The following is a 72089-nucleotide window of genomic DNA, read 5'->3' as shown; positions in this document are numbered from 1 at the left end:
TACCCTAATACTGAGGTCTCATGAATCAAACACATCATCTTTCCATGTAGGAATGTAAACAAAACAGTTCAACTTTAGTAAGTTCCTTGCAATTTCCGTTTCTTGATTACCTTTACATGCTTCTCTTGATTCTTGTGTTTGAAAGTCAAATTTTCTATTCAGTTCTGGTCTTTTCACTGAGAAAGCTTGAAAGTCCTCTATTTTTTTGAAAATCCATATTTTGCCTTGGAACATGATACTGAGTTTTGCTGGGTAGGTGATTCTAAGTTTTAATCCTAGCTCCATTGACCTCCGGAATATCGCATCCCAAGCCCTTCGATCTCTTAATGTAGAGGCTGCCAGATCTTGGGTAATTCTGATTGGGTTTCCACAATACTCAAATTGTTTCTTTCTGGCTGCTTGCAGTATTTTCTCCTTGATCTGGGAGCTCTGGAATTTGGTGACAATATTCCTAGGAGATTTCTTTTTGGATCTATTTGAGGAGGCGATTGATGGATTCTTTCAATTTCTATTTTGCCCTGTGGATCTAGAATATCAGGGCAGTTCTCCTTGATAATTTCTTGAAAGATGGTATCTAGGCTCTTTTTTTGATCATGGCTTTCAGGTAGTCCAATAATTTTTAAATTATCTCTCCTGAATCTATTTTCCAGGTCAGTGGTTTTTCCAAGGAGACATTTCACATTGTCTTCCATTTTTTCATTCCTTTGGTTCTGTTTGATAATATCCTGATTTCTCATAAAGTCACTAGCTTCCACTTGCTCCAATCTAATTTTTAAAGTAGTATTTTCTTCAGCGGTCTTTTGGACCTCCTTTTCCATTTGGCTAATTCTGCCTTTCAAGGCATTCTTCTCCTCATTGGCTTTTTGGATCTCTTTTGCCATTTGAGTTAGTCTGTTTTTTAAGGTGTTGTTTTCTTCAGTGTATTTTTCAGTATTTTGGGGGGTCTCCTTTAGCAAGTCATTGACTTGTTTTTCATGGTTTTCTCGCATCCTTCTCATTTCTCTCCCCAATTTTTCCTCTACTTCTCTAACTTGCTTTTCCAAATCCTTTTTGAGTTTTTTTCTATGGCCTGGGGCCAGTTCATGTTTTTCTTGGAAGCTTTTGTTGTAGGCTCTATGACTTTGTTGTCTTCTTTAGGCTGTATGTTTTGGTCTTCTTTGTCACCAAAGAAAGAATCCAAAGTCTGAGACTGAATCTGGGTGTGCTTTCGCTGCCTGGCCATATTCCCAACCAACTAACTTGACCCTTGAGTTTTTCAGTGGGGTATGACTGCTTGTAGACTAACGAATTCTATGTTTCATGTTTGGGGGGGGAGGTGCCGGCTCTGCCACACCAGCACTGCTCCTTCCCCAACCCCCAACCCGAACTGGGCTTAGATCTTCAGCAGGCTGTGCACTCCTGCTCTGATCTGCCACATAATTCCTCCCACCAGGTGGGCCTGGAGCCGGAAGTAACAACACCTGTAGCTGCCCCCCCTCCACTGCCCCCGGGGCTGGAAGCTGAACCGCGAATTCCTTCCACTCCCGCAGCTTTTCCCACTAACCTTCTCCGCAGTCTTTGGTATTTGTGGGTCGAGGGGTCTGGTAACTGCCGCAGCTCACATATTCAGGGTGCTGGGGGCCCCATCAGCCCGACTCCAAGTTTGGTTGTTCCACGCTGCTCAGGCTGGGCTCTGCTCCACTCCATTCCCAGCTCCCAGCTCCCAGCTCCATGTGGAATAGACCTCACCCAGAGACCATCCAGGCTGTCCTGGGCTGGAGCCCTGCTTCCCTCTGGTGTTCTGTGGGTTCTGCCGTTCTAGAATTGGTTCAGAGCCATTTTTTATAGGTTTTTGGAGGGACTCGGTATGGGGCTCACTCTAGTCCCTGCTTACCCGCCGCCATCTTGGCTCCGCCCCCTCCTAATGGTTTTAGTTTTTAAAGTCATATCATACTCAGGTCTACCCCAATCATTCACATAAGCTACCTAATTAATGGTAAGAATCTTAGACATAGGTTTTACCTAAAAGGTAATACATACACAAAAGGTAAACATTCTCTCCTTATTGAGTCCCTTGTAATTGGTCATTGGTATGTACCTTATATTTTTCTTGGCTCTTGTGTGTCAAACCTTCTATTGAGTTCAGGTTTATTTTTTTATTTCTCTTCCCAATTTTTGCTCTACTTCTCTTACTTGCTTTTCCAAATCCTTTTTGAGCTCTTCCATGGCCTGAGACCAATTTGTATTTTTCTTGGAGTCTTTTGCTGTGGGCTCTTTGACTTTGTTGACTTCTTCTGGCTGTATGTTTTGATCTTTTTTGTCACCAAAAAAGATTCTAAAGTCTGAGTCTGAATCTGAGTCCATTTTTGCTGCCTATTCATGTTCCCAGCCAACTTCTTGACCTTTGAACTTTTTGTCAGGATATGACTGCTTGTAGAATAGAGAATACTTTGTCCCAAGCTTTAGGGGCTGCACTGTTGCTTTCAGAGCTACTTCTATGCAGCATGCTCTGCCACACCAGTGCTCCTCCTTCCCCAAGAACTGCCAGCCAGGGCTACAACCCAGATCCAAGCAGGCTCTGCACTCCCGCTGATCTGCTGCTTAATTCCTCCCACCTGGTGGGCCTGGGGCTGGAAGCAACTGCAGCTCGAACTCTGGAAGCAGCCCCATAGCTGCACCACTTTCGCTGCCCCCAGGGGTAGGGCAGACTGCACACTCCTTTAACTCTTATCCAGAAGTTTTTCCACTAGCCTGATCTGTGGTCTTTGGCTTTTGTGGGCTGAGAAGTCTGGTAACTGCCACGGCTCAATGATTCAGGTCTCTACCACCTGTTCTGTCTAGCTCCCAGTCTGGTCGGTTCCAGCATAGCCCACACTGGGCTCAGCTCTGCTCACAGCTTGGTGTGATAGACCCTTCCCAGCAACCATTCAGCCTTTCCTGGGCTGGAGCCCTACTTTCCTCTGCTATTTCATGGGTTCTGCAAATCTAGAATTTCTTCAGAGCCATTTTCTACAGGTGTTTGGAGGGAGCTAGGGGAGAGCTTAAGCAAGTCCCTGCTTTCCAGCTGCCATCTTGGCTCCAGTTTATTTTTTTTTAACAGAGTGCATTTCTTTCCATACAAAATTTTGCTTAGCTTTACTGGGTGTAGTATTTTCGGCTGCAGGCCCAGTTATTTTGCTCTTCAATATGTAGTGTTCTAAGAACTGCACATTTTTTAGTGTCATAAGAACTAGGTCTTGTGTGATTCTAATTGTGGTATCATCATATGTAAATTGTTTTTTTTTCTTGTTGCTTATAATATTTTGTCCTTGATCTGGGGGTTTTGGAATTTAACTATAATATTCATTTGAGTTTTCCTTGTAGGATCTCTTTCAGGTGTTGATTGGTGGACTTTTTTCTATTTCTACTTTCCCTTCTTGTTCTAATGCTCCAGGACAATTTTCTTTAATTATTTCATGCATTATTATATCAAAATTATTTTTTGATGAGAACTTTCAGATAGTAAAGTTATTATTATTTTTTCTCTTCTTGATCTGTTCTCTAGATCTGTTTTTTGTGAGATGTTTCATGTTTTCTTCTATTTTTATATTCTTTATATTTTTTTAAAAAAATTCTTTATCCCTTATAACTTCAGTGGCTTCCCCTTGCCTAATTCTGATTTTCAGGGAGTCATTTTCTTCCTTAAGATTCTGGATCTCCTTTTCTAATTGGTTGACTTTCTTGTCATAATGTTCTTGTTTTTCTTGTATTACTCTTATTTTTTATTTTTAATTTTTCCTAAATCTCTCTCATTTGATTTTTAAAGTCTTTTTTACATTGTTCAATGAATTCTTTTTGGCAAGGTGACCATTTGACATTCACTTCCTCATTTTTAAGGGATCATAACTAGCAGAAGCAATTTAAACTTAAATATAATTTCCCCAAGACTAACAGTATTTAGGATGAGAGGGAAATATAAATCTAGCCCATTACTCCATCTCTGAGTAGAATAAAGTGTCTATCTTCATGTCCCCTTCTCTTGCTTCCTCTAGGCAAAAATCTGTCTCTTTTGTAGGTAGATGGTTGGCCAAAATTGCAAAGATTCATGACTCCCACATTTAGAAAAATCATTTGTGTGTATATATACACACAAACACATATATAACACACATATATACGTATATAGTGTGTCTCTATATATGTATATATATACACATATATGTATGTGTATATATATATGTATGTGTATGTGTGTGTGTGTGTGCGTATATGTGTACATATGTGTGTGTGTATATATACAGTGCATCTGGTATTTGATCTCAGCTTGGTCCCAGTTATTTGTCTTATCTGGTTTTAGTTATGGCTAAGTTTCTACTTAATCTACTTAATCCTTCAACCAAGTTTTGGGATTCTTTACATTTCCAATCTGACTGCCTTTATAAATATATAAATAAAATGTTACACCTACTCCTGATCTTGACTTCCTCTCAATATTACTATCTCTGTATTTAACTGTGGTTCTATAGTCTTCTATAAGAATGTATGTGAACAATCTTGAGGCATAGCCAAACTGCTTAGATAAATGCTTAATTACTGACTCTCTTTGAAGAACTTTGGAATCAATTGTGTGACATGGAAGATACTAGCAAAGTACAGTCTAGCATAGCATGCCTGTCATCAAAGAAGGTGATGTGCTCCATGAGCAAAACAGAATTACATTAGCTCAAAAGAAATGTGAGATGCACAGATTTAGAGACATCTCCACTCCAAATGTTCATGGAACTTTTTGTGCCTGACATGTAGCAGAGCATTCTGAACTCTTATGGGTCTGATCAACCACAGCTGGACACACCATACCTTGACTCTGTAACAGTGATATAATTTTGCTCCTCTTTGAGAATGAAGGGCATCAACTAACCAACAATTTTGTTTTGGGATACAATAGAAATTGTTTTAAGTGCGGGTATGCAGATTCTGTTAGTTCTGGAAAATGAAGTAAACAATAGAAAACCTTCCAATATAAGAATTCTTGGTAAACTGAATTTCAAAATTATAGTACTATATGAAGGATGCATAATGTCACAGTGGAATGCCTGCGTTCAAATCCTCACGCCAATGATTATTTTCCCTGTAAAATTAACAAAGACAATTGAACTGAGGGGTTCATTTCCAAGAGTGAGGAACCTATGATGACGGTTGGATTCAGTCAAAGGGCTGCACTTGAGGACCTACAGGGCCACGTGTGGCCTCAAGGCTGCCACCCTGACTATAAAAAATTAGGAGCTTGGACAAAATGATGTCCAAATTCCTTTCCAGTTTTTGATCTATATTCCAAGACAATTTTAGGGTTTAAAAGAACTGACTTTTCATTTTAATATTCTTTGAACTTATCTTTTGATTGATAATTAGACTTGTAAGTTTATAGTCTGGTTTAGAGATTTTGAAATTTTAAAGCTGAGGAAGAAACTATATGATAATTTGAGAGATTTTCTTTGCAGGATGATTATATCTATTAACAGAAAACTAGTTGTAAAAACCCAGAAGTTATTAGAGCAGTTTAATGAGTTATTTGATCTTATTCAAAAGCTTTCACACAATCCATAAACTTTAAAGGCATGAGGTGTGGTATACAGAGAAATGCTGTGGCTTAATTATAGTGAGCTTTTATATCCTGCATGGTGGGAAATAGTCATAAGGCAATGCTATTTTGTCATAGGGTAGGTAGGAAAGAGGGTTTTGGAAAAATAAATTTAAAATAAAAGTGAATTTTAGCCATAATGTGATAGTGCTTACTCTTTTTGCCATGAAAGGAGAGCTTCTTTTATATCACTGGCAAGAGAAATATAATCTGGACCTTAAGTACGGACATAGAAGCTAATCAGAAGAATTATGGTGAATAATCAATGAAATGCTTGTTATGTTAGAAATTGCTGATTTCATGATGTTGTCAGTGATAATTCTCCAATTATCCCAGCAGCAATGGAATAACACAGATACTCCATGAGACTTCTGGCCTCAAAAGAACTTTCGCAATAAGTTTGTATTTTGTCCTGAGAGAATTTCAGAGGCTTTTTAAAAATATAGATTGATTACTGATAATCTTTCTTATACCACAGACTTAAATCTAAAAAATGTATAATAAAAAATAGCAAATGATGGAACCAAGAACCTTACAAAAAATTGCTAGAGGGGAGAAAGTTTAACCAAACAAAGGACAGAAATGATAATAAAAGATAATAAACTTTAAAAAAATATTTTACCTAGCTAGGATAAAAAAAGGAAACCATCTATTGTAAGCCATGTCTGATGAAGCTGGTCCACTTCTTACCAAACTGATTGTGTACCTGAAGTGAAAAACTGAAACATAATAAGGCACTCATTGTACACACAGAGTTAACAAAAGGGGGTTTAAACATTCCGAGGGAAAGACAGAGAAGGAAATGGATTTCTCAAAGATGGACTTTTCATTTGCTAAATTCTGCTAAATGCAGCTTTCCTGTTTTGATATTGGCTATGATACTAGTCTTTGGTCAGAAATTTGAATATTTCTAGTGTATTTTGTACTTAGGTAACCAGAAAGCTATTTCATTTGTCCAAGTCGTATTTGCCTGGCTCAATTAAGGCATTAGAAGAATTCCAATATTGTTTTAAAGAAAAAGAGACCTAGCCTAACCTATATGAGGTAGGCTCTCAGGATTCTCCTCCTATCCCACTGTTAGATGGAGAAAACAAAATAAAACAAAATCACATATATTTAATAAAAAGCTTATGTTTAAGACAGATTGATATATAGATATAGATACACATACATATATGTGTATAAAATGAGTAAATAAGCAATGGATAAATTATCAAAATCAATGAATTGCTTTCAAAATCAAGCAAATTATCAATTTTTGTATGAAAGATTGCTCCAAATCACAACTAACAGAAAAATAATAACTCCAAGGTCTTATTGCATAGTCAGCAAATTGCAAATTGATAAAACTATGAAATACCCAATGTAAGAGAAATATCAGGAATATAGGTATTGTCATATGCTACTAGCAGAACTGGGTAGTGGCATAATTTTTCTGAAAACATGAAACTTTATGAGGACAGTGATGAAAAATACCTTTTTTTCCCCAGAAAACCTGATGTTAGGCTTTTGTCTAAAAAAGGAGAAAGACAAAAAGATTCCTAATATATCAAAATGTACATAGTGGTGCTTTTTCTTAAAGAAAAACAAAACACAATGAAAGTAAGGTAAATACTTATAGATCAGGTTTTGAGGGAATAATGTGTCATATGTGACCTGGTGAATATTCTTCATCCATCTCGTAGATAGGATCATGGAATTAGAGTTGAGAGGAACCTTCAAGTTCATCTAGTCCAACATCTTCATTTTACAGGAAACCACAGGCCACAGAAATTGGGGGTATCTTCCAATGGGAAGGCTAGAATTTAAAGCCAGGTTCACTAACTCCAAATCCAGCAGTCTTTAGTGGAATATTATCTGAGGATAAAAAATAATACACATGAAGAATTCATAGAAATATCACAAGATTAATACGAAGTCATAAAGAATGAAATAGAACCAGAAAAACAATAAATACAATGTGTGCAATAACATGAATGAAAAGCACATTAAGAAACATCTAATACAATATAGTTGTGATAACTGAAAATGACACCAGAAAAGGGAAGAATATATATATATGTGTATATATATATATCCATTCTTTCCTTAAAATGGAGGGGGACTGTTTTAAAAATTTATATAAATATATAGATTTCTATATGTATATGTACATGTATATACATCTTCATAAAGATACATATACATATATGCTCCATATATTTTAATATAATATAATATAATCATATTTTTCTCCATTTTTCTAGTGTGGAGCTAATAAATATGCTATTGGACTAAGTTATTACTCAAATACAGTCAATTTTGGATTTCACTTCCTTGGTCTTAAAATGTAACTAAAAATAGAAATTAATTTATATGCTCCCCTGCATTCCTTTCACCTCCATCTAAGATATTACTTATGAGATTTAATTGTCCTTCAATGTCACAGAACAAGGCTTTAGATTATCTTGATGGAGCAAGCAGCTGAATAAATAATATCCAGAATGAAAAGGAGACCATTGCTCCAGGAAAATGATAGCCTTGACCTGAGCAGTGGAAACTGAAATATTATTAAATCCATTCACATTTCCAAACCAACAGTGATACATATATGTGTGATTTTTTTTCCAACAGAATTGTGTGGTAGGAACTTTTTATCTCTGAAGAAGCCAATCAGTCATCCCTTTTCCAGTCATCATATGTGCATGGTGGAGGGACAAGGTGCCCTTGCCTAGATGTGGAAAGTGATACCTATGTTGCTTGATTGTATGTGTGATTACTGTTTGTGATTGTCCATTTGTCAAGAAAGTGAGTGATTTTCTGGGACATAGTATTTTTCAAAAGAAACACATTTCTAGTGCTCTGTAGAAGGAGTTACCCATTTACCCAAAAGGGAGCTCTGGAAGACACCACATGAATCTCTATGGTGGAAACAAGTATTTTGGATCCCAATCCTGAGATAACTCTGAGGTATTATCTTTCAGGGTAATGTATCCTGCACAGTCTAGTCTTGGAGGATAATTGAGGCAATATATCACTTTTAGTATATGGCTATGCTACAGAATATGTTTGTATAAAGCAGTAGATTGTAATATTTCATCTAGTGACACAGCCAGCACACAAACAAGCAAACAAGAAAATGTATCACAGTTGTTTCTCTTTTCCTGCTTCCTAGTAATTAAAAGCTTGTGAATTGCAGTAATATTGGTGCACATGCATGCACACACACACACACACACACACACACACACACACACACACACCTTTGAAGTTAAAATGAAAGGAAATATTATTTTCCTGAGGCTTTGCCAGAATGTTTTCATTTTTACCTTGACTAGTGCAATATTATATATTTGCTAAGCATCAAATAAATAGCAGAAGAATGAATCTCGAAGAAAACCAAGTACATATATTATTCATAATTTCACAAATGTCAAATTTAAACAAGGCAGTTCACACTTTTTGCCCATATCAGCAGAGAGTATCTCCATAATCAGAGCCTACTTTAAGTTAAGAGTGAATACCATAACACATTAATATTAAGGAAGACCTCCATTCTGTCATGTGATCAATCATCTCCGTATCAGCACGCCACTATGAGGTCATAAAACAGCATTGCTTTTTTTAAGAAAGTCATAATAAAATGTAAAAGAAAATGATGTAAAAGCATCACTGGATAAAAGCATTACATCACATATTAAAGGAAGAGGAAATAGTGACGATGGAGGAAAATAGCTAGACAAAGGGACTGAAATTTTTCATGGAAGAAATAAGCAAGAGACTTCGGTGATCTCAGCACACTAATAGAAGCCATATGCAACACGGGCCCTCTGTTTGAGAGAGAGGGCATATAACATCATATAGCATGATGCTATATATTGTATTTCTGATTAATAGGCAGATGGTTTAGACTATTTGAATCCAGAATCACCAAAAGCTGTTAGTGAATTGTAATCAAACTTACCTTTGATACTGTAAGGGGTGTGTGTGTGTGTGTGTGTGTGTGTGTGTGTGTGTGTATGTGTGTGTGCGTGTGCGTGTGTGTGTTGCATGCATGTTAGCTATATCCACATTGGTTCCCTAAACAGGGGTTTCAAGAAGGGATTGAGGGATATCTCTAGAATCTTGCCCATACCTCTCAAGGGACACTTTGAATTCTAAATGGAAGGAAGCAGGTGAAGAAGTGAAAAGGCTGGCCATACTGTTCTCCTTTGAGAGAATGGGATCACAGATGAGAGTTATATCTATTTATCCCTCTGAATATCACTGACACAGGGGTGGCATTTTTTAGGTTCAAAAGCAACATGACCACTAAATTTCCTTGCCCCTGTTCCTTACTCAAACTCACACTTACATTCTTCACTTCTTTCCACTAAATGCTAGTCACATAAGAGAGTATCACAAATAGTGAGTAGGAAGTAAATCCATTAATCTAAATAGAAAACACAAGTTGGATCAATTTTAGAGATTAAAATATAGATACATAGATTAGATAGCTAGATAGATATAGATGTATCTATCTTCTATAGAAGATATAGAGTGAATAAACTATTCCACTAGTAACAAGATATCTTCATTCAACTAAAGGGAAATTCTCCAAAGTTTCTAAAGAGATACATTTAGAATCAGGGAAATGCTGATTCACCAAATCCTCTACATATCTGCCACTTCCAAAAGTCTTTCCTAATTCTCTATAAATCTCTCCCTAAAGATAGTCTGTAACCACATGGCTCTCCAAGAAAGAATGAAGAATGACTATCTTCTTCAAAGCTCTCATATCAACTCTGCCATCCAGAGATGCATCTAGTGCCAAATCACATTCTCTTCATAAATTAGGAGCCAGAAGTAAGCAATAGGGTGCAAAAAGCATCAACTTGGAGCATCCTGGAAGGTCAGAACCCATAAAAGAATGAGGTAAAGCAATTTTCCAGTCCAAGACAACTTAAATGTTTGTCAGGAAGGTTATATCACACCTGGGTGAGAATGGAGCAGAGTCCAATGCAAGCAGCTCCAGCAGCCACAGCATTCACCAGGCCCCAGCAAATCAGGATTAGGCCTTGGAAGTGCATGAATCAGCAGCTGCAGTGGCTGCTTCAGGAGGTATGAGCCCACAGATGGTAAAGGGGTTGAACATCTAGTCATAAGGGGGTTTCTTTGCTGGCATTGGGGGTAGGACTCCGTTGTTTTGCCCATACTCAGATCCAGGTCGTAGTCCTGGGTGGCAGTCCCAAGGCAAGGAGGAGCACTAGCACATCACAACTTACAGCCTCGGTGGAGCAGGGACTATCATCACAGTTCCAGGGCAAAAAAGGTGCTTTTGAATGCTCACACACCAGCATGCAGGCCAGGAGGGTATCAACACACCTCTCCTTAGATCATAACACCTTGGAATAACCGAAAACTTACAGGTCCATAAAAGTATCACTGAAAAAGCTGCACAAAACTCATGAAGCTTGGGACAATGTGCCATACAACCTGGAAGCAGAGCTCCACTTTAGTAAAAGAGTTAAATTCAAGAAACAGGCTGGAAAAATGAACAAGCAACAACAACAACAACAAAACTGACCATAGAAACTTACTGAAGTGACAAGGAAGATCAAAACACACAATCAGAAGAAAATGGCAGTCAAAATTCCTACATTCAAAGCCTTCAAAAAAATGAGAATTGGTCTCAGGCCATGCAAGAATTCAAAAAGGATTTTTTAATTCAAGTAAGAAAGATAGAAGAAAAAAAATATGGAAGAGAAATAAGAATGATGCAGGAAAATCATGAAAAAAGTCAACAGCTTGGTAAAGAAGGCACAAAAAATACTTAAGAAAGTAACACCTTAAAAGAAAGAATAGGCCAAATGGCAAAAGAGGTACAAAAATCTGATGAGGAGAAGAATGCCTTAAAAGCATGAAATTGAAAACGTCGTATATGAAAAATCACTAACGAGAAGAACTCCTTAAAATGCAGAATTGGCCAAATGGAAAAAGAGACACACACATATGCTGAAGAAAAGAACTCATCAGAAATAAAATTAGACAAATGGAAAAGGATGTGCAAAAGCTCACTGAAGCAAATAATACCTTAAACATTAGAATCAAGGAAGTGGAAGTTAATGACTCTATGAGATATTGAGAAACAATAAAACAAGACCAAAAGAATGAAAAAATAGAAGACAAAGGAAATATCTTATTAGAAAATAATGAACTGGAAAATAGATCCAGAAGAAATAATTTAAAATTTACTGGACTTCCTGAAAGCCATAATAAAAAAAAAGAGCCAAACATCACATTTAAAGAAATTATCAAGACAATCTACCCCAATATTCTAGAATCAGAGAGTAAAATAGAATTTCAAAGAATCCACCAATCATTTCCTAAAAGAGATCCCAAAACAAAAATTCCCAAAAATATTATGGCTTAATTCCAGAGCTCTCAGGTCAAATAAAAAATATTGCAAGAAGCCAGAAAGAAACAATTCAAGTATCATGGAACCACATTCAGGATAACATAAGATTTAGAAGCTTCTAAATTAAAGGATCAGAGGGTTTGGAATATGATAGTTCAGAGGTCAACAGAGTTAGGATTATAACCAAGAATCACCTATCCAGCAAAAATGAGGATAATCCTTCGGGGGAAAAACAGATATTCAATGAAGTAGAGGATGTTCAAGCATTGTTGATGAAAAAAACAGAGCTAAATAGAAAATTTGACTTCCAAATACAGGACTTAAGAGAAGCACATAAAAAGGTAAACAGGAAAAGGGAATCATAAGGGACTTAATGAGGTTAAACTGCTTACATTCTTACATGAGAAGATGATACTTGTAATTCATAAGAACTTCCTCACTTTAAGGCCATAGGAAGGAATATATATAGATAGAGGCTACAGGTATGATATCTAAAAAAAGATAAAATGAAGGGGTAAGAAAAAGGAATACACTTGGAGAAAGGGAAAGGGAAAGGTAGAGTGCGGTAAATTATCTGATATAAAAGAGGCAAGAAAGAGCTATTATAGTCGGGGGAGAGATGGGGAGGTGGCAGGGAACTCTTGAACCTTACTGTTATCAGAATTGGCTTAAAGAAGGAATAACATACACACTCAGTTGGTCATAGAAATATATATTACCCTGCAGAAATGTAGGAGGGTACGGTAATAAGAGAAGGGAGGTTGCTCATAGAAGGGAGAGTAGATTAGGGGAGGCAATAGTTAGAAGTAAAACACTTTTGAGGAGGGGCAGAGTGAAAGGAGAGAGAGAATAGAATAAATAGAGGGAAATAAGATTGAGGAAAATATAGTTATCTATCATAACTGAAAAAAAATTTTGAAGCATGTTTCTCTGATAAAAGCCTCATCTCTCAAATATATTGAGAAATGAGTCAAATTTATAAAAATAAGATCAATTCCCCAATTGACAAATGATCAGAAAATATGAACAGTCAGTTTTCATATGAGGTAATCAAAGCTATTTATAGCCATATGAAAAAGATGCTCTAAATCACTATTGATTGGAGAAATGCAGATTAAAACAACACTGAGGTGCTCCCTCACACCCATTGGTTTGTCTAATAGGACTGAAAAGGAGAATGATAAATGTTGGAGGAGACGTGGGAAAATTGAGACACTAACGCAAATGCATAAAATTGCGAACTGATTCAATCATTGTGCAGAGCAGTTTGGAACTATGCCCAAATATTTATAGCAGCTCTTTTCTGGTGTCACAGAATTGGAAATTGGGGGGATGCCCAACAATTGGGGAATGACTGAACAATTTGTGGCATATGATTGTAATGGAATACTCTTTGATATAAGAAATGATGAGCTAGATGCTCTCAGAAAAACCTGGAGAGACTTACATAAACTGATGTAAAGTGAAATGAGTAGAATCAGAACACTGTAGAGAGTAACAGCAACATTGTAAGATGATCAGCCGTGAATGACTTAGCTATTCTTAGGATCCAAGACAACTCTGAAGGACTTATCATGAAAAATACTATCTATCCCTAGAGAAGGAATTGCTGGAGTCTGAATAGAGATAGAAGCATACTTTTTTAAAACTTCATTTTTTCTTGAGTTTTTATTTTGGTCTATGTTTTCTTTTTTATTTCTTCTTTTTTAGTTTACAAGTTTTTGAGCTCCAAAATTTCCCCCCCTCCTTTTAGTAAGGAAAGCAACGTTAAGGGGTTTACAAGTTTACTTTAATTCAGCATACAAATGTCATTTATTTAGTTCAGGGGAAAAAGCCAGCACCCTGAACTTCAGAGCAAAATACAAAGTACAAACATCAACAGACAGACATTGCCTGCTTCAAATGCCAATATATAGTTACCAGAGTTTAACAAGTCTCAGCATCCGGGTTACAAGCTGGAGGGCTTCTTCGCTACAGCTGCCCAGAGTCTCCACATGCCACCAAGAGTGAGAGCCCTGTGCAAATGGCTCTGTCTTCTCTTCTTAAAGCATTTCAGACGTCATCAAACGTCATCTGAATTTAGGCTCCTGTGATTGGCTCTGGTTTTAGCCCCTCCCCTTAGGACCCTGGGAGCTTCACATCCACATAGGTTAGGTTAACACCTAATAGGGGTTAGAGCCTGGGGCTTAGCACTTAGTAAGACTCAATGAAATACACTGAATTACTCAAAGGAAACAAAAGCCAAACTCTTCAAGGACACTTGGTTGAACTAAGTGCTAAGAGCCCATTTTGCTTACCAACACACACTTCTGGGCATACAGTTTTGGAAACTAAAGATGAAGATTGGAACCTTTGGGACCACTTCTAATCACCAGGCACTTGAAAGTGATTTTTTTAATGGTGTTTTGAAATTATACATGATTAGCCAAGTTGTTTCTCACAAGAGTGAAGTGCTATCTCTTGAGATAGAAAAAACTACGAAAATAATATTACTTTGACAATCCAAACATGGATGATTTTTGTGACTGTTTTTAACCTGTGAAGTAGGTGTTTTGGTGAATTAAGAAAAATACCACTCTTTTCTTTCAATCACCCTCACTTGTTTGCTCCTGAAATGGACTTGCTTGAAAGAGCACATACTATCTGAAAGATACTGTAGCACTGACTGGCAGCTATTCAGAGAATGGCAGACAGCCAATAAATCATTCAGTAGAATTTCCTGTCTCTGCAGCAGGGCTTACAACATTTACGATTTCTCCTTTCGAGTACAACTCAATGTTAAAGTGTTCATTCCATTGTAATTTTTGTATCCTATCTTCCCAAAGATAGGCAGGCCTTTCCTAATTAAATTATTTTTTATTTGAAACTCGCATATTCTCATAATGTAGAATTTGTTTACAAAGTCCATGTAAGAGGAATCAAATAGTGAGAATGTGAGAAGAATGCTTATTTACAGATAGTTCTTACTTTCTGTTATTATACCATTTTGACTACCCTGTTGGTAGGCAGCAAAACCTCTCGCCCCCAACCCCCAGGCCATGAACTGAATTGTAGGAACCATAGAGCAGCAGCAGTACCTGTGCAGTTCAGAGTCAGGGGTCCTCTGCTCCAGGCACTGAAGCCCCTCAGGCTGCCGGGATGTAGCACATTGGAGGGGACAGAGCCACATCAAGCTCACTCAGGGTAAGGGAGTTCTGCAGAAAGGTCCACTTAATGTAAGGGGGACCTATCTATACTTCTCAGGCACACCTCACCTTAGAATGCTTCTTACTATACACTTCAGAGAACGATAGGGGTAAGGGCTCACCAGGGTACTTTAGCAATTCAGTTCAATTCAATTCACTGAGGTAAGATGCAATTCAGTGCAATGCAATTCATAACCATTAATTAAGCCCCTACTATGTGCCAGGCACTGTGCTAAGCACTTTGCAAATATTATAATAGTAACAACAACAAAAACAAAACCAATTAAACACCTAAACAACCAGTATACTTAAGCATACATTCCACTGAAGGAAAACGTTAGGATTAAGTAAATATAAAATGGATATCAAATAAATATAAAATAATCATTTTTGGGAACAGCATCAGTTCTTGAGGGGATCAGGAAAGGTCTCATGAATGAAGTGGTATGTGGACTGAACCTTGTAGGGGCCAGAGTTCCCAGAGGCAGATGTTGGGGGAAGGAAGCGTATGTATGGGGAGCAACAAATAGGATGATTTGGGTTGGGCATATGTGGACATGAGTTTGAAAGTCCAAATGAGACTATAACCAGGTTAAGTAGCAACTTAGTTTATTACAAGAAAAAGTAAAGAAATCCAGCACCGCTCTACACAGAATACATAGGACATCTGCTCAGCAGGGAAAACCTGAGATATTTATGGGTTTCAGCAAAATTGGGAGGTATAGGGGAAGTAGAAGAGGCAGTCCCTTACAAGCTACAAGAACAGGAAAGCTGAATGTTCTTGTTTATCATAAGTTGGGGTGGAAGAGTCTGTAAGCAGCAGGAAGGGTTTCATCCAGTTCTAGTCAGTTCTGTCAGAGGACTATCTCAGCAGGTACAAAGTCAGAGGTAAGGCAGCAAAGCAGGGTGGACACAAAGGATCCCAATACGTCAAGGCTGAACAAGAGGAAGATTGGTTACAAATTGATCCATTCTGTCCTTAGGCCCTCCATCATCCTCCTCCAATCCTATGCAATAAAGTAACTCAAGGAAGGCAGAGAGGTTAGTTTCAGGTGTATATCCACAAACAGGGTGCAGAAGAGGGAATAAAGTGTAATCATCCTGGAAAAATAGACTGAAAACCGATTCTGTCTCTACCGACGCCTATTGCTATTGCCATTCTATAGGAAGCAGAATCCCTTTTAGGCCTTGCCAGTGTACCTACGGCAAGGTAGTGAAAGGTAACCCTATTCCCAGATATTCTTTTAAATCTTTTAATGTTTCACATGGAAAATGGCTTTGGAATAAATAATTTACTTTATAAAGGTTAACTTCGGTCCCTGCCTTAACCTTTACAGGAAAAAAAAAGTTTTTCTACTTTCTGAACTATTTGGATCAGACCATGCAGTCACTTATTTCCTAAAAGTGGGGATTATATTCTAACTTAAACCACAATCTATACAACCCGTGTTGCCTAATGACTTTTTGCTTGGCCATAGGCTCAACTGTTAGCCACCCTGTATAGTAGATACTGTTTTCCTTCCCTTACTTCTATAACTGTGCTGCCCTGACTACCCAATAAAGGAGTGAAGTGGGGAGTGGGAGGGAGGAACAGTGAGATGAAGCATGATTGTGAAGTTTCACTGCTCTGTTCTCTTCATCCTTAGTCTCAGAAATAGTTGCCACAAAAAATAAGCTTTTGAGTTAGAATAAATTAATCATGGTCATTCAGTCATGTGCGATTCTTCATAACCCCATTTGGGGTTATTTTCTGGCAAGGATACTGGAGTGCTATGCCATTTTCTTTTCTAGCTCATTTTACAGATGAGGAGATGAGACAAACAACGTTAAATGACTTGGCCAGAGTCACACAGCTACCAAGTATCTGAGGCCAGATTTGAATTTACAAACATTAGTCTTCTGGACTCCAGGCCCAGCACTCTATCCCACCCAGCTGCCTCTAAATTAATTGTAAGAAGCATATGGTATCAGCATGAGGAATACTAAGCTTTAACTAAGGAATAATTCTCAAATACTATCAAATATTCAGGAGACTCTCCAACAACAATAATAGTAACGGATTTCCCATAATCTATTTTCTGCAATTTTTTTCTATCGTTTGCTTAAATGGGTTTGGACATGAGTTGGTTCCGCCTCTGGTCTGCTGAAAGTTATCACTATTACTTGTACTACGTCAAAGATTTGTAACCTAGGAATCATCCTTAAATCTTCCCTCTTGCTCACCACCTCATATCCAATCAGTTGCCATGTTTCACGAATTTTACTTCATAAAATCTTCCTCATCAGTTCCTTTCTCTCCATTCATACAAAGTCCACCTAGTTCAGGTGTTTCCAGCTGTTATATGGGGCATGCAGTGAGGACTAGTACTTGTGGTGTGAGTGCTTGCTGAATGCTTTCCAGGGCTGCTCTTCTACCTTTGGAGTTCACCTATTACCCAACTCTCACCTGTGGATCCAGGAAGCAGGAGAGTGCACAGCAGCCACCCCCTGGTAAAATCAGCTCCTCCGGTGTTCTAAATCAGATTGGAATTGACCACAGGCTTCATGGCTTTTGTGAGTTAGAGGGACATCTACTACAAGCATGTGAAGACTTTCCCTGGTTGAATGAATGAAGGAGCACAATTTGCTCCACTGACCATGAAGGCCACTGAAGCAGACACTGTGGAACATTTAGAGCTTGGTCAAATATCAAAGATGCCAAGGTTATCCACTGCATCCCAGACCATTGCCAGTCATCTTGACTTTGTCCTGCCAGCAGACTTCAGTGATTCTGGAAGACAGAGTGAGGCTGATGACCTTGTGCAATTTTGCCTCACTTAAATCCAATTTACAGAAAGTCAAGACATCACCCATCATTCACTATTTTACCCTATCTTGGTGGTGTCGTTGATCTTCTGCAAAAATGCAGGACAAACAGCACTTAGTTCAGAATTTCATTATCTCTGAATATTGAAAATCTCTTAATTAAAATATTCTCTTAGTTGCAATATCACAAATTTCCTAATCTCTTCATTTGCCACAAGCCCTTCTTCATCATGCCCCACCCAGAATAAGTTTTTCACCAGGATAAACTGATAAACTCATCTCCAGAAATCTCATCATGGTGGAAATTGCTTGAGCTTTGCTATTTGCTTGGAGGGCTTGAGGGTGGGGCAAAAAAAAAACCCTCCTCCCACAGCCACCCTTTATAAAGAGCTGAACATCCCTGCCATTTCTTTATTTACCACCAGCTGCTCTGTCTTGATTTTGACTGGAACATCATCAAGTTCATGTCTCTGCTGGGTACACACTGGCACAAACCCCCTCCCCTTCAGCTTCCTTTTCTTCTCCCATTCAATTGAAGACTACTTGAAGGTAAGGACTATCTTTTTTCCCCTCTCATATGCCTCCCCAGCCCTTAGCACAGTGCCCAGCACAGAGTAGATAATCATATTGTATTATATTGTTTTGTAATTGGCCTCCCTGAATACAGTCTCTCTTTTCCCTAATTCATTCCCTATCTAGCCATCAAATTTATAGTCCAAGCCAGGTTGCCTTTTCTTTTGATCAAGAAGTTTCGATAATTCCAAATTGCCTCTAGGACAAAATAAAAACTGATATATAATTTTTTGGCAATCTTATCTCCATTCTGGTTTCCCAGTATGATTTTAATTTACTGTCCTTAACCCACTCCATGTTTTGACTTGCTTGTTATTTGTACAGGGAAATCTAACTCCTTCACTTCATGCCTTTTTATGGGCTGTCCCTTATGCTTGAAATGTTCTCCATCTCCTCTGCTTCGTGGAATTAATAGCTTACTTCACAGCTCAATTCAAATGCACTTCCTATAAGAAATCTTTATCTTTTTTTTTCCTCTCCTTCCTAACAAAACTTGTTTGATCTACTTTTTATAGTCTTATCTTTTATAGCTTACCTCTGATGCATAATGGCTATATGACCTTGGGGAAGTCACTTAACCTTTCATTGCCCTAGGCTAATTTCAAAGGCTGTAGGGTGCTGCAAAAAATGCCAGCCTATGCTTGTAGAATGAGCTTCCTTATCTGAGAGTTCCATATATCAAGGAAACTAAGGTTCCAATCACAATCATCCCTATCTCTATCCTTATTCCTTATATCTATTTTTTCTGTGTATATATTGTATCTCTGAATTGAATGTAATGACTTCAAGGTAGGACCTATCTCATTTTGTGTTTACATTCTCAAAGCCTTGTACAATGCTTAGCACACTGATATTTGAATTAATTCATTTTCATTGAAATTCTATGGATGAGGTGTTTGAATTGCAAAGGGTTCCACATAGAATTCCACAAGTCTAAGCTGGTATTTCGTTGCACTTTGAAAATTTTTGAAGGAACAGAGAATAGAAAATAGTAATGACAGAATTAAGTAGGGAGAAAAATCAGATGAGAATGGGGCTCCATTGTATATGTGTTTGTGTATTTGTGAGTGGATTTAGGACATTGTGTGTGTGTGTGTGTGTGTGTGTGTGTGTGTGTGTGTGTAGGCACACATATTGAGGGGTCAGCAGTATAATTTTAATGTTGAAAGTTACCTTGAAATGTGGAAAAGAGTGGCGAAGAGGAAGACCCTAACACAACCTTAGCACCTACTTTTCTGCATCATAATAACCACCATGTCTACTTTCTGACTTCTACACATTCATCCACAATTTCCAAAGGAAGATTGGGGGAAATCCTGGCACATGAGAAATAGAACATGAAATCCTGGAAGATGAGGAATAGAATATGAAATCTGTCACTATTGAAACATCTATTCAGTAAATGATCTCACGTTGAAGTTTATTGTGGTTTGTATTATACTAGAAGAAACTGTAAATATATCTTGGATAATCACAGAAAATAAGCCCTTTGAGTTAGCATTAATAGTAACTATTACCAGAGCTTCTGGAGAAATAAACAAAAAGAAATCTGTTTCATCAACAGGTATGCAAATGCACTTTATCTTTAGGAATGACAGTTCTATTGAGAGGGTTCAGCTCATCCAGAGAACACAATTTCTCAGTTCATTTTTTTGTCTTAAAATGATTACCTGGTGTACAACACTGATGTAACTTTAGCTTTTTTTTGTTAAGCATGTGCTCAAATAGAAGCAGATGGTAAATGAAATTTAAGGTCACAATTTTCTTATTTAAAATACCAACTGAAATGAAAACAATATTTTCTAATAAACATACATTTTAGTACTGCTTCATGATCCTGAACACTAAGATATTTTTTCATTAAAAATTAAATACATTTATTAATTGGTGCAATTCAAACAATGAGCATAACCTGTTGTTCATCTATTTTTGAAGAAGACCAATCACATTACAGGGTGATGTCTTGACTTGTGTATGAATTGGACTTAAATGAGAAAGAGTTACATGAAGTTATCGGCCTTACTCCCTCTTCCAGTCTTCAAAGTCCACTGGCAAGACAAAAGCCAGGATGACTGGTGATGACCTTGGATGCAATGGATAACCTCAATGTCTGACCAAGCTCTAAGTGCTCCACAGAACCCCCTTTAGTCGAATTCATGGCTGTTGAAACAAATTGTTCTCATCCTTCATTCAACTAGGGGAAGTCTTCACATGCTGGGAGTAGACATCCCCCTAACTCACCAAATTTTTTAAAGCCTATTTGTTACCGTCAACCTGGTTTAGCCCATCTACTCAATCAATTTCACCAGCTGTGTATGCTACAGCTTCTTGGAGCCACAGGTGAGAGTTGGATGGTAGATGGAAACCAAAAGTGAATGAACATCCCTGAAAAGGGCTCAGCAAGCCCTCACGCCAGAGTTGCTAGTCATTTGACCCCCTTTTGCCTTAGTTTCCTCCTCTCTAATTAAAAAAGGTTGTACTAAGAACCCTGAAGTTCAATCAATCAAACATTTATTAAGCAGTAAGTTCCTAAGTGCCAGGCACTGTGCTTGCAACTCTAAGGAATGATCATTCTCTGCTCCAGGGGCAAATTCTTTCCACTGGAATGAGCTTTGTGTTGTCCACTTCCCCATCAAATGTGAGCTCCTTGAGGGCAATGGCTATATCTTTTACAAACCCCCCCCCCCCCACCTACATAGGAGCACTGGCACATGGTATACAAGAAATGCTTGTTAATCAGCAAATGATTGAATTAGACTGGTAATAACATCTGAGTGCACTACCTCTCCTCTTTATTTCCTTCTGCCACCTGTTCCCTCCAGTGCATGTAAGATAAAATAATAATCATGATAATAGCATTTAAATACTGCTTTAAGTTTTGCAAAGCACTTAACAAATAGTATCTCATTAGATCCTCACAACAACCTAGGGAGGCAAGTGTTGTTATTATACCTATTTTAAAGATGAGGAAACTGAGGCAGACAGGTGAAGTGACTCGCCCAAGGCCACACAGCCAGTAAGGGTAAGAGGTTGTTTTTGAACTCCAGTCTAATGCTCTGTCCACTATCACCGAAGGCCAAGAGGAGCTTATTTGGAACACTGAGAAAGAACCCTCCTTCTATTGTCTTAGACATTGTATTGTACCTTTTCTTAATTTGATTCCAGCTGATTATAAGAGATGGCCACAATTTCCTGCTTTGCTTCAGACTAATCAGTTTATTCCCATCCTCACCTCCAATCTGCTTCTTGCTTCACTAGTCTGTGGCCTTAAGGATTTAACAGACCCTACCTTATCTATTCCAGTCACAGCCAATCTTTCTCCATTTCATCCATCTATCAGCCCAAAGAGAATACCCTGAAATGCTACCAAATGGTAGGAGAATTTTAGGTTTCAGGTTTCCTTAACAATTATGCAAACCAAGTTCTTGCCTTTACATACCAGCCAGTGGGAAGGCCATGGGGCTGGGATCTTAGTAGATTCTATGTCATTTGTGGGTAAGTAGGATGAGAGCCTGAGAAAAGGAAAAAAAAATGCAGCTACTTCACTGAGAAGATTCATTGATTTTATTTATTTATATTAGCTTCCCCACCATGTCCCTCTCCTCTATTTCTAAGTACCTTTTTCTCCTGTTTCCTCCTTCATTATAGAAATGGAAGAAGAGGTGTCTTTTCTCCTTGCCAAGGCTAATCCTTATATCTGAGATTTGATCCAAGTCAGTCTCTTAAGGCCTGGGAGGAAAAAGGCAAGGGATTCCTGGAACAAGGAATTTTAAAATATTTTCTCATTTTATCTACACCAAAACACTAAGAGGTAGGTGCCATTATATTCCCCATTTACAGGTTAGGAAACAGAGGCAAACAGAAGATCAATGACTTGCCTACAGTCAAATAGCTAGTAAATGTCAGAGGCTAGATTTGAACTCAGGTCTTACTAATTCCAGGCTTAATACTCTAATTGCTGTGCTATTTACAATCTCATAGTATTAGAGGATCACCAGGACTTAGAAAAGGACTGAAAAGTAGCAGAATCTCCACAGTTTACAGATGAGGAAACTAAGGCACAGCTTTAAAATGACTTATTCATGGTGACAGACTTTAAATGATAGAGCCATAACCAGCTCAAGATACTGACTATAAATCTGATTCTATTGCACCACAACACCCCTTGGCAGCTAAATAGCACAGTAGTTAGAGTATGAAGCCTGGAATCAAGAAGACGTGGGTTCAAATGTAGCCTCTGACATTTACAAGCTATTTGAACCTAGGCAAGTCACTGATCTTCTGTTTGCCTTTGTCTCCTAACCTGTAAATGGGAAATATAATGACACCTACCTCTTAGTGTTTTGGTGTAGATAAAATGAGAAAATATTTAAAAAGCATTTGGCACAGTTCTTGACACATAGTAGGTGTTTCCTTCTTTCCATCTTTCCTTTCTCCTTTTTCCTCAAAAAAAAAATCCAAGAGAGGATTCTGGAAAGATGTCAGAGTAGGTAAGAAAATTCCTAGCTCTCCAAATTTCCCCCATAAACAAGACAAAATAGTACCCCAGGGCAAATGTAGAGCAGTAAAAATGAATCAGAGTTGGGGCAGAACAGTAGTCCTCCTGGGACAGTCAGAAAAGATCAGAAGAAAACCTGCAAACTATAAATACGTCCAGCCTAGTCGCTCTGAAAAAGCAAGTGACAAGTCCTAGGGCTACCTGGGTTGAAGGGTAGCTCTGGCCCTAACCACAGGAATTCTCATCTTCAGGACAGTGTGGGGAGTCAGGCCTCTGAGAAGAGGAAAACTGGTAAGAGACACCTAAACCAGCTGTGCTGCTAAGACTTGGCCCCGGGTTAGAGGAAACCAGCAAATGCTTGGTGAGAGCAGAAGCAGTACAGAAGTAGCCACTGACTGTGGAATACTACTGGAGGGTGGAGTTCTTGGTTTTGGTCCCAGGCTTGAGAGGAGAAGTGAAGGAGGATCTGAGGCCAAAGCCCTCATCCCCCATAAGCCAGGAGTATAGGTGATTACAACAAGTTGCTATAAATAATAATTTTAAATGAGTGGGCAAAGGAGAAACAACTCAGCCATAGAAAGTTACTATGGGAATAGAAAAGAGAGATTCATCTTCAGTGGAGGATACTGAAGCAAAAAAAAAAAAACAAAACAACTTCTCCTATCCCAAAGAGTAATGTTAAATGGTCACCTGCCCAAAAAGAATTGATAGAAGAATTTTATACAACTATTTCAGATAGAGTCAACCAACTAGAAGAGGAGATTCAGAATCTTAAGGAGGAAAACAACTTGAAAATGAGAACTGGGCAAGGGGGAGGCCAGTGAACTTATAAGAGGCCAAGAAATAATAAAACAAAATATAAAAAAATGAAAAATAGAAGACAATTTGAAACGTCTCATAAGAAAAACAACTGATCTGGAGAACAGATCAAGAAGAGAAAGCATAAGAATAATCAGACTACCTAAAAATTAGGAGCAAAAAAAGAATCTTGATACCATAATACAAGAAATAAAGAAAATTGTGCTTAAACTGTTAGAACAAGAGGGGAAAGTAGAAATGGAAAAAATCTACCCATCACTACCTAAAAGATTCTATGAGGAAAACCTACAGGAATATCATAGGTAAATTCTGAAACGCCCAGCTTAAGAATAAAGTATTGCAAGAAATAAGAGAAAAATAATTCAATTAGAATTGCACAAGACCTAGAAGCAGCTATACTAAAAGACTGCAGGTATTAGAACATTATACATTGAAGAGCAATAAGGACTAACTGTTTAATTTTTATATGAGGAAATGTAAACTGTATGTCTAAGATTGTGATTAGTAATTGGGCAGTTCAAAAGAAATATTGGGGTAGACAAGAGTATGATGTGATTCTAAAAACCATGTAGGAAAAAGTAAAAAGAGTAATTATCTTATACAAAGGAGATGTGATAGGAAGAACTGACACAGATTAGACAGATGGGAGAGGAAGGTTGGTAGTTCTGGAGCCCTACTCTCATTGCAAATGGGTTAAAGTGGGAAATATATATATATAATATATATCTAGAAGGGTTTAAACATTTTCTAAATTCAGAAATAAAAGAGGGTGGAGCCAAGATGGCCGCATGAAGGCAGCGTCTTACCGGAGCTCTCTCACAAGATCTGTCAGATTCCTATAAAAAAGTGAATTTGAGCAGATTTGAAAGAGTCAGAAACCGCGAACAGTCTGCGTGGGGCAAATTTCTGAGCCAGGAGAGTCTGAAAGGCTGAAGGCATGAACCTGTAGGCTTGGAGAGGGCTTGGTGCGGAGCTGCTCCAGACCAAAGCGGAAGGGGCTGGCCAGGAAATCCACGTGGGAGACAGGCTGGGAGAAAGCTGGGCACCCGAAACCGGTGGAGATCCCCAGGCCTCCCAACACAGGATGGCAGTCTGTGGAAGCGACGAGAAGCAGCGCAACGTCACTGGCCGTGAAACACCGACTCCTGAGGCTTGCAGCCCAAACGTATGAAATGCGGCTTCTTGAACTTCCGGGAGGCATAATGATCAGGTAAAGGCCTCTAATCCCTCCCCTCCCCACCCAGAGAATTTCTCGGGGGGGAAAAAAAGAGAGAAAGCTGGAACTGAGCAGAAAGTACTGGGGCTTCAGTGGTCAAATAGTAGAAGTTCATCAGTCCCAGAGGGGCAGAGTCGGCAGGGGCAGGGGTCAACGCCAGAAGCCCAGACATAACCTTGCTCCCCCAGGGGAAGTGCCAGACATCAGCTCAAACAACAAACAGCTGAGACCATTGCTGCAAAGCAAGTGCTGGAGAGCACGCATAGGGAGTTAGAAGCCAGGGAGCCAGACCCCTTCCCCACACCTCAGGAAACTGAAGGCTATAATTCTAGACTCACAACCCCCAGAATAAGAAAGCTGGGACAGAAAGCCCTGAGGCCCAAAGGTAGAAATTCGTTGTAAAGCCAGCAAAAGGCAAACCAACATGAAGAAGAATACAAAAAAAACCGAGGACAATAGATTATAGAGACAGGGAGGATCAAAATACCAATATGGAAGAGGGAATTAATGATACTGTAGATACATCAAATACGTCAAAAGGTAATATGAACCGGTCTCCAGCCCAAAAAGCACTGCTGGAAGAGCTAAAGGAGGATTTTAAAAACCAAATTAGGGAGATAAAAGAAAACATGGAAAAAAATGGAAAAAAAATTCTGAAATAAATATAAGGCTAAGGGACTAGGGAAAGAGGAGAAGATAAGGAAGGGACTTTTAGAGACAACCCTACTCACATCAAATCTGGGTTAAAGAGAGAACAAAATATACTTGTATAAGTGAATAAAAGAGAATAGCATAAGGGGGGTATGGAAGGGTATCTAGATTAATGGAAATGGGATAAAGAGGGAACAACATATATATTTGGAAGGCTATAAAAGTATTTTAAATTTAGAAACAAGAGGGCAAGGGGAAAGGGAGAGGATAAGGGAGGGATCTTTGGAGGGGGCTAGGTTAAGTAATAGGGTAAGATAGCAGGTAGAAGTAAAGTAGAAGAGTCACGAGAGATAGGAAATAAGAGATACACACAAATATAAAATAAAGATTGGTAGTAGAATTTATTAGGAAAAAGGGGGTAGAAATCATGATCTCAGACAAAGTTAAAGCTAAAATAGATTTAATCAAAAGAGAAAATAGGTAAACTACACTATATGTTAACCATATTCTAAATATTTTTAGACTAAAATAACTAGACAGTATAAGGCTGAAATATTGTAGTAGTATAGAAAATGATGAGTTGGTGGACTTAGAAAAATATGGGAAATTTGGATTTATGATGGAAGATTTTATCTACCTTCAGAGAAACAGAGGACTAACAAGTATAGTATGGTCTTACATGATTGCATGTGAATGTATATGTCTATATGTAAGTATGATTATAGATATCTAAGTGAATGTGTCTGTGTATGTGTGTATCCACACTTAATAGTAACCTTTGTGAGGGGAGGAATAAGAGGGGGAAAAGAACAAAGTAAAAAGAATACAACAGAGAACAAAAGAAAACTTACAAGGAAGCAAAGATGGACAACTCTGAACACAATGTGTAGTATTTATTACATAGGCTCTCTTGAAATGGAAATTTATTGTTGTATATTTTGAATCCTTTCTTGCATTGCCATGTGCAGAGCAGAATGTAGTTTTTTTCTTTTTTATTTAAGTTTATGATGTGTTTCTTTTCTTTTTCTTATTGTGTATTTAAGTTTAAAATAAGTTTAAAAGAATTTTAAATCTTCCCTTGATCTTAATTTCCTATTTATCTGAATTGCTTTTCTTACCTTAACAGAATAAAAGTAATCAGTACCTAATGCTTCTGCTTCCTCACAGCCAATCTCCACTTAACTCTTTGTTAACTGAGCCTTTATGATAACTATGCCACTGAAACTATTCTCTCAACAAAGAGGAATATGGCCAAATTTAGGATGCTTATACCATACTACTTTCACTATACCTTAGTTCTATAATACTATAATCATCACATATGTTTGTCATCTATTTCCATAAACAACCCTGTCCCAGAAGACACTGCTGGTAGTCGCATTATTCCTGTGTGAGAAGCTGTCCGAAAAGCATATTGCTTTCCATGCTGGGTACGTGGCACATTATATAATCTTTCCTCTGAACTCCCTATAGTTCCTCACCATCTGTGCCACTTATTTATTCTTTATTTGTGGTCTTGTATTGCTAGCCAATTTTTCATGTTTATACAGCTTATCTCCCCAAGTATATACTAGAAATGTATATGCTTTGAAAGCTTTAGGGTTATTTTGGTCTGGGTACTGCTCATGGGAATCTGAAAATCTATTATGATTGTTTGTGTTTGTTGAAATGGATGGCATCCATTTGGCACTGTTTAGATTTGAAGTTTGTATAAGGCAATTTTATTTCAATTGTAAATCTCATTCATAATGCAAGCTTTTTGTGATTATAGTTCACAACTGGCATCTAAGTTTATTTGTAACTTTTGTAATCTCCGGAATTCTTGTTAATTTTATTAGAACACTAACACACAATTCAAAGAGCAATTCCTTACTTTCTGATAAGGCTTTACCATATCAAGGTAAGTCTATATTGGGCTTTCATTATTGCCTAGATGGCACATTTAGATTGTTATTGTAATTCAACTTAGTAAGTGCATATTGCAAAGATGTCACTATTATTTATAGGAATGTACTTTCAAAATACAGGCAGATTTAACATTTTCATTTCAAAAATCATTCTTTGAAAAGCTATTAATATTTGGGTCTAATTATCAGCTTTTGTGATATGTCCCACCCTACCCCCAAGTGTGTTGGATAAATATGATTTAGAAATAGAAGAAGCTTAATGGTCATCTGGTCCAACTCCTTCATTTTATGGCAGAGGAGTATAAAGCTAAGAAAGGTTACATTTGTCGTAGAAGTCATCTAAGTAGCAAAGGCAGATACTAATCTCCTTCTCCCATTTCAATATTTTGCACACACATAGAACGCTCTTCCTCTACAATGCCTTCAAAACACAGCTCAGTTGCCACCTGAGGCCTTTCCTGAACTTCCACATGTCAGAACTCTCCCCACTCCATAACAAAATGACTTGGATTATATTTTGTATTTATGGGACTGTGTGCTCATTCTTTCTCCCAAATAAGTGAGAGGCAGCATGGAGTGGTATATAGACAGCTTGAACTTACATCAAAGCCAATTAGACCTGGCTTCAAGTCCTGCCTTTGGGACACATTGGCTGTGTGATCCTGGAAAAGTCACTTAACATCTTGGTATAGAGAACTACCTTCTTCCTTATAGTGTGCAGAGAAGGTTCTTACCTGCACTGTTAAAAAAGAGTTTCCTCAAGGATAGTTCCTTACACCATTAAAATGACAAGTCTAGCCCTGTTCCTATCCTAAAATATAAATTTCTCATGGATAGGGATTTTTTAAAAATTCATATTTGGATACTTGGAACATAGAAGTTGGTTTAAAAATGTTTGCTTCACTTAAATGAATTTCTTCTGTTAAGTGTTGCCCCACCCCCGCCACACACACACAGCAATATACTTAATTACCTGGCTGAGGATGACTATTAAGGACCATTTTGGCAAATGTTATAACTACACAGTTTCAGATATTTCTTAACAAACCCCAGAACTTCTGTTCCCTGCAAGATGTCATACATTCAGAAGGCACAAGAGCAGGGAGAAAAGGCATGCCTTTCTAAACAGGTATTATCCAAGATTTACAATGAACTTCCATGCCACATACAACTATTTACCTGTCAAGAATCTGGTGACAGCCATCAGATATCAACATGTAATTGGTTGTTACCCTTATCTGTGAAGAAACCATGTATCATGTCTTAGAACATATTAATTGTTATTGAAAAACTGTGAGCCCTCAGCACTAGAAGCTGCTGAGGATAATAGTTTCAACAGTTAGTTCTTTGACAAATGAAGACCCCATGGATTTAGTGTGACATTTATTCAAAGGCACAATTCTCCAAAAAAGGTCAAGTATGTTGGTTCATGAATTATTCTAAATTTCTTCTAAGATAGCCTACTTCCTAAATAATTAAATAACATTCTCTTGCCAGAACATAATTCAGCTGTTTTAAAATAATGATAATAATATGAAATATTCAATGGTGTATTAGCCATTGAACAGCAGCATGTTGTAATGGATATAGAAGTGCTGTAAGAGTCAGAAACACATGGTTTTAAGTCCTGCCTCAGAAAAAAAAATTCTAGCTATGTGACACTGAGAAAGTCACATGAGCTCTCATTTATTCCAAACAAGTCTTTATGATATTAATTTGTAGAGCTATGGTCTAGCTAAATTTGTTCAAGAAATTTCCTCGCAGGTGGTTCACTAATACAGTGAAATCACAGGTACCAACCCAAAAAATCCTTGGAGATTCCTCTATTATCTGAAGTGAGACCTTTGATCAATTTAGCCTTGAACTTTAGAATTATAATGAAATCAAATAAATATAATTTTGAGTGGATATACAAAAGGGCTCCATTAATGTTTAATGTTCCATTGTCACATGAAGGTGATGGTGGATTCTCAAAGGATATGGCAAAGGGATGCAAATTCTACTAAGGGGAAAAGGTAGTGAGTTACAAGTTTGGTGACAGACTATGCATAACACAGATAGCCAGTCTAGCAAAGTTCAGGGAGCATCATCATCAGCGGGTTTGCCACTGGGTGATGAATTATTTTTGTCCACCCCAAATCACTAATACAATTTTTTAAGATGAATGTTTTTAATTCACAAACATTTGTTTTCTTCTCCTACCACTACTCCTATTTAAAAAGAGGAGAGGAGATGAAAGGATGAGAGGAGGAGGAAGAAGATATAGGAGGAAGAAGAGGAGAGAAAATCCTCCTAACAAATATATTGAGTCAAGCTAAACAAAGCCTTTCACTAGTCATGTCCAATATTTATTTTATTTTACAGTGGGAGTCCATCACCTCTCTATTAGCCAAGGGATAGCATGCTTAATCATTGTTACTCTGGAACCATAGTTAATCACTCAAATAATTCTTTAATTTTTCAAAATCATTTGTCTTTATTGTGTGGTTGTTATTATGTAAATTACTCTAATTTTTCTCTTCATTTCATTCTGATTAGTTCATGTGCAAGTCTTCTCAGGCTTCTCTAAAACCAGTCCTTTCATAATTTCTAATGATGTAATCATACTTCTTTACATTTATGGATCTTAATTAAATTCCTTCATAATCTGGCTCCTACCCACCTTATCAATTCTGTTCTAAAGTCCTTTCTCTCCTGATCTAAAAAGTCCAGCCACACTGACCTTCTTGGTATTTCTCACACATGGTATTCCATGATCTGTCTCCTTATCTTTGCATTAGCTTTCCCCAAGCCTGGAATGCACTCCCTTTTCAACTCCAGATCTTATCCTCATTTCCTTAAAAATTCACCTCAAATGCTACTTTCTACTAGAAGCTTTATCTTGATGCACTGGAAGCTAATGTTGTCCTCCACTAAAATCTTCACATTGGTACTCCTTTAAAAAATGAAGTGCACATAGAGACAGAATGATCTCATTGAAAAGTCACTGAATTTGGAGTCAAAAGACATGAATTTGAACCTTTGTCTGCAAGCAGTGTGACTTTGAAAAAAGTCACTTAGAATCTCTAAAGTTGTTTCTTCATAATTAAAATGGGAATACTGTATACATTACTATTTTCACAAGGTGAATCAAATAAAAAGTAATCTCATACGTCCATGAAGGAGCTTTTTACAGCAAAATTATATGCTACAGAACAGGAAATTATAACTACTATGATATTCCACTGTGCACATTATTTAATTTTCACAATCCAACACAAGCAAACATTTATTGAGCTCCTACTATGTTTCAGCCATTATACTGATCCCTGATGATACTAAGACAGAAATAAGACTCTCACTTCCTCCGAAAAGCTCACGTTCTACTAGTCCATTATCATTTCAATTAATCAACAACCATGTTTATTAAGCACCTTCTATATGTCAGGCACTATGCGAGATTCTGGGAATATGAAAACAAAATTTAACTGTCCCTGACTTTAAGGTTACATTTAGAGAGAAGGAGGAAGAGACAACATGTGCACATATAAGTACATCCAACAGACGAGAAATTAACATGAGAATTTTAGTGGGGGAGAACACTAGCTTCCAGTGCATCAGGAAAAGCTTCGGGTAGAAAGTAGCATTTGATGTGAATTTTTAAGGAAACGAGGATACAAGATTTGGAGTTGAAAAGGGAGTGCATTCCAGGCATGGGGATAGCTAATGCAAAGACAAGGAGACAGATCATGGAATACCATATGTGAAGAATACCAAGAAGGTCAGTGTGGCTGGACTTTTTAGGTCAGGAGAGAAAGTACTTTAGAACAGAATTGATAAGGTGGGTAGGAGCCAGATTATGAAGGAATTTAAAAGTTTAACTGGGAAGTTTGTATTTGATCTTAAAGGCATTAGGGAGCAATTACAGTTTATTAGACAGTGGAGTGACATGACTAGCCATGCTCTTTAGGAAATCATTTTAATAGCTACGTGGAGGAAAGGTTTTCTATGTGTGTTTTTGTTGTTTTGTTGTCATTCAGTCATTTTCAGTTATGTTCAACTCCTTGTGACCCTATTTCACGTTTTCTTGGCAAAGATTCTGGAGTGGTTAGCCATTTCCTTCTTCAGCTCATTTTACAAATGAGGAAACTGAAGCAAACAGGGTTAAGTGACTTGCCCAGAGTTACACAGCTAGTAAGTGCATGAGGCCAGATTTGAACACAGCAAGATGAGTCTTCCTGATTCCAAGCCCAGCGCTTTACCCATCCTGCCAACTAGCTGCCTAGATGTATATTTTTATAAGTAAGCAGTCTCTTTTGCCCCATTATAATCATTCTCTTTTTCAAATGTCAACTTGGTTAGGAGAGTGATCGTTGATAGGAGATTGTGGATATCTCTTTCATTCTTTCACTTTAAATTTTTTTAGAATAACACAATCATTTTCTCTACATAAGCAGCGGACTTAAAATACAAATGAACCCCAAATAAAATATTAGATAAAACAATGCTATCTTATAAGCAGCCAGGTGGCACAGTGGATAGAATTCTAAGCCTAGAGTCAGGAAATTCTTCGTGAGTTCAAATCTTGCCTCAGCTGTGTGACCCTAGACAAGTCATTTAATCCTATTGGCCTCAGTTTCAATATCTGTAAAATGAGCTGGAGAAGGAAATGGTGAACCACTCCATCATCTTTGGCAAGAAAACCCGAAATGAGGTCACAGGGAGTTGAACACAATTGAAAAAGTCTCATGTAATTTCAAACAAGACTTTTTTTTTTAATGGACTGCTAGGTGGCTCAGAGGATAGAGCTCTGGTCCTAGAAAACCTAAGTTCAAATCTGGCCTCAGAAACTTACTAGCCATGTGACTTTAGTCACCTAACCCTGTTTGCCTCAGTTTCCTCATCTCTAATATGAGTGGGAGAAGGAAATGGCAAACCATTCCAGTGTCTTTGCTAAGAAAACTGCAAATAGGGTCATGGAGAGTCAGACAGGACTGAAACGGCTGACATTTTCTACAACTGAAGTTACCAAGCATTCACTTACTATTGATGGCATTTGCTGTGAAAAAGAAACTTCCTTGGTGTCAATGTTGTCCTACATGTCATTAGGAAGTAGCCAAAAGAGAACTTAGTGAGTGAAAAATAATCTGTACGCTTGGGAACTGCAGCATGTTATATAAATCTACTAATGACAATCATAGAGAAAGGGATAGTATCCCTGGAGAATCTGAAAAGGGAAAGGAACAATTTGTCATGTATCTAGCATTGTCCAAGGGACAGAGGTGTTCTATCTGGAAACATTAAAATCCAATTACCAGACAAGTACTCTGAAGGGGATCTCCTGTAACCTAGGAAAAATATCACTCTAGAGGAAGGGTTCTTAATCTTTTTTTGTTGTTTATTTATTTGTTTATTTATCTGTTCCTTTATTTATTTGTCTGTTCAAACATTTGGTCATGAAACCCTTCTCAAAATAATGTTTTTAAATACAGAAAACCAAATATATAGGATTTCAAAGGGAAACATTAATATTGAAATACAAATATCAAAATATATATAAAAACAAAGTTCATGGCCCCTAGCTTAAGAAACTTTATGAGTATGAAATGCCCTTCTCTATGTTTCTAGGCCCCTACTTACCCAGCCAATTTTGGATGATTAATTTGTTTCTATTGGCACTTAGATAGTAGTCACAAAAAGCTAGTCATTACCTATAAATAAAAACTATTAGGATTTTTTTTATCAAAAAATAAATTTTACAAGTGTCAGTTACCTTAGGGCTTCATGAGCTAAAATTGAATAATGAGTCTCCACACTACTCTTTTGCTACACAAAGGTTCAAACAGGAAATGTTGTGTATGTCCTTCCCACATTTTACTGTCAAATGAAATAGAATATTTAATATTAGACATATTTCTACTTTCATGATATATTTATGACCTGTTGATGTACATATCTATCTCCCCAAAGGGACATTTTATGTGATAGCTATAATATATTTTAAGCCTAAATTCTTATGCTAAATGAAAGGGATGTTCAATCAGGGACAATTTATCAAATATTTTCTTTTAAATATTTTGGACAACATAGAGAAGATACATCTTTTGAAAAGTGACATAGTCCCAGATAATTATCATTAGCAATTAATACTGTGCATGATTCTATTAGCTTTAAGTCTTATTTTCCATAAAGAACTGCACATGAACGCCATTTTTATATGAGTTGCACCTACACAAAAGCATTCAGATAAAAAATCATTGCCTGGTTAATGCTAAGAAAAATATTTAAGTAAATATTGTTTTGTTACACTGAATAAAATATTTTGGCATAGGAATCATAATTAGAGTGGGAGGGATCTTAGAAAGTTTCTAGTCTGACTCTCTCCATTTAGAGATTAGGAAAGTGAAGTATGAAAAAGATAACTTATTTTCCCAATGTCACAAAGTAATGGAGTACAAGGAAGGGATTTGAACCCAGGTCCTCATTGCTCCAAATATTTCATTCATTCCAAAGTGCCACATTGGTTCAAAGTGTGGATTTTATATGATAAGTGCTTTTATTTGATAATAATAAATTATTCAGGATATTAACTCTAAGTACTGGCATCCAGGGGCTCAGTGGATAGAGTTCTGGGCCAGAGTCAGGAAGACCTGAAATCAAATAGGGCTCCAAACTCTTAGTAGCTGTGTGAGACTGGACAAATCACTTAATTTCTGCTTGCCTTACTCCACTGGAGAAGGAAATGGCAAATAACTCCAGAATCTTTGCCAAGAAAAAACCATGAACAGTATTGTTCCACAGGTTCACAGAGATTTGGACATAACTGAATGATTAAACAAGTATTTTACCTGAATATGTTACCTTATGAATTCGATAATTCCTTTTCTACTCTGTAAAATTCCTTGGTAGGCTATCAGTAGATCAGAGAAAAGGAATATGAAATGACAGAAATGAAGGAAAATGAAATTAGTAGATATTAGTGACTACAGATTTGCCTAGTCAACTCGCTTAAGTTTTTCAAATGTATATTGCAACCACTCTAAAGCTCAGATGATAGTCTGAGTAGGAAGACTGTTGTTGTCTGTTCTTCTTTTTCAAAGAGAACCAAAGACATCATGGAGTAACTCATGTGCAAATTGTATTTAAGTGAGGCAGACTTGCACAAAGTCATGAGCTTCATTCCCTCTTCCAGAGTCATCAAGTCTGGTGGCAAGAAAAAATACCAGATGACTGGAAATGGCCAGGAGTAGAATGGATGACCTTGGCATCTTTGATGTCTGACCAAGCTCTTAAGTGGTCCACAATGCCTGCTTCAGCTACCTTCATGACCATTGGAACAAATTTTTCTCATTTGCCCATTCCACCAGAGGAATTCTTCATATCCTTGGGGTAGACACTCATTGATCAGTTTGTGGTCACCCTCAACTTGGATGAGCCTGTCTGCCAACATAGTTTATTGAAGTGTGGCCACCACGCATGCTACACCTTCTTGGAGGCATAAGTGAGAGTTGAGTGCCAACTGGACACCGAAGTTGTAAGAGTAGCCTTTAAAAGGGCTTAGCAAGCCCTCATACCCGAAGTTCTTGTCCTCCTTGAACACCCATGCGCCCTGGGAGAGGGAATAAGAATTTATTAAATGGCTACTCTGTGCCAGGCACTGGAATAAGCATTTTACAACTACTGTCTCTTAGATGTTACTATTGTCTCCATTGTAAAGTTGATATAGTTGTCCAGAGTCACCTAGATAGGGAGTGCCTGAAACCAGATTTGAAAACAGTCTTCCTGATTCTAGGTCTAGTCCTCTAATCCCACTGTGCCACAAGCTGCACTAATATTTTTTAAAAGATAATTTCACCATCACTTTTAGTGTCTTGCCTCACCTCAGATGACAGACATACAGACTCTAACTAGGCTCTTACATGAGACTTTGGTTTGCATAAGATTTTCTCCACTTTGACTTGTTGAAACTCAACAGAGCTTGTGTTCTACTAGTTTAGTTTTTGAGAACCCAATGTTAAGTCTATGATCTATGCCATAATGAAGCATTTCAGAAAGAAGTTAGCCCCTTGCAGGATAGAATAATGGAACATTAATTAACAGTAAGAGTGTCAAGACCCTGAAGTCTGCCATTTGTTAGTCATATGACCTTGGGTAAGTCGCTCAAGCTTTCTGATCCTAAGGGCATTTGTAGTCAAGTATATAAATGGCTGTTCAATCAATATGATACAAAGTTTCTATGTCTCATCACTTTTAAGTTAGTAAAGTTTGTTCTCTTGGTTTCAGGGACAGAAACTATTCTGAACAAATATTCATAGCAAGCGATTGCAAGCATTGAGTATTTGATATGCAATTTACCTGATACATAAAGAAATCAAACCCAAAACTGGCTTCCATAAGTTTAGATAATTATGCAACATTTCCCCTACAGTATATATTTTCATAATCTCCTCAAAGGTTAGCAATTGTCTTTGCAGGTATAAATTTCTTCTATGAAATATTTTAGCCATAATTCAGCTTTTTTAAACTCATAAGATGGTCTCATATCTACATTACTTCTTAATGAAGTTTACTATTTTGTGAGCCTTGGGTTCCTGCCAACCCTACTCTGATTAAGAAATATTTTCATCTAAACTGTTTCTTTATAATAAATTGGTCATTTGCTTTCCTCAACGATATTTGGTCAGCTAGTATAGTATTAATTTACCTTAGGGAAAGGTTATAATTGCATTAAAAGGCATTCTTGGAAGAGATATCAGTACATGATATTGTTATTGATCTTCTGAAATTTGGAATTAAAGCCAAGTATGGCCCAACACCAAAATAATAAGGTAGAAGAAAACACTGAACACAAAGTACAAACAATAAGTATGATAAAAATGACATCTTCAAGAAACAACGGGTTGAAGTGGAAAGAGCTCTGAGTACATATTCAGAAGGCAAAAACTACAAGGTTTATTTCTGTTCTTACTTGGATCAAGACCTTGAATCAGTCATTTAATTTTCAAAATCTCACCTGATTTACAGAAAATACATGTGCTATTTTAACAAATAATGAATTTTAGAATGTTGTGGATTTTTCTTACCTCCAAAGTATCAACAAATAATAATATGTTATGATATTGTGGGAAATTTAAATGGTGAAGACATTTAAATTGCTTAACTGTAAAAATGAAGAAAGGATGGCTGATTGTTCTCAAATTCCATCTAGCAGAAATGTCATCAAATACCTTCTGGTTATCATTTTCCCTCAAACCATATTAGTAGAAATCCCTCTAAGTGCACACAAAATAAAGCTAGGACCAGAACAACCAATATTTGTGGGCCATTGCTAACCACTCCTCTGTAACGAGAGGTTGTGGTGGATGAGGTTGGACAAAATGACATTTGTATATTCAACAAACACTGCCTGCTATACGCAAGATGCAAGGCAATGTCACCTAGAAACAAAGATGACTATGGCATAGACCCAGCTCTAAAGGAGTATAAAATCTAATATAAGGAATAGTAAGGACCATATTTTGGCAGTACTATTAAGTGGTGAGACAACTGGGACAAGACACTTTCCTCAATTGCTAAAGGATTTGTGTAACTTTTTTTAAAATACATATATCATAGAAGCTATCATGTTAACATTTCTGGTAGAGAAATGTAAAAGAGAATAGTGTCAAAGACTAACACAGCAATGAATGTGGTTAACTGCAAAGACAAATTCCCCATCTCTGAAGCTCTACCTGAATCAATTTACAGTTTTTTAATATTTTCCCCCTATTTCTTCAGTCTCTCTACAATTTATTTAATCTACAAAAATGATGTTCCTTTATAAAAATAGCTCTAATGTTAGAATATATTTGTTAATCAGATTGAAAAGAAGAAATCAAGACTAGTCAAATTACTTTATGAATAACCATCTTTTTAATAACTAAATAAAATGCACATGATTAAATCTGGTGAATTAGTAGGGCTCACCTTTTGAAGACTGGTTACAAAAATCCATATCAAATCAAGACACATACCAAAGCACTTCAAATGAAGTTTCACTTCATTTAAAGGAATGAGCTAATGAAAAATGCCTTATAACTTTGAGGTCCTTCCATTCATTGGTCTTTGTAATAGTACTGATTTGTCTTTGAATGTTCTAATTCTGACTCTTTCTTACTTCACAGAGCAAAATCACCAACTTATCAGAACTATAGCTCAATTTACTTTTATGGGACAAATGCATAATGTGAAGTAAAGGGGAGTCTTCATCTTTTATCATCCATTATAATTGGTCTAGTGACCACTGTTCCATTGAACAAAAATTATTTTGATTAAGCTGCCCTTTCTAAAATTTTAATTTTTATTCTCAAGTAATTTAGAATAGAAGGAATAGGAAGACACGTTTCCAAATCTTAGCTCTGTTACTTTCTATCTATGTGAAATTGGGGAAGTTATTTCAATGCTCAGTCTCATTTCCTCATATCTTGATAATTATACTTGACATATCTATCCTACAGAGTTCTTATATGGATCAAATGAATTAATAAATGTTATCCTTGGTAACTATAAAGTACTTTGCCAACCATAAAGTGCAGTATAAATCTGATGCGTTATTATTTGGGTCAAAACTTTAGACCATTTAACCACATTACATCAGGAATTACTTGTTTCTTTTACTTGGCTATTAATTGTGATTTTTTTTATTCTCCATTCATAAAACTCAGCTCCATGTTCAACTTCTACAAAATGCTCAAAATTACCACATATAAAGTGATTTCTTAGGATCACAGATTTAGAGCTAAAGGGTAACTTAAAGACATTGACACCAAACCCCTGATTTTATAAATGATGAAATGATGTTTAAATGATTTTGTCCAAGGGCATACATCTATGGAGTGACAAGAGATCAGATGAAAACACGGATCCTCAGGGTCCAAGTCCATATATTCTTCTGTTTTGCAATGTTGTCTTTCATAATTTTGTTGTACTTAATTATAATATGTATGTAAGTGGTTCATTTTATTTTTTTTTTGCCATGCTGTTTATTTATTGATGAACTTTGCTGAACTGCTTCCTCTCTCTCTTTTTTTTTTAAATAATTTATTTATTTAACATATTTGGTTTTCAGCATTGATTTTCACAACAGTTTGAATTACAAATTTTCTCCCCATTTCTACCCTCCCCCGCCCACTCCAAGATGGCATATATTCTGGTTGCCCTGTTCCCCAGTCAGCCCTCCCCTCTATCACCCCCCTCCCCTCTCATCCCCTTTTCCCTTCCTTTCTTGTAGGGCAAGATAAATTTCTATGCCCCATTGCCTATGTATCTTATTTTTTAGTTGCATGCAAAAACTTTTTTTTGTTTTTGAACATCTGTTTTTAAAACTTTGAGTTCCAAATTCTCTCCCCTCTTCCCTTCCCACCCACCCTCCCTAAGAAGTCGAGCACTTCAACCTAGGCCACACATGTATCATTATGTATAACCCTTCCACAATACTCATGTTGTGAAAGGCTAACTACATTTTGCTCCTTCCCAACCCATCCCACTTTATTGAATTTTCTCCCTTAACCCTGTCCCCTTTCCAAAGTGTTTGTTTTAATTACCTCCACCCCCATCTGCCCTCCCTTCCATCATCCCCCCCCTTTTATTTTTTTTTTATCTTCCTCCCTCTTCTTTCCTGTGGGGTAAGATACCCAACTGAGTATGTATGGTATTCCCTCCTCAGGTCGAATCTGATGAGAGCAAGGTTCACTCATTCCACCCTCACCTGCCCTCTCCCCTCCTCCCACAGAACTGCTTCCTCTTGCCACCTTTATGCGAGATAATCCACCCCATTCTATCTCTCCCTATCTCCCTCTCTCAGTATGTTGCTCTCTCATCCCTTAATTTCATTTTATTTCTTTTAGATATCTTCCCTTCATCTTCAACTCACCCTGTGTCGTTCTCTCTCTTTTACATATATATATGTATATACATATATAAAAGCACACATATATATACATACCTACATACACATGCATACATATACATATAGATACATACATATATACACATTCACTTATATATATACATAAACATATATATATATATATATATGCATATTCCCTTCAACTACCCTAATACTGAGGTCTCATGAATCATACACATCATCTTTCCATGTAGGAATGTAAACAAAACAGTTCAACTTTAGTAAGTCCCTTGCAATTTCCGTTTCTTGATTACCTTTTCATGCTTCTCTTGATTCTTGTGTTTGAAAGTCAAATTTTCTATTCAGTTCTGGTCTTTTCACTGAGAAAGCTTGAAAGGCCTCTATTTTATTGAAAATCCATATTTTGCCTTGGAACATGATACTCAGTTTTGCTGGGTAGGTGATTCTAGGTTTTAATCCTAGCTCCATTGACCTCCGGAATATCACATTCCAAGCCCTTCGATCTCTTAATGTAGAAGCTGCCAGATCTTGGGTTATTCTGATTGGGTTTCCACAATACTCAAATTGTTTCTTTCTGGCTGCTTGCAGTATTTTCTCCTTGATCTGGGAGCTCTGGAATTTGGTGACAATATTCCTAGGAGATTTCTTTTTGGGATCCATTTGAGGAGGCGATCGATGGATTCTTTCAATTTCTATTTTGCCCTGTGGCTCTAGAATATCAGGGCAGTTCTCCTTGATAATTTCTTGAAAGATGGTATCTAGGCTCTTTTTTTGATCATGGCTTTCAGGTAGTCCAATAATTTTTAAATTATCTCTCCTGGATCTATTTTCCAGGTCAGTGGTTTTTCCAATGAGATATTTCACATTGTCTTCCATTTTTTCATTCCTTTGGTTCTGTTTTATAATATCCTGATTTCTCATAAAGTCACTAGCTTCCACTTGCTCCAATCTAATTTTTAAAGTAGTATTTTCTTCAGTGGTCTTTTGGATCTCCTTTTCCATTTGGCTAATTCTGCCTTTCAAGGCATTCTTCTCCTCATTGGCTTTTTGGAGCTCTTTTGCCATTTGAGTTAGTCTGTTTTTTAAGGTGTTGTTTTCTTCAGCATATTTTTCAGTATTTTTTTGGGTCTCCTTTAGCAAGTCATTGACTTGTTTTTCATGGTTTTCTCGCATCCTTCTCATTTCTCTTCCCAATTTTTCCTCTACTTCTCTAACTTGCTTTTCCAAATCCTTTTTGAGCTCTTCCATGGCCTGGGACCAGTTCCTGTTTTTCTTGGAGGTTTCTGTTGTAGGCTCTTTGACTTTATTAATTTCTTCTGTCTGTATATTTTGGTCTTCTTTGTCAGCAAAGAAAGAATGCAAAGTCTGAGACTGAATCTCGGTGCGTTTTCGCTGCCTGGCCATATTCCCAGCCAACTAACTTGACCCTTGAGTTTTTTAGTGGGGTACGACTGCTTGTAGATTACAGAGTTCTATGTTCCACGTTTGGGGGGGAGGTGCCAGCTCTGCCACCCCAGCACTGCTCCTTCCCCAGCCCCCAACCCGAACTGGGCTTAGATCTTCGGCAGGCTGTGCACCCCTGCTCTGACTCGCCACTTAATTCCTCCCACCAGGTGGGCCTGGAGCCGGAAGTAACAACAGCTGTAGCTGCCCCACCTCCGCTGCCCCCGGGGCTCGAAGCCGAACCTCGAACTCCTTCTACTCCCGCAGCTTTTCCCACTAACCTTCTCCACAGTCTTTGGTGTTTGTGGGTTGAGAAGTCTTGTAACTGCCGCAGCTCACTGAATCAGGGCGCTAGGGCCCCCTCTGCCAGGCTTCTGGTCTGGATGGTCCACGCCGGTCAGGCTGGGCTCTGCTCCACTCCGTTCACAGCTCCCAGCTCCGTGTGGGATAGACCTCACCCAGAGACCATCCAGGCTGTCCTGGGCTGGAGCCCTGCTTCGCTCTGCTGTTTTGTGGGTTCAGCCGTTCTATAATTGGTTCAGAGCCATTTTTTATAAGTTTTTGGAGGGTCTCCGTAGGGAGCTCACATTATTCCCTGCTTACCAGCCGCCATCTTCGTAAGTGGTTCATTTTAACATTCAATTTACTCATCTGCACAATGTGGATGGTAATGAACTGGTTCTGGGATGGAATGATAGCAGACTGAATAGCCTTTTGAAAATAGATGGTGCTTTTTATGACTCAGTTTCTCCTAGAAACAATAGCACTTCTTAAAAAAGTATCCTGGTGTTCTATGGCTGCAAAATCATGTAACATGAGTCTCAGAGGAATTTAATTTGAGAAACACCCCAAAATAATTGAAGGAAGCATATTACTTATGAGTAGGCTGTAACATATTACCAATGAAGAATTACACAGGAGAAATGCTATGATATTAGAGAGATATATAATCAAAAAAGGAAGTGATCTGGTCATGAGTTTGTGTAGGAAAAACAAAGAACAATTGGTGAGTGCTCCATGGGTATGTACACTACTTCAAGGGATTTAAAAGAGTCTAAACCTAAATTTAGAATTAGAAATCAAAATGATTTGCTCAAGATCATGATGGTTTGAAGTAGCAGAGTTGGAAGATGAGGCTTGGTCTTTTCATTACAAATCCAGCATTCTTTATTGTTGTTCAGTCATTTCAGTTGTGTTCAACTCTTTGTGAGTCCATTTAGTATTTCCTTGGAGAAGATACTGGAGTGGTTTCCCATTTCCTTCTCTAGCTCATTTTACAGATGAGGAAACTGAAGTAAACAGGATTTAAGTGACTTGCCCAAGATCACATGGGTAGTGACAGCTAGTTTGAGACCACATTTGAACTCATATCTTCTTGACTCCAGGACCACTGGCCAATGAAATAAGTGAACGAAGCTACCACAGAGGGATGTTGTAAAGATTAAATGAAATGATGTTATGAGAAATGCTTCATGGACCTCCAAGCACTGTGTAAATGTCACATATTATTACAGATACAGGTTATTTTTGAAAGACAGTTGGATGTAGAAATAAATCTTACTAAATGTGTTATGATAGGCAACTTACATAAACTTTTGTTTTCTCATCTGTAAGATTCAAATAATAGCGGAGCCAAGATGGCGGCTGGAAAGCAGGGACCAGCCTGAGCTCCCTGCCGAGCCCCTCCAAAAACCTATAAAAAATGGCTCTGAACCAATTCTAGAACAGCAGAAACCACAGAACAGCAGAGGGAAGCAGGGCTCCAGCCCAGGACAGCCTGGATGGTCTCTGGGTGAGCTCTATTCCACACGGAGCTGGGAGCTGGGAGCTGGGAACGGAGTGGAGCAGAGCCCAGCCTGAGCGGCGTGGACCAACAAGACCAGCAACCGGGCAGAGCATGCCCTAGCGCCCTGATTCAGTGAGCTGCGGTAGTTAGGAGACTTCTCAACCCACAAACACCAAAGACTGCGGAGAAGGTTAGTGGGAAAAGCTGCGGGAGTGGAAGGAGTTCGCGGTTCGGCTTCCAGCCCCGGGGGCAGCGGAGGTGGGGCAGCTACCACTGCTGCTGCTTCCGGCTCCAGGCCCACCTGGTGGGAGGAATTAAGTGGCGGATCAGAGCAGGGGTGCACAGCCTGCCGAAGATCTAAGCCCAGTTCGGGTTGGGGGTTCTTGGGGAAGGAGCAGTGCTGGTGTGGCAGAGCTGGCACCTCCCCCCCAAACGTGGAACATAGAACTCTGTAGTCTACAAGCAGTCATACCCCACTGAAAAACTCAAAGGTCAAGTTAGTTGGCTGGGAATATGGCCAGGCAGCGAAAACGCACCGAGATTCAGTCTCAGACTGAATCTGACTGAGTCCTTGTTTCACCCCTGATCTTATTGGGAATGCATCTAGTTTATCCCCATTACAAATAATGCTTGTCGATGGTTTTAGGTAGATGCTATGAAACACTCTTTAAGGCTTTAAGTTCTATAAATGTCACATAAGGCAAATTCTGAGGGAGAAGTGGATACTAAAAAATAGGAAGATGAAGATAAACCTTCAGTCGCAGGTGATGTCTAGGTTTTCTTAAAGCAAGCTAGGGGTTCCATGATGTAGATATGAGGGAGAAATACATTAGTTATGGTAGAAAGGTTGTAGATGTGTATGTGAAATGAAATGTTATATATGGGGAAGAGCAAGGAGGTCAGTTTGGGTGAAATCATGAGTGCGTAAAGTCTAGAATGTGCAAGATGTGCAAGAAAGGTTGGGGATAGGCTAGAAAAGGTTTTTGAAGGTTTATCAAACAGAAGAGTCTGTATGTACTCTGTTGAATTTTCATTTAGGTCATGTGTGCTCATGCACTTATGTCCTAAAACACTCTATTTTAGGCTCTTTTCTCTTATATTTCTCTAATATTTCATTTGGTGATTTTATCTTCCCTCATGAATTCAGTTATCTTTAGGCAGGATTCTCACATTTATTTAAATTCCCATATCCTCTCTGATAACATCTCTAACTTCCTCTTAAAGATCTTCAACTAGATGTCTCATACACATCTTAAACTAAACCTTTCCAAAACTCAACTCATTTTCTTTCCCCAGGAACCTTTTGCCTCTTCCCAATTTCCCTACTACTATTGAGGACACCACCATCATCCTAGTTACATAGGCTTGCAACCTAGGTATTATTCTAGACTTCACTCTTTCTCTCTTCTTCCATTAAATCCAATCAGTTGGCAAGTCCTGCTGATTCTAACTTTGCAGCATCTTTTATGTGCACTTTCTTTCCTCTGACACTGTTACCATCCTGGTGAAAGCCTTCATGTCCTCATAGCTGGATTATTGAACTGGAAGTCTAGTTTTTCTCTCTGCTTTGTCTTTCTCCACTCCAGTGCACTTCTACTCATCTATCAAAGTGATCTTCTCAAATCACATATCTGACCATGTCAGTTTAGCCACCATCACCGCCCCATTTTAATAAACTCCAGTGACTCTCTAGAGTTTATTACCTCCAGAATAAAATATAAAAGAATTTGTTTAGCATTCAAAGCTCTTTATAATCTGATCCTATTCTACCTTTCCTGGCTTCTTACACCTTTTTATACTAAGCAAATACTCTGTGATTCAGTGATCTTCAGTCATCTACAATCCACTAGCTCCCTTGCTGTTTCTCATGCAAGACACTGCGTATCATTCCTCAGACAATTTCATTGGACATCCTCCATGGCTGGTAGAGTATCCCCTCTCATGTCCATATTCTGGCTTCCATGGCTTCCTTTAAGTTTCAATTAAGATCCTACTATCCAAAAGAAATCTTTCTCATACCCCATAACACTATTTCTTTCATTCTGCTGATTATATCCACTCTGTCCTATTTATATTATGTTTTAACATAGTTGCTGACATGTTGTCTCCCCCATTTGCCTCTAAGATCTTTGAAAGCAAGGACTGTCTTTTGCTTTTTCTTTGAATCCCCAGTGTTGAGACCAATGTCTGGCACATTTTAGGTGCATAATAAATGCATGTTAATTGTTGACAAGCCTATAGGCAAGCTTCTTGTGCAGGAGAGGGACATTGTCATTCCTGTGTTTTAGGAACATTAGTTTGACAACTCCCTTCTCAAGAAGGGAGAGATTAATGCAAGAAGATCATTTAGGAAGTCTGTTGCAATGGTACAATAAGATTTGATGAGTGCTGTCCAAAGGAAGAAGGATTAAACTTGTTCACATTGGCTGTAAAGTACAGAACCAGAAGCAATGAGGAAAAGTTGAAAGGAGGAAGATTTAGGAGGACGAAAAATACAATGAAAACAAAACAAACAGAACAACTTCCTTATGATTAAAGCTGCCTCAAGTCAGAAAACGATGCCTTGAATAGACTATAGCAGGAATAGTCCTGGACCTGGAGTCCATTCTGCTATTTGCTAGATGTTGAACATAAGTGAAGTAACAATTGAGGCCTGAAGAAAAACCTGATTGATGAATTCCAGCAGTAACAGAAACAGAGACTCCTCTGTGAATTAGGCTTCACTTGGAAGTTAAGTCAGTGGGACAAATACTATTTTAGTGGTTGGAAGATAGCAAGACTATATATATAATAAACTATCTCCAAGTTTCCTTCCCCTGAAAGCAGGAAGGAATAAATGGCAAAAGGCAGAAAAAGGGGTTTGTATCTTTTGGGCCAGTGGAAAGACTACCAGTTGGCTCCGAGAGCCTACTGCTCGTGATTACTATTTCTTCTCACCAGCAGCATAGTCATATATTCACGTTCCAAATGAGAGAAGATCAAAGACCCAATCATCCAGAGGAGCACAGAAACTCATCCTTCTTATTTGAATAAGGAGAACAGCAAGGCAAGAAAACAAAACATTTTGGCTAGTGCCTTTTAAATGTCTACTCAATTCTGGATGTGCAGGGACTCTAACGGGTCCTCATCTTCACACGATTAGGGGCCTAGAAATGACAGTTATAATACCAATGCATATCCTGAACTATGGAGCAAGATATGCCATTCCAGCAATAAACACATCAACCTTTCTTATAAGGTCTAGAAGTATACACTACATATTGCATATGCTCTCAGGATGGAATTCCATGGGCCAAGCCCTGGTATGTTTTGTTTTGTTTTGTTTTGAGGGGGGGAGGGCAGGGCAATTGGGGTTAAGTGACTTGCCCAAGGTCACACAGCTAGTGTGTCAAGTGTCTGAGGCCGGATTTGGACTCAGGTCCTTCTGATTCCAGGGACAGTGCTCTACTCACTATGTCACCTAGCTGCTCCCAATCCCTGGTATGTTATATATGAATTACAGTAGATGGTCACTGAGGTCCTTTGAGTTCTGAGTCTTTGTTTCTGTATATGGTCACAGAATATATGGCCAGCTCAGATTTCAATCTCTAGAATAAATTATTTCAGTTCTTACTGCTCTCTCTCTTTTCTTTAATCCTATTGTTAATTCACAAACATAGAATGAATTATAACACTTTTTGACAGCAGGATAGAAAGGAACATAGTCTGATAGCCCTCAAGGCTATTTGTTAAGGAAATTCTGTTGGTATAAATGATATCACTACTTATAAATGTTATTTGTGAGGATTCATTTTTAAAAATTCATTAGAAACTTTCCTGAATACATATTTAACATCCTTTTTCCAAAATATAAAATTATTTTGCTACCTAGCTTCAGTTCATGTAAATAACTTTTTAATCCCAATAACATACACATTTTGGATAATAAAAAGATGAAATGCAGATTCTCAAATATAGGAGGAATTATCATTGAGATAAGATGCACTATTAAATTAATGATTTTGCTTTAAAATCTTAGCCTGGTACAATTTAGTAGAGATTACCAGGCCTAACAGCTCTGAGAAGAGATTCTTACTTTAAATCCTTCTGATTCCTGGTAATAAATAGTATAATTGCAGTGAATGAACTTAGCTTGTTCAACAATAAACATGATCAGAAAAGATTCAAAATAAATTCACTTTTAGTTAACACCATTCCAAAAAGACACTAGCATAAAAAAAACTTAGTTTGGTTTATAAGTCTTATTCTTGTAGCTGTTGCTAGAATTAATCTTTTTTTTTAAGTCATTCTCAGAAGTAAGGTAAAACACACGAAGATTTCCCAGGATACTAAGAATGTTTTTAGTATTACTTTTTCATTTTTGTGTCACGTTTTGACTTCCATATTTGATGCACTTTTCCTTGAAGTAACAAAAATAATTCCTATCAGGAAATATTTGCTATTTCTTCTATCATTATATGGGCTAAACATCCAGGCTTTTGTAATTAAAGTTACTGTGGTTATTTTTATTTCTGTCACAACATTACAACATTTTGGAGAAAGAAGGGACCTCAGAGACTACCCAATCCAACCCGTAACTGAACAGTCATTCCCCCTTACAACACATCCTTTTTAGAAAACCTCTAATAACAGCAACTCACTACTTCATGAATTAGCTCATTATGCTTTGAATGTCTCTAATTGTTAAGTGGCTCATATCTTGGAGCCTACGTCTGCTGCTCTATGATTTTTTTTCTATTACTCCACATTCTGTTCTCAATTGGCAAATAGAACAAATCTTCCATATGACAACTTATCTTATTTTCTTCTAAATTTTTGTTGTCTTTCCAGGCTAAACATTCACACTTCACCCCATCATCATACAGAATGATCTTCAGTCCATTCCCCATCCCAAGAGTCCTCCTCCATATATTTTCCAGTTGGTTTAATATCACAAACTATATAGACTGCTCCAGATATGAATAGCCAAGGTGAAAGAAAAAAGGTTGGTAATTATATGATAATAGGCAGTGTTGTTTAATAGAGAGCTGGCCTCAAGGCCAGACAGACCTGGATTCAACTCTTGTCTCTGGCACATATGTTGTGAGACACTGGGCAGGTCACACAACCTCTCAGTATTCTAGGTAACTCTGCAACACTATAAATTTCAGAGAAGGAGCTTACCTACATTACAAAGGGTTATTTGCTCACATGGAGATTGCCTAGTCCTATCTTCTGATTTATTAGTTACCAGTGGTGATTATACCTTCCTCATTTTTCACTTCTACACCAGTTAGTTCAACACAGCGGTTTCCTGTGATTCATATGCTCCTCCTCTAGACTAGGTTTAGTTATACCTTAGTATTGGCTCCCATTCCAGGAAGAAATACATGAATTTCTTTTCCAGAGATATAAGATAACTGGCTTTGAGGTGGTCTTGTCTGTTTAGTCTCATACCTAATATAGAAGAAGCTTACCTTCTTCAGTCCTTAAGGAGTTCGTATTGTTGGAGGAAGAAAACATGCACATATATAAGTGAATAGAAAATATATACTAAGTAATTCCTGTGCATTGGACTCATTATATAAGTGATTTGTTGACAATAGAACCAGAGATTATATTAAGTCCAATGGAAGGTTAGGGAAGAACAGGATAGGGACATCAAAGGAATAAAACTAATGTGGAAAAGTCTAGGGAATCAAGGAGTGGTGGTGAGGGAGAAGAGTGACTCCCATGCATCTTTTCTGATATAGAAATGCCTCTGCTTTATTTGACGCTGTGCCAAGGGAGCATGAGCTCTAGCAGGTTTTACCAATTTAGAGACTTCCTGGATCGTCATAAAATCATAGATTTACAGTTGTAGAGTTGGAGAAGACATCAGAGATCATTGAGGTTAACTCTCATTTTATATATCATAGCTCCATGCATTTAGAGTTGGAAGAGACTTCAAAAAGATGTGGAAATTTACACCAGAAATGATAAGTGTCCTACCCATAGTCACAGACATAAGACAGTTACTGGGCAGGGTGAGATTTTAACTATACTCATTGATTGTAAATTTAATACCCTTTTGATTGTGCCATACTACAAGTGAAAGACATACATAGTGGCATTCTTTCTGTAAATGAAAACAGAAGATATAAAGTAGTTATAGATAATGAAAGGAAAATTCACAGAATCAGAGAAGCAAATAAGGAATTTTTAGAGTTGGTTTCATCATAAATCTATTGGCAAAAATAAAAATAATTTCCTACGAATAATTTCCTGGGATACAATCATCTCCTCTTTCATTATTTATAATGAACATAAAAACAAAATGTGTGAATCAGAGATAATAATAGCCTATGCACCAAAATCTGTTGCAGAGAATGAAACACATACATAGATGAAAACAGAGGGAATGAGACCAAGACAGAGATGAAATCATGAAATCACCTCTGAACAAAAAATTAATTGTAAAACCAACTTTCAATATGTCTAGATTATACATTTTCTCTTGCAAGAAAATAAAGAATTTAGAATGTGATTTTCTTTTTCATCTGGCCTTGTAATTTCATCTGTATAGGTGAATAGATTTCCCTCAATCAATGTAGATCTGCAACTGTTCTGGAGCTGATAATCTGAGAGTGTCCTGGAGGTCTAAGTGGTTAAGTTACCTTTCCTAGGGTCATATACTCAGTCTGATTCAGAAGCAAGACATGAACCAGGTCATTCCTGACTCCAAGGTCATAGTTCTATCCACTCTGCCTCTTATAACTAAAATTATCATTATTATAATATGACAACATAGTAAAATATTTCAAACTACTCAACTAAATTTAAATCCCCAGTAAACACTGAATTACCAATAGCCATGTAATTCTAAGAGAAGAGGAATAATAATAAATCTATTTAATTTTAATCTTCTTCACCACCAAAAGTTGAGTGGCAGAATTTCCTATTTAATTTCATCTCTCAATTTTCTCTAGGTGTTCTCTATTGAATACACCAAGCAAAAGATCCATATTACCTGATTAGTTATTTCAATTGCCTAAGGAAAATTGTTGACAAGACTAGGCAGAAAAAATGTGTGTGATTTGCTTCTGTTTCTTTATTAAAAAAAATCATGACCTATTTGAAATTGGAGAGGATAGGACATTTTGTATTAAATGACATTCCATTGAGTTCATATTATTCTACTCCACCTCAAGGTCTATTCCCCTATTCTTCCACTCATCAATATTTCCCAAAGGTAGCAATATAGGACAAGATGAATTATACAAGATAAATAAGGTAGGACAAGCTTACTCCTATTTGAAGGAGATGAAAGAAGTATCTAAATAGAAGTTTATTATAGGTACTTGGAAATCATTAAAATAGGGTAATAGTTATAAAGAAGGGAGAGTTGAATGGAAGGTCAGAAAGTAAGTATAGGTTTAAATTTAATTTAGATAACAAGTTGAGATTGAGATCACTAGCATATATTTTGAAAGTATGTAATGTTTAACACTAGAAACTAAAGTATATTTGTTACAACATGATTTTTTTTGAGTTTTACTACTTTGATAATTTGTCAGCTGAAAAAATATTATAGACTTCTAATACTCAAAGGATACTTCAAGCTCATCTAACTCATAGTTCATTCTGTTTATAGATGATGGAAGTGAGTCCCAGAAAGTTAGAGTTGCCTTGCTCAAAATCAGAGTTAATTAGTTGCTAGGCCAGAACTAGAACCCACATGTTCTGACTCCTATCTAGGACTTAGACCTTGGATGATAAGAATGCATATAGAAGGTAAGAAGGAACATGGAATTTTTAAAAATGTAAATGGATTCCATTATAAATGTACTGTTTAATCTTCATCTGTGTAGTACAACAATGACTTCTAGTGGTCACTTGACTTACTTCATTTATTCTTTATTAATTTCCTTGTTGAGATGCCTAGACAAACTAAAAAATATACCTTCTGGCCTATCCAAAAGTTTAGTCATGAGACAAATCAAATTTATTCTCGTCTAAATACCTAGTGGATTAAATTAAAACTTTCTGTAAGCAATTGCACATGGGAAAGATATAAGTCAAAGGATTAAACTCTGCTTTTTGTTATAATCTGTCAATCAATCAATATTTATTGGTCACCCACTATGGGCAACTTTTTTTGTTTTCCAACATCAGCTCTTCTGTGTATTAGCTTTTTTGTTTATTTTGGGCAACTTTATTTTGGTCAAGTAACTTAATAATTCTGAAACTCTGCTTCCTTAACCATAAAAAAGTGACAATACTTTCATTATTTAAATTTTGGGAGCATAAAATGAGTGAAGTTCTTTGTAAATACTATAGTAAAATGCTATATATAATGCCTTGTAAAGTTCATTTACAGAATTCTTTTCAAATGCTATAGAAAGACTATCTCTAATTGATACTTGCGACCATTCCTGACCAGCTCCTGCAAATTGCCTGAGTTCTGCTCTGGGTCAGTAGACCAGTTTTCCAGCCAAGTGCTTGACATTTATAATATGAGACAACATATAATTAGGGTCAAATGAGCTGTACAGACAATAAGCAGTACAGGGATTGAGAGAGAGAGGTGAGATCACTTCTGTTTGTACTGATAAAGCAAAGCTTCATTGAGAAGGTAGGATGTAATTTGGTGGATTTAGATAGGTGAAAAAGACAAGGAACACATTGTAGAGTACGGTAAAATCTAAGACAATATCCCTTATTACAACTGATTCATTATTGTGTTGTACGTACGGGTAGAGAGGAAAAAAAGAGACAATGCTTCTGTATTTGAAAATAAATATAGTGAAGGTATATAATCTTAACATGTCTTTTTATTGCTCTTTGGATGATTTGAGATTTTAGTTCTTTAAAGATATTACAGTCTTACAAATTTTTCCCTAAGAGAATCAAAGAAAATTAAGTTGCTAAATAAATGTTTTGGATTTCTGAAGTCATTGCTGAGTTTCCCAAATTGGTTACATACCAATCTTTTACCTTCCTTCAATTTAATACCTATTTGGTATACGAATACTGAATATAAATCTTTATCTTTATCTCTGTATATATTATCTATATTTATGCAGTTAGGTGGCACAGTGGATAGAGTGCTGTGCCTGAAATCAGGAAGACTCATCTTCTTGAGTTCAAATCTGGCCACAGACACTTGCTACTTGTGTGATCCTGGCCAAGTCACTAATCCTGTTTGCCTCAGTTTCCTCAACTATAAAATGAGTTAAAGAAAGAAGTGACAAACCACTCCAATATCTTTTCCAAGAAAACCCCAAATGGAATGACAAAGGGTTGGACATTACTGAAATGACTGAATAACTACATATTTGTGTGTGTGTGTGTGTGTGTGTGTGTGTGTGTGTACATATGCTCTCTTCCATTTCTAAGATGAAAAGATTGTTACCTCCAAAGGAATACTGCAAATGAAAGGAGAAGACCAAAGCCATCCTTTAGCTTTACAGAAGAGAGAAAATTTGCATGAATTTTCTTGAACTATACAAAAGTAAAGGTATAGGGTTCTTTCATAAGTCCTACCAAGCAGCTGAGAGATTTCATGTCCTCCAAAAGTATAAATGAATCTGTATTCTTGTTTCATATTTTACCTATTTTTTTCACTGGGCACTAACTAGTCATTTAAGCATTTCTTTGTCATGGAAAACTTAAAACCTATGATATATTCAATCTTTCTCGACATTGATTCTAGATTCTATAAATTGACTCTAGAACCAATCTCACAATCCCTTTTGTGGAAACTCTAAACATAAGGAATACCAGAGCTTAAATGAAGAAATTTTCTCGAGTTCTATTCTGGGATGGAGGTGTAACGAGAGCAAGAGTGTGAGAAGATCCTGATCTTTGCTCTCTTCCTATGCAATTGAAACTATTCTTCATAAGCATAACAAGATCAGCCCCTTAATGGAAAAAAATGCTAATACCTATACCTCTACTACATATATTTACATATCCCTTCCTATTCAATGAAACAGTGGGGGAGGGATACAGGAGTCATGACATAGTTGACAGATGGAGAAGGACGAGAAATAGAAAAAGAGACACAGAGGCTGAGAGGGACAGAAAGATGGAGGACAGAGAGAAATAAGGACAAAGGAACAAAGACAGAGAAAAAGACAGAGGAGTAACAAGCTTTTTCTCCTTTGAATTCTACAGAGGCTTCTATTACAATTTGATCAGTTCCATGAACATTTATTTAGTGTCCTTTAGGAGTAAAGCATAAAAATTATGTTATCAGGGATATGCATGACCATAGATAGAGATGACCTCAAAATCTAAGTAGGAGAATCATATACTTAAGCCATTAAAAGAAGATGGAGAAGGCTTCTAGTAAATTGGGTAAATCTAAGTAGAAAATAATGGAAAAATACATAGGTGTAAATCATATAGAATGAAGAGTTGCTTTAATCAACTTAACATTCTAATCAATGAAATTAATCCATAGATATTTTTTATATATGAACATCATATGATGTTCCAAAAGTCTTGGTATCAGGCTATTAAAGCTTAAAAATGAACTTAATCTTTTGCTATACTCTTTGTAAATACTGTACTGTGTCAATACATTATGTGTGCCTGTGTGTGTATGGAGAGAGAGAGAGAGAGAGAGAGAGAGAGAGAGAGAGAGAGAGAGAGAGAGAGAGAGATGTGTGCATGCATATGCACACTCATTGGTATGAGGACTTCCTCTAAACTAAAGAATACACAGAATTTCCATCTCTTTCATTCTCTTGTCCACCTTACACCCTCTCCCCTTCTTCTCCTCCTCTCTGCTCTTTTTTCTGTCTCTATCTTATCTATCCATCTCTATATCTCTAGATAGCTATATTTTTATATAATATATACACACAAGTCTTCCCCATGAAGAACTCTCATTTCTCTACCAATGGAAGTCAACCCCTCTTTAAGAGTGGCTTTTACCATGGAGAGGTTTAATAATTTGCTCAGGATCATAATGCCAATATCTGGGCAGAACCTAAAATTACGTGATATTGTATTTTATAAATATACCTGGTAAATTCTTATTTGGCAAAATGCAATCTCTTTTTTTCCCCCTCTCTCTTTCTCAAGGTGGAGGTAGTATTCACAACTAGGAATGTTTATAATATGCAATTTTAAATCTCTTTTGAAAAACCGTGCTTTCTAAGGTATGTCCCTTTTATTCCCATTGAATAAACCAGAAAACCTCTTGCATATACTTCCAATGTTAATTTAAAAATGTTTTTTGATGAAATGTATATATGCATAAATACTTCACCAAAACCACTACTAAAATTTGTATTGCAAATCATGAAAGCATTGTTTTCTGCCATAAATGTTATTCAATGGATATTAGCACTGACATGTTATGTAAGTATTTTCTGCAACATTTTTTTTTGGATGGAATCCCCAGATGTATATAAACACACATTGAATCAGATTTTTGATAATGGATTTTCAATCTTCTTTTTTTGAAATGTCAAAATGGAAACAGGAAAAGGATCAACCCCACATGCTCAAAAAGTTTTATTATTATTTTGCAAATATTTGATGTTTTTTCTTCAGAAGAAATAGTATACATAAATCTTTAATTTCACCTCAGAATTAGTTATGATTCACCAGTGTACTAAAATGTTAAGTTCTGTGTACATATGATATCAGTCAATAAAAATTTATTTAGAAACTACTAAGTGTCAGGAACTATGACACCTGCTATGGATAAAAAGAAAAGTAAAACACAGTCCTTGTCCTTGAGGACCTAACAATCTAATAGGCAAGACAACATACAAACAGTTGCTCTATACAAGATAACTAATACATAATCAATGCAGGGAAGGGAGTAGAATAATAGAGATTGTGAAAGCCTTTCTGTAAAAAAGTGGGATTTCAGCTGGGGCTAGGAGAAAGCTAGGAAAAGCAAATGGCACAAGGAAGAGGGAGAGCATTCCAGGCACAAGGGACAGCCAGTTAAAAATGCCTGGTCAAGGAACAAGAGGGTCAGTGTTACTATAAAACTAAGAGGGGTGGAGGTGGGAGGTGCAAGAAGTAACAAGGCTGGAGGAAAGAAGGGAGGCTAGGTTATAAAAGGCTTTGAATGCCAAAGAGAAGATTTTATGTTCGATCCTGGAGATGAGGAGTCACTGAAGTTTATGAAGGGGAATTTGGGAACTGACATGGTCAGACATATTCTTTTAAAAAGTCATTTTGGTATCTGAGTGAAGGATAGACTGGAGAAGGGAGAGACTTGGGCAAATAGATCAACCAGCAGTCTATGCAATAGTAGAAGGCCTGCCACAAGGTAATGGCAATATCAGAGGAGAAAAGAGGATGTTTTGTGAGATGTTACAAAGGAAAAACCAACAGGCCTTAGAAACGGACTGGATAGATACTGAATTTTGATTGTGAGGAACTGGAAGAATGGTGGTATCCTTGACAGCAACAGGGAAGTTTGGAAAGGGTGGAATGCAGTATGTTCTCAGAATGACAACGATGAGAAAAGACACTGACTGAAGCTTTTTTACATTAACTGTGCTATGACCTAGGAAACAGAATAAACATTATAACTTTCCATATTACCTATAATCCAGTGAAAATGAGGGGTTTTCTTTGTGATACTTTAGAAAAAGTAATGGGTTTGTAATCGTGAAAGCTGAGTTGAATTCCCATCTTTACTCTTCACTACATGTGGGAATTTAGGCAAGTGATTTAATATCTCTGGGCCTAGATTTTTGCACCACATTCAGTTACATACATCTATTTGCTGTTACTATCACATCTGTTATCCAGAGATAATTTTGCTAACTATGCCTTCATTTCTCTTCATTAAACAGTTCAATGTGTGATTTATTCAAATTACTTTTAAAAATAAGGCCTGAGGAGACAGGCAGCAGTCAATTGATCAACATATATTTATTTAGTATTTATACATGAAAAATCTCTAACAATCAAAGGTGTAATAAAGTTCCATTTAAAGTACCGAGAATAAAAATTATAAAAGATAGGAGTGAGGTGCTCTCTGAACTTCAGTTTGAGGTGGTTTGGGAGAATGACAAAATTTAATTTGAGCACTGAAGAATAGATAGGGTTTAGATCAATGGAAAGGAGAAGGAATGACATCAAGAATTAGAAGCACACTTAAAAATATGAGGAAATCAAAATGAAGGAAAAAAAAGTATATAAAGTAATAATCATTCCCCTCAAAATGATTTTGACTGAAGTTTCTTTTTTGAAAGTTTTTTCATGACTTTATTTTATCTTTTGTCTCTCCATTTATTCATTTGTTCTTTTTATCTTAGCCTCCAAGGGACATCAATTCCAAAAACAAAGTAATTTTTAATAACATGGAACTGTGTAATTCATTTTTTGTGTTTTTAGCTATTTATTTTTAAAGCATCTTTTAGGTCAAGAAAAATAACTCTACAACCCTCCATATTATCTCAAACAGAACTATTCCTGAAGATTAGAAGGTACAGTGTGACTAATGACCTATAGGCTTTTTCTTTATAAGTCTACTGCGTGTGACATAAGTAAACAATGGGATGTGTTCAAAGTTCTCTTTGTGAGGGACAGAGAAAGGAATGGGGAGGGGAAAGGGGGGAGAAAAAAAAGAAAGATGGGAAAGAAGGGAGAGGAGAGGTAAGGAGATTAGTGAGCAGAGATTGCTTCCTTTCTAGACAACTTGGATTAGGTTCAAAACCTGAAATATACTGGAAGCAAGTTTTAGGTCAACAGTTGCAAAAGCTGAATAGTTAGCAAGCATACTTTTTCTAGTTTGTGGCAAGAAGAGAGTTAAGAGAATAAAATCGACATCTGGGTCAGCAGAAAGAATGAAAAAGAGCTGAGACACTGAAAGCAAGTCTGATTCATGATAGTAATACTTTTCCCTAATGTCTCTTACCACCTTGTCCTTCACTTTTCCTTGCCTGTTTTTTGGTTTAATGGTATTAAAATCCCCATTTTGTTTTTATTCTTCTAGTCCCTTAAGAACATGCACCCTTTAAATCTAATAAGGCAGCATTTAGACGTTACTGTTGAACTGCTCTTAATAACGCTGCCTTTACAGTCTGAATGAGTTAATATGCCACCTTCTAATCCTTTCATATTATTATTGAATTAAGTCAAATTAAAAAAAACTCATTTAAATGTTAGCATGTTTTTTGTATTCATATAGGAAAAAGTATAGAAATGTCAATCTCATGAAGATTAGTAGAAGAAATTGTATACTGTTGGTAGAAAAATGTAATCATGTGAAACATCTGTCTCCTAAAATGTTTAACATTATTTTCTCTAAATGAATATATTACATATTTTACTGTTGACTCACACATTAATCCCAAGAACTAAAACAATATGTATCACTTAAAATTAAAAGGGCATGGGAAATTCATTTTAAATTGAATCAGTCCAAGAGTGACCGATGTAAGCCAACAATACATTTCTTCCAGAATTGTACCTGTTTGTTGCCCTTGTCTATATCATTCTGGCCACAAATCAATAGTACTTTCTTCCATTCATCAGCAATCATAATGCTTTTCAATAATTGTAATTTTAAAAAACCATTACTGAAATTATGTAGTCATTGATTGCTTAAAGGTTACAGTTAAAATGAACACAAAGGTAATTTTGCTTTAAATTCAAGGACCTTCTTGAAAAAGCCAAGACTTTATTCCTCATAGTACTTTCTGAATTGAGATCATATGTGTCTGAGCGTGTATGTATATCACAAACTTTATTCAGTATGAATGAAGAATAAGTTGTTTGCGTTAACTAAATATTCTAATTAATTATAAATTTCTCTACATATGCACTATTGTGGGTTATACATTAAAAAAAAAAGAATTCCAATTTAATACTGCTACCAGTTTTGTATCCCAAAGAGATCAAAGGAAAAGGACACATACGTACAAAGCTATAGCAGCTCTTTTTGTGGTAGCAAAGAATTGGAAATTGAAGGGATGTCCATCAATTGAAGAATGGCTGAGCAAGTTGTGGTATATGATTATGATGGAATACTGTTTTGCTATAAGAAATGATGAGCAGGATGCTTCCAGATAAACCTGGGAAGACTAACAAGAACTGATGCAAAGTGAAGTGGACAGAACTAGGAGAACATTGTACACAGTAACAGCAATGTTGTATGATGATTAACTGAACAACTTAGCTCTCCTCAGCAATACAGTGGCCTAAGACAATTCTGAAGTGCATACAATACAAAATGATATCTACATCCAGAGACAACTGATGGAATCTGAAGATCAAAGCTTTTTTTTACTTTATTTTTCTTGTTTTCTTCTTTGGTCTATTTTTCTTTTGCAACATGGCTAATATAGCAATATGTTTTACATGACTACACATATGCAATCCATATCAAATTATTTCTCAAGGAGAGAGGTAGATCAGGAGGGAGGGAAAGAATTTGGAACCCAGCATTTTTGAAAATGTTTAAAACAATTACACATGATTGAGAAAAAAAGATAGAGAAAAAAAGAAATGCAATGGAGAAGTAGTGTGGCATGGTGCATAAAGAAGTCTTTGGAATCAGGAAGAGCTCAGTTCAAGTTTGACTTCTGATAATACTGAATATGTGACACTGTGCAAATTGAGTAATCTCTCTGTGTCCAAGTAAACCAGTCAATACGCATTTATTAAGTGCCTATTATATGTTGTGAATTTTGGTGGAGCTACAAAAAAGGCAGAAAATAATCCCTACTCTAAAGTGTAATTGGGAGAAAAGATGAAAACCATGTACAAACTATATACCCAATAAATTGTAAGTAATAACTCATAAGACATTAACTCACAAAGAAAGATAAATCTACAGTGATAGAAGTTATTCACTTGTAGCTCCCTAGACAATAAGTCTTGAATAAAAAAGGAAAAAAAAAAACTATACCATCTACAACACAGTGATCATTGAAAGTCAACTGCATATTATTTAATCTTTTATTAATAACTCAGAAAACACTTCTGAAAAATCATGATAATAATAGGTTATGTTTATATAGTGTGTTCTGGTTACAAAATTTTTTTACATGACCTTGTGAAGAAGTGAACATCTAATTAAAGCACAGCTCTGGATATTTGCTTGATGCTCTCAAGATGAAATAGGGTTGATTCATCTCATGAGCACTGACAATAAGATTGTCAATCTGGTCAAGAAGGCTCTAAACTAAAACTGGCCATACAGGAAGCAAAGTGCCCAGATGTAATAGGACATATCCAGAGGAAGAATGGGTAGAGTAGACACATATTTCAAAAAACATACTCCTCCATGAAAGTAAATGAACTGGAAGGTGGAGAATATCTGGATGAGGCTAAAAGGAAAGGAGAACAGTAGAGATATCCATACCATATACCTCTTCATGTCCATTCTGCTTCGAACAGGGGAACAAAATTAACAACTATAGTATTGGGGATCTCCTGAAATAGAGCCGTGATGAACAGTTGAATGAATTTATGGACAGAATTTAAATGATATCAAACAACTTAGATAAGTTAAAAAAAACTTGCCTCATTTATGACATGCAGGTTTATGTGTTGCTTGATGAGTCAAACATTAATGTATCTTGGATGAATGCTACAGTGGCATAATAATTTGGGCCCAAAATAGAGTAGCATTAGTGGAGATAAGGTTGTATCATATTTAAAAAGCTTCATGGAGCTTTCAATGATTATAAATTGCTTGTTGCTTTTAAAGGTCATCTTTTAAGCTCCAATTTCTTTCAGATAATGTACATAGAATCTGAGAATTATAGCACAATTAAACCTCAGAATCAGAATTTTAAATAACCTAATGGGCAATGGGCAAATGTGATTGGTATAGCCAGGCCATGAAATGTTGCCAAGAATGACTTAGGAACTAGATAAAGGATATTATCAAAGTTATGTGTGACTGGAAGGAAAACAAAGGTAAGTTGATTACAAAGCTAAGAGAGATGACGGGACAGCCCTAAAGATAAAGATAATAAACAGAAAATATAAGAGAACATAAGGAAGTTTTCCGGTGATTTAAGAAGACCTTCAGTGGAAAAATTTTATGGGAAAATGTAGATGAAAATAGCACAACTAAATAAGAATTGTGATGTATGTAATGGATGAAGTAACCACACAAATGAAATCATAAACTTTTCAAATCTGATAGTTCGCGATTTGTTGTCTTCGTAATATTTCTAATTTAAAACTACCCAAATTAATACAATACTCAGTACCCAACCACTCCTTCTCTTCCCTTTAGACCAGTCAATATTTATCAAATGATGTCATATCTCAGTCAGAACAAAAATAATTCAAATAAAGTAAAAAGCATTGAGATATCGAGAAAAAACCCCACAATAACAACTGTTCTCAATAATCATTGCCCCAAGAAGCCTCCTTATTGCCACTTCTCACAAATGGAGGAGCTTGCATTGGCCCTTTATTCTGAGCCTAACACACTAGTCAATCTACAGAAGCAGGATATGAGGGATTAACTATTTGACTGGTGGATACCCAAGAAAAATGCTACCTCTCGATAGCTTAGTTAAGTTGCCCTTTATCCCATGGATGATGTAAAAATCAGAAATTTCCAATGCTGCTGCTTCTTCAAATCTGGAAAACTCTCTCCCAAGTCTGGAAGGACATGCCATCTTTGGCAAGCTTTGAGACAAGATTGAAAAATGGATAGTGGTTGCTATCTCCGTTTTCAAAAATTTGTATTATAGAAAGGTAATCTTTCAATGCCTCACACTTTGTGGGACATGATGGGGCAGGTCATGGTATAGTACAGTGAAGGGTGAAATTCTCAAGTATGAGCAATCATTTTCACCCCTCCTTGTTTCTTCTGCTATTCTCCCCACATATAGGTTCCAGGTATGCTGGTTTAGGATAAATCTCTAGAGGAATCCATTAAGGACAGGGACAATTTTCACAATGGCTCCCACTACAAAAGCAACAAGATAAGTATTTCAGTGCACTAAAGCAATTTCCATGTTTCTACTGAGATTCTTATTACTTACCTCAATGCCACTAAATTGCTAAATGACAGTTTTTCGAAATAACTATATTTTGAGGGAATCTGATCAGATACTTACATGGCTTAAGTGAGAAATACCATGAAAAGCCATAAGAATGGACTGGTGGACAATAAAGGGAAAATGAGGATAAAAGGGATAAAGGATAAAGCAGCTTTAGAGTGTCATTTAGTTGCTGAACAAGTATTTATTAAGGCTTAAAAGGGTGCTTAACACTTGCCATACTAGGCTTTTAGAGTCAGAAGGAGTATTGATAGGAGAAGAAGATAAAATGGATTTTTTGGCAAATATTATATTTTAGGGTTCCCAATTAAGACAGGAAGAAAATAAGGGTTGAAGACAATTCTTAAATAGGTGAGGTTCATTTCTGGCAAGTTGTCATGAGATCTAAAACTGGAAGGTGAACTTAGATATCTAACCCCACCTCATCATTTATCAAATAATGAATGTGAGATAGAGAGGTTAAGTGACTGGCTCCAGCAGACATGAGGGATAATAAAAGATAGTCATTAAATATTTTAGATGAAGAAGGGATAAAAGAAAATATCATACCTTTATTAGACAATATTACTTGACACTAAACAGAAAACAAGAGATCCTGAAAGATGGAAGGGTCTAAGGAACTATATACATTAGAGAAAATTCCCTCCTACACAGAAGTTAATCCTTTGCTGACTATAGCATGCTATTCCCAGAGGTATACAACAGGGTTCACAAGTATGAATCATAGGTTTGTTTTAAGATTGCTTAAGCAATGTATTTACCCTAATACTATGGAAGTCTTTGGATTCTTAAACAAAATATTTTCATTATATTACATAGTGTTCAGAAGAAAGGACTGAAAGTGTTTACAGTCAGTCTTAGATGGAAGTGAGGAAGGGGAAGCTTTAAACAGCCCAAAGAGGCCCACTGCTCAATTTTGATATCCCTCTTATAAAGGGCCTCATCTCCCATTGGGAACTGGACCAAAACTGTCATCCTAGGTCGAAGCCATCCTAGGTCAAGTGTGTCCTGCCACTCTCAGCTTCTGGGTTGGAGATTATATACATACATACATATATAATATATATACACACATATATACAAATATATGTGTTTAATACAAGTGAACAATTAGGACACAGGCAAAGGAAGATATAACACTTTGTGTATCGTTTGAAGGTGACTTCAAAGGCTATGGGAAATTGCTGGAGGTTTGTTCAGCTGAGAAGCAACATGGTCAAATCTAAGTAAAAGAAAAATCATTCTAGCAATGAATCAATTGAAGGAGAAACTGGAAGGGGGAGAAGGGAAATGGAAGAGTGCTAATGAGGATCAAAACATATTTTTTAAGGACTTCTGGGAGCCAAAATGGCAGAGTAAGCACTAAATTGCTGTCATTTTCCCATAGTGACCTCTGAACAACCAGAAAATAGAGCCCAGGAAAAATCCTGAAACAGCATAGCCAGTGGAAAGACAGGGTGCAGCAGTCTTTTAGCCCAGGAAACTTGGAGGATCAGGAAGAAAGGTCCATCTCACTCAGGTAAAAAAAAGAACATGGAAATTAAATGTGGAAATTAAAAATCTTTTTGAAAGTTAAACAGTTAAAATGAACAAGCAATGCTGAAGAGAATAAATTTTAGGAGAATAGCAATAATAATACCTAGCATTTATTTAGTAAACTAATATTTGCAAAGCATATTATATATGTTACCTCATTGATCCTCATGAGAACATTTTACAAATAAGGACCTTGAGGATGAGAGAGGTGATTTATACAAGGTCACATAGCTAGTAAGTTTCTAAAGGAGAATTTGAACTCAAGTCTTCCTAATTCCGAGTCTAGCACTCTATCTTCTACTCTGTCTACTCTGACAGCAACAGAAACACTGAGGCATATGTATAGAATAGGGAAAGGATCGTTGTTATCAACTATCCAATCAGAGATTTATATGTTCCTTCAGTGTATATGAGCTGTTTTCGAAGCTCTAGAAAGGGCTGCCCTATCCTGTCAGTTGCCTCCCTTGTCCTCTTGGATGCTAGAGTATAATCTGAGCAATGGCTCCAATTCACTGTTCCTGAGATACAAGCAGCTCTGCCATATATGTGTCTTTGACTGTAATCTTATCTTTTGCCTGACCTGAGAACTTCCCTTAGCTGATTTGCTCACCCTAATTAACTACATTATGGTTTCCCTCGCCAAGAATTTCTCTTAGTAACACTGACCTTTTTTAATTTTCCAAGCATGGTTTAGTATCTCTCTTGAGGAAGAATCTTGGTCCTTTCCCGTCATCAAATACAATCAACTACCAAATTAACTTATGTCTAATCCCCCCCCCCCAATTTTTTCCTATCTGTCTATTGCTCTCATCAACACCTCCCTAAAACAGATCCTTGTCTCCAGTCTCTCCTTCAGCTTATTCATTGCCAGAACAGTCTTTCTTTTACTTCCATCTGATCATGTGGCTTCTCTACTGAAACAAACGAACAAACTTCCAGCAGTTTTCTATGGCCTTTGAAGTCAAGTTCAAACTCCATTCTTCATATTTGTAACTCTCCACAATCGGTTATACCTTGTCTATTTCTCTTTTCTAGCTATACTATAGTCTATCCAAACCGGATAACTCTCTTCCCTGTCCTATCTACCCCATCTACTTCCTGCATCTTTTCATAAATACAGTGCTCTATCTTCCTGTGTCTTTGTCCCAATTTTTTACTATGCATGGAAAAGATTCCCTATGGTTTTTCATTCTATGAATCCCCTCATGTATCCTTCAAAGTATAACACAAATGCTACATCTTCAATGATTAATTTATCAAGTCAGCAATGACCTTTCCCCTTAGATCTCACATGGTGCTTCTCCTATCATGCAATGTTGTTTTGTAATTGTTTATCTACGTGACTCATTGTCCTTACTCCAAGCTCCAGGAGGACTGATATGTCATCTAAATTCCATATCGTCTATTTCCTATCACAATGATTCATAAATAGTGGAGGCAATACCATTTTGTCATTACTGTTACTGTTTTGTTGTTGTTACTGTTGTAATAAGAGCAAACAATATGTTTAACTCCCCCTCGCTGTAAGCTCAGAATCTATTAATTGTATTTCAGTTGATACCTTTTGCCTAGATTTTTGTTATACTGTTGCTGTTCCCCCTTAGGAGTTGTGACCTATTAATGATGAATGTGTCCAGACCTGGCATGACTCTAAGCAAACTAACATTGCTGCCTCTTAGCTTTATAATCTTTGTCAATGGAGCTAGGGGTGGGATTATTTTTCCCATTACTTACATAAATTCATCTTTCAAAAGCCTAAGGAATGGTGCAAAATGAATTCTCCTATTGGGCTTGTTGCTAACCTGCAAATTCATGGTCACCGAATACAGCAATGAATGGTTTGAAGTAAAAATACCTGTAAACCCTGTACTTCTGCAGAGATGAAGTTAAATGCTTTACTATTTAAATTCAATTATTTTGCTAAAGTAAATAATTGGATTTAGATTGTTCAATCTTTAACTCATTTTTTTTCTCTTTTGCATCAGATATCAACAATGTGCTTTCTCTGGTATAGAACAAGGAATAATCACCAAATCTTAGATCTGGAAGGCACTTCAGAGACCATGTAGATCAGCCCCATTTGGACATGAATGGCTTCTAAGCACACCTGGCAAATTGTCATACATTTTCTGCTACAAAGGTTTTTTTTGAATCTTTGTTTGAACCTGCCTTTCTGGCCCCCATCCCGTTCTAGAAGCTAAAGTAGATATACTTGAAGTGGCCCACCGTTAGAAGTCAATGCTAGAAAAGTATCCTCACACAGAGATACAAAGCTAGCAGAGCCTGAAATAAATAGAATATTGCAGAATAAGAGGGCCTGAAAATAAAAGAATATCTCTTCTGGGTTAAAAAATATTTTAATTTGGGAAAAGTCATTGAAAAATAGGACAGTGAGAGAAGGTTATTCCATATTCTGCCTTCACTAGACACATATACTTCATTAAGGCTATGATGTGTGTCATCAGTTTGGTGGCAATGAAAGAGACAAAATGGATGGGGAAAATGTGCATGAGTAGGAGAAAAATCTCTCACTGAAGATCTAGCAATGGCATGTCCTCAATATGGCATACATAGAGGCATTGTGGTTTATTAGAACTAACACATGACTTGAAAAAAACCCTGAGTTGAAGTACTAGTTTATTTGTTACCTTTGGATAAGAAATGGTTATATATCATTTATATAACACATCAACTCTTTGAACCTCAGTTTCTTCCCTTTATGAAATGGGAATAATGTTTCTACTATCTCACCAACCTAAAAAATACCTACTATATAGGGACATTGTAATATCAAAATGCTTTGTAAACCTTTAAGAATGATATAAATATGAATTATCCCTATAAATTGTAAAGTTCTATAAAAGGCATACCATTGTTATTATGATTCTTTGTCAGTCTGCTGGTTTTCACCTCTCCCCTCTCCCATTTGTCAAAAGAATCAAGCTGATTACTTCTGTGGGGAAACAGTTCTATGTGCTTAAAATCTATTTGGTGCTTTTATTGTGTTCAAAATACATTTTAAAGTGGTTGAAAGGTTCAGTAGAAAAATAAAAAATGATTGGTACCATTCATGAAGAGTCCCAGCAGGAACCCAGCCTAGGAATGGTAGGCTACTTATAAAGTGCAGATTAAGTAATCAGGGAACTGGAAGGAGCAGACATAAAGGGAGCATATGCTAGAGGCAAGCTCTTTTCTCTTCCCAGGGTAGGAGAAAGCAGGCCAAATGCTACCAAGAAGCTGAGCTCCCTGGAGTCTTATCAGAGAAGGGAGATAGATCCCTGCCTTTCTCTGATAAGGCAAGTAAGCTAATTAACAGCAATTGGCTGAGCAGCAGGTACTAGGAGAGCCCTGTGGACAGTACTGGAGGCTACAGAGCTCAAAAGATGCTTCCAAGTCCCTAAGAGCCAAAGTAAAATAGCCTGAGGTTTTCTACCACCAAAGCAGCTGGTGGTTTCTAGAATCATCATAGGCCAAGACCCTGGGCTGCAGTATAAAGCATGGAAATTACAAAGTGAGTTTTAAGTAAGTTGCAGTCCCTCTTTCTGGCTGAAAATTGTGCATGATTTCATCAATTTATGGAATTCCCTTTTGGAAACTCCCTCCACCAATACTGACTCATGTAAATGGTCATGTTATAGAGTTCTAAAGATATTTTAAATACACCACAACATGTTTTTTTCTTCTTGTTTTTAACAAAGTCAGGAAATAAGTTATCATATTGTACCTTAGCTTTTGGTTCCTTATTGTTCAAAACTAGATTTCTGTTGGTGATTTTGTCTCAAATGGAGGCATATTATTTAAATAGAACTTTTTAAGCAGTTTATTTTGAATTTTAAAGAGCAATCTTGGTATAGTTAAGCATTGCACATGCTGAAACTCTACTAAATGAAAGTGGAATAAATCCTACTCAAGAACCAATGCCATGAAAATGCAAAATGTTGCCATTCTGCATCAAATTTCTAGGAATCTAGTCGCTGAAAAAAAGAAAGTTGCCAGGAGGTACTTGAATAAAATAGATACATAGTAATATAGAGACAAGAGAAATCTTTGTGTTTTATGTGATATATCGCTTTCCCTTTACTTTGCAAAATTTTTACAATTTTTCTTTTTTTTCTTGCTGATATTTTATTATATAGGATTCCAGATACCACTGTTTTTACTGAATTAAAGTTGTTTCCAGGAACAATCAAGACACATATAGTTAGCCTTTATTGTTTTTTTTCTTTTCCCAATCCTGATTGTACTTTGCTTTCTTATTCCAGATGTATCAGTAATTTCAGTGACACCCTTGATACTTAATTGTGCCATTTTTAAAATGATTGTGTAAGAGACCAGAGAACTATATGGTTCAGAGAATTATATAGTTATTATGTAGGCATCAATAAAGCATTTATCATACTTTTTGTTGTTGTTTAATATTTTTAGTTTGCAGCATTGATTTTCACAAGTTTGAATTATAAATTTTCTCCCCATTTCTACCCTCCCCCCCACTCCAAGATGGCATATATTCTGGTTACAACATTCCCCAGTCAGCCCTACCTTCTGTCACCCCACTCCCCTCCATCACCTTTTCCCTTCTTCTCTTGTAGGGCAAGATAGACTTCCATGCACCATTGTCTGTATATCTTATTTCCTAGATGCATGAAAGCATTTTTTGAACATCTGTTTTAAAACATTGAGTTCCAAATTCTCTCCCCTCTTCCCTCCGCACCCACCTTCCCTAAGAAGGCAAGCAATTCAACATAGGCCACATGTGTATCATTATGTAAAACCCTTCCACAATACTCATGTTGTGAAAGACTAACTGTATTTTGTTCCTTCCTATCCTATCCCCCTTTATTTAATTTTCTCCCTTGACCCTGTCCCTTTTCAAAAGTGTTTGTTTTTGATTGCCTCCTCCCTCTATCTGCCCTCCCTTCTATTGTCCCCCCTTTTTAATCTCCTTTCTCCTTCTTTCCTGTGGGGTAAGATACCCAATTAAGTGTGTATGGTATTCCCTCCTCAGGCCAAATCCAATGAGACCAAGATTTACTCATTCTCCCTCACCTGACCCTTCTTTCCTTCCTACAGAACTGCTTTTTCTTGCCACTTTTATGAGAGACAATTTACCCTATTCTATCTCTCCCTTACTCCCTCTCTCAATATATTCCTTTCACATCCCTTAATTTGATTTTATTTTTTTAGATAGCATGCCTTCATATTCAACTCACTCTGTGCCCTCTGTCTATATATGTATATTCCCTTCAGCTACCCTAATACTGTGGTCTCATAAATTATACACATCATCTTTCCATGTAGGAATGTAAACAAAACATTTCAACTTTAGTAAGTCCCCTGAGATTCTCTTTCTTGATTAACTTTTCATGCTTCTCTTGATTCTTGTGTTTGGAAGTCAAATTTTATATCCAGCCTGGTCTTTTCACTGAGAAAGCTTGAAAGTCCTCTATTTTATTGAAAATCCATATTTTTTGCCTTGGAGCATGATACTCAGTTTTGCTGGGTGGGTGATTCTTGGTATTAATCCTAGCTCCATGGACCTCTGGAATATCATATTCCAAGTCCTTCAATCCCTTAATATAGAAGCTGCTAGATCTTGTATTATCCTGATTGTGTTTCCACAATTCTCAAATTGTTTTTTTTTTCTGGCTGTTTGAAGTATTTTTTTCCTTGATCTGGGAGCTCTGGAATTTGGCGATAATATTCCTAGGAGTTTTCTTTTGGGGATCTTTTTCGGGAGGTGATTGGTGGATTCCTTCAATTTCTATTTTGTGCTCTGGCTCTACAATATCAGGGCAATTCTCCTTGATAATTTCTTGAAAGATGTTATCTAGGCTCTTTTTTTGATCATGGCTTTCAGGTAGTCCAATAATTTTTAAATTATCTCTCCAAGATCTATTTTCCAGGTCAGCGGTTTTTCCAATGAGATATTTCACATTGTCTTCCATTTTTTCATTCCTTTGGTTCTGTTTTGTAATATCTTGATTTCTCATAAAGTCACTAGCTTCCACTTGCTCCAATCTAATTTTTAAGGTAGTATTTTCTTCAGTGGTCTTTTGGACCTCCTTTTCCATTTGGGTAATTCTGGCTTTCAAGGCATTCTTCTCCTCACTGACTTTTTGGAGCTCTTTTGCCATTTGAGTTAGTCTATTTTTTAAAATGTTATTTTCTTCATTATTTTTTGGGTCTCCTTCAGCCAGTCATTGATTTGTTTTTCATGGTTTTCTCATATAGCTCTCATTTCTCTTCCCAATTTTTCCTTTACTTCTCTTACTTGCTTTTCCAAATCCTTTCTGAGCTCTTCCATGGCCTGAGACCAGTTCATGTTTTTCTTGGAGGCTTTTGATATAGGCTCTTTGACTTTGTTGAATTCTTCTGGCGGTATGTTTTGGTCTTCTTTGTCACCAAAGAAATATTCCAAAGTCTGAGTTTGAATCTGAGTCCATTTTCACTGCCTGGCCATGTTCCCAGCCAACTCACTTGAACCTTGAGTTTTTTGTCAGTGTACGACTGCTTGCAGAGTATAGAGTACTTTGTCCCAAGTTTGAAGGGTTGTGCTGTTGTTATCAGAGCTATTCCTACACAGCAAGTTCTGCCACACCAGCACTGCTCCTCCCATGAGAACCACCAACCTAGACCAGACTCAGATGTAAGCTGGCTCTGCACTCCTGCTCAGATCTGCCACTTAATTCCTCCCACCAGGTGGGTCTGGGGCCAGAAACAACTGCAGCTGTAGTCCTCAGAGCTGCACCACCTCTGCTGCCCCTGGGACTGGTGGCTGAACTGCAAACTCTTTTCACTCTGTCCCAGAAGTGTTTCCCACTAAACTTCTCTGTTTTCTTGGGTGTTTGTGGGTTGAGAAGTCTGGTAACTGCCACAGCTCACTGATTCAGAGCACTAGGGCCTGTTCTGCCCAGCTCCCAGTCTGGTTTATCCAGCGGCTCATGCTGGGCTCTATTGTACTCTGCTCCCAGCTCCATGGGATAGACCTTACCCAGCGACCATCCAGGCTGTTCTGGGCTGGAACCCTGCTTCCCTCTGCTATTTCATGGGTTCTGCAGTTCTAGAATTTGTTCAGAGCCATTTTTATAGGTATTTGGAGGGACCTGCGGCAGGGGGGAACACACACAAGTCCCTGATTTCCAGCTTCTGTCTTGGCTCCACCCCCCCCATCATAATATTTTTAATGTGAGGTATAGCCAAGGTGGAGAAGTAAAGGCAGGGACTCAGCTGAGCTCTCCCCAAACCTCTCCAAATAGCTTTTAAAAATGACTCTAAACAAATTCTAGAGCAGCAGAACCCACAAAAAGTCAGGGTGAAACAAATTTCCAGCCCCAGAAAACTTGGAAGGACAGCAGGAAAGGTCTGTTGCACCTGGGGGAGAGTGCAGAACAGTTCCAGCAGAGGCTGGGCCAGCACAGCCATAGCCCCACCCAACCAGAAGCAGGCCTTGGAAGTGACTGAATCAGTAGTGACAGAAGCTACTTCCAGAGCTCTCAGCCCATAGTTGGTAAGGGGGTTGAACAACTGGTCAGAAGGAGATTACAGGGGTCTTTTTGCTGTCACTGAAACAAGACTCTGTTACTTTGCTCATACTCGAACCCAGTCACAGTCCAAGGTGGCAGTATGAGGGTGAGGAGGAGCATTAGAATAGCAGACCTTGTAGCCACAGTGGAGGTGGGGGCGTGCTTCTGGCAGTTCCAGGGCAGAGAAGAGTACTTATGTTCGCTCACAGACCACAGCATAGCCTAGAAGAGTAGTAAATACCCCTCCTGAAGAAAATAACACCTTAAAAAACAGACTAGGTAAAATAGTAAAAGATGGCCAAAAAGCCAATGAGAACAAGAATGCCTTAAAAAGCAGAGCTGGTCAAATGGAAAAGGAGGTCCAAAAGCTCACTAAAGAAAATAATTTGTTAAAAATTAGAATGGAGCAAATGGAAGTGAATGACTTTATGAGAAACGAAGAAACAATAAAACTAAGCCAAAAGAATGAAAAAAAAATAGAAGACAACATGAAATATCTCATTGGAAAAACAACTGACCTGGAAAATAGATCCAGAAGAGATAATTTAAAAAATATTGGACAACCTGAAAGCCATGATCAAAAAAAGAGCTTGGACTTCATCTTTCAAGAAATTATCAAGGAAAACTTCCTTGATATGCTAAAACCAAAGGGTGTAACAACACTATTACCAGCAGCTGTTATGGAGGTGAAAGACCAACACAAAACAAAAAATAAGAGAACACAGAAGGGTTGCTAGCACAGGTCCTTTGATCTGCTTTTGTAGAGAAAGCACCTTTAAGGGGTTTGCAATCTCACTTTTATTAGTCATACATATATCATTCACTTAGGTCAGGAGAAAAAAGTCAGCACCCTGAACTTCAGAGCAAATACAAACAGAAATTACAAGCAGAAATTATAAACAGAGTAAATAACAGCAATCAACTGACAGGCTTCTAGGTGTCTGACTAAAGCCATACTTACATAGTTGCCAGATAGAATCACCAACATCTGGGTTTTCAAAGCCAGGACAAGGGTGGGGTGGGGTGGCGCGCTCCTTAACGGCTACCCAGAGTCTCCACACCAACACTCTTCCAATGAGTGAGCCCCCAAAACAAAATGCCAACCTCAGATCTTATATGCGTATCTCAGGGCCCTGGAGTACTTGATTACCTCAATGCTGAGAAGCACTCAGACAAAAAACAGCAAGAAGTCCTACTTTGCTTGCCATTACATTTGAAAGGCAAGACTCATCAAAGGTATTTGATTACCTCAGCATTCCAAAAGAGAAAACAGTTAAAAAAAGTCCCACTCTAATTACAATAACAGAGGGTAAAACAGAAATTGAAAGAATCCACTGATTGCCTGAAAGAGATCCCAAAATGAAAACTGCCAAGGATATTACAGAAAATCCCAGAGCTTCCAGGTCAAGGAGAAAATCCTGCAAGCAGCCAGAAAGGAACAATTCAAGTATCATGGAGCCACAGTCAGGAAAATAAAAGATTTAACAGATTCTACACTAAAGGATCAGAGGGCTTGGAATATGATATTCTGGAGGGCAAAGGACCTGCGATTACAACTAAGAATCGCCTACCCAGCAAAACTGAGCATACTATTATTAATCCTAAACTTCTGCTTCTAATCTGGCTTAGCTCTGACTTCCCAGTGACTTTTCCAAATATGCCCAGTAGCCTTCTCATAATGGCAACACCTTTATTTCTTTTTTATTTTATTGTTTTCCGTTTAATAGTATTTTATTTTTTCTAATTACATGTAAAGATAGTTTTCAACATTCACTTTTATATTTTGAGTTTCATTTTTTATCCCCCCCCAACAAGATGGCAAGCAATCTGATATAGGTCATACATGTACAATCATGTTAAATATATTTCCATATTAGTCATGTTGTGAGAGAAGAATCAGAACAAAAGGGGAAAAGCATGAGAAAGAAAAACAAAGAGAGAGAGAGAGAGAGAGAGAGAGAGAGAGAGAGAGAGAGAGAGAGAGAGAGAAAATAGTATGGTTTGATCTGCATTTAGTCTGTAGAGTTCTTTCTGTAGATGTGGATAGCATTTTCCATCATGAGTCTTTTGAAATTGTCTCAGCAATTACATTGCTGACAAGAGCTAAGTCTATCAAAGCTGGTCATTGCGCTATATTGCTGTTACTGTGTACAATGTTTTCTTGGGTCTGCTCACTTCATTTAGCATCAATTCATATAAATCTGTCCAAGTTTTTCTGAAATCTGCCTGCTTATCATTTCTTTTGGAACAATAGTATTCTATTACATTCATATAATACAACTTATTCAGCTATTCCCCAGTTGATGAGTAGTCCCT

The sequence above is a fragment of the Trichosurus vulpecula genome, chromosome 1, assembly GCF_011100635.1.
Source record: "Trichosurus vulpecula isolate mTriVul1 chromosome 1, mTriVul1.pri, whole genome shotgun sequence".
NCBI lineage: Eukaryota > Metazoa > Chordata > Mammalia > Diprotodontia > Phalangeridae > Trichosurus > Trichosurus vulpecula.
The sequence above is the reverse complement of the archived record's forward strand: the minus strand, read 5'-3'. Positions refer to the sequence as shown.